This window comes from Mytilus galloprovincialis, chromosome 6, assembly GCF_965363235.1.
Source record: "Mytilus galloprovincialis chromosome 6, xbMytGall1.hap1.1, whole genome shotgun sequence".
Lineage (NCBI taxonomy): Eukaryota > Metazoa > Mollusca > Bivalvia > Mytilida > Mytilidae > Mytilus > Mytilus galloprovincialis.
Genome location: NC_134843.1, coordinates 27259075 through 27330962, shown reverse-complemented (window position 1 = coordinate 27330962; position 71888 = coordinate 27259075). Strand labels below are relative to the sequence as shown.

The 71888-nt window shown below is 31.1% G+C and overlaps 2 protein-coding genes across 2 annotated transcripts; both read right to left on the bottom strand.

Annotated features, from left to right (window-relative positions):
• Positions 1-23802: 23802 nt before the first annotated feature.
• LOC143078553 (uncharacterized) lies at positions 23803-34428 on the bottom strand. The gene is made up of 5 exons (XM_076253414.1): positions 34335-34428; positions 32703-32813; positions 26133-27972; positions 25142-25171; positions 23803-24037 (listed from the first exon to the last, which is right to left on the bottom strand). Exons 1-5 carry the CDS (start codon positions 34426-34428, stop codon positions 24004-24006), a joined length of 2109 nt encoding a protein of 702 aa, XP_076109529.1. The 3' UTR covers positions 23803-24003.
• A 14869-nt stretch (positions 34429-49297) lies between these two features.
• LOC143079294 (carbohydrate sulfotransferase 15-like) lies at positions 49298-69579 on the bottom strand. Its single transcript, XM_076254544.1, has 7 exons — positions 69113-69579; positions 60300-60534; positions 59159-59266; positions 56632-56782; positions 55789-55942; positions 51052-51199; positions 49298-49592 (listed from the first exon to the last, which is right to left on the bottom strand). Exons 1-7 carry the CDS (start codon positions 69308-69310, stop codon positions 49402-49404), a joined length of 1185 nt encoding a protein of 394 aa, XP_076110659.1. The 5' UTR covers positions 69311-69579; the 3' UTR covers positions 49298-49401.
• Between the last annotated feature and the right edge of the window lie 2309 nt (positions 69580-71888).

The window sequence follows — 71888 nt, the reverse complement described above, 5'->3', positions numbered from 1 at the left end:
ATCAATTCGGAAAGTTCATAATCACATGGCAAAATCAAATAACAAAACGCATCAAAAACGAATGGACAAGAACTTTCATATTCATATGGCATATTCATATTCATATTCACTGTCATATGGGACATTATGTTTATCATATAACTGGGAGGACCACTTTGCTAATAAAATATCAAACAGCACGTACTATAATGTGTCATAATGTTTCAGTGATTTTGAAAAGTTAGTCTAAACCCTTAATTGGTTAATACTTAAAATTTACTCACAAATGACCATGTGTACAATGTTTCAAGTTTAACCTGACTTCACAATGATACAGGATAGACAATCAGCTATCTTTATAGGCAAATTGACGACGCACAGAAAGGACAACATAATGCTCATTTATTATCGAGGAGATAAATATGATGAATTTATTGGTATTCGTTATATAGAACAAAAATAGGTACATTGAATTGAACAGTAAGTCAATAAATTGGATTTTATCAGCAATCAGCGAAAAATTTATCGAATAAATAAATCATCAGTATTAGAAATATGAATACTCTGTTTCACAGAATTTGGTAGTCCAGCATGTAAGAAAAAAAGGAATACGACTATTCTCCAAGGTAACGTGATGTCAGTTTGATAGCTCTCAAACTTGTATGAGTGAGAAATAAAAAAGAGAAATAAATATAAAGCAATCTGTTTTAAAATGAAAATAAGAAAATAGCCAAAAATTAAATGCTGCAAGGTTAGCTAAAGAGGTATAAACGAGAGAACAAAACATATCAGTGAAAAAAAGATTTTTAAAAATCAAAAAGATGCTTATAACTTCGTAAGCTAGCTGCGCGGTATATTTTGTCTACAAAAGACTCATCAGTGTTGCTCGAATGAAAACCGTGATGCTCAAGTGATTTCACCTAAATGGCTGAATTAAGTACGAATTCGAATAGCAATGAGGATCCACAATTTCATAAATTTGTTTACGTTGATATACAACCAATTCACAATCATGAAACTTCCACCACAATTTAATTTTCACAGCTTGTTTGATATTTTGCCGTAAGTAAGACTTAGATGTAACAGTATATATGCCCTGTGTGTACATTGTCTTTGCTTTGATAGTATGCAAATGCGCAGTCAATTAGACACAGATAACCTACAGAAAGTCAAGATTTACTAAAACAGAAATATGGTTTTCTTTGTATCTAAGATGGGAATGTCAGGAAGCATATTTACCATTCACTGTAAATGCAAAACCAAACTCATGTACATAGATATGACTGATTGAAGGTATCATGGTGATGGTGTATCACATACACAGAAGTGTTCGTTCTTATACTTTTACTAATCAAGCAATTTAGTTCCTTTGAGAAGGATGATTTCGAACTGCTAACTTTGTTTATACCAGTTGTTTTAATATATATTTATCCGTCTTTAATGCTCGAAATCATAGTTATGATAGCAAAGACAATGTGTCTACTGGTATGCGTGAGGAGCCTTATGATAAAAAAAAAGATATAAAAAAAATCAGCTTAGGTCAACTTTGTTGAGATTGAGAATCCAAAATCAATTTAACTGTAACATTTCTCTTTTTTAAATGTAAAACATAAAAAAATACTGTAACATTTCAATAAACAGTTCATTGAGAAGCAGGCCGAAAGATCGTTATAATGACCAGTATATGAAAGTTTTAACAATTCTTTTCTCAGTCGTTGAAGAATTTATTGTCTTTATGTAAATAAAGTCTTGATTATACCAATGATTATAACATGTATAATAAAATATAAAAATCATTCAAATAAAATTATGTTTGTAAAGATGTTCATATTTCTATTTGTAAAGACAACATTGAAAGATAAATATTCTATTATATATACTGTACTTTAAAAATCATTTCTATTTTCATAAAATAGACAATGGATGATACTAAACGAGAGGGATTATACTTGATTTTCATATGATGAGGACATAATCTTTTAATCATTTTAATTGAGGTCTTGAGCGGGCATGTCAGTAACTGCTGGTAGTCTGCTGTGTTAATGTATCATGTATCATTGTCATTTTGCTTAGTTTCTTTTGTTACCTATTCTGACATCGGACTCGGACTTTTGAACTGAGTTTTACTGTGCGTATTGCTATGGGTTTCTTTATACATTGGCTAGAGGTATAGTGCAACAAAACATGTTTAAACTCGCTGCATTTTTGCGCTTGTCCCGAGTCAGAAGCCTCTGGCCGGCGTTGCTAGTCTTGTATGTTTTTAATTTTAGTTCATTCATATGTTTTGGAGTTTAGTATGACGTCTGTTTTACTGAACTAGTACACAATTATATTTAGGGGCCAGTTGAGAACCAACTTGGGTTCGGGATTTTCACGCGCTGCGTTGAAACACACATTGGTGGCCTTCGGCAGTTGTCTGGTCAGTTGTCGGGTTGTTGTCTCTTTGACATAATCTCCATTTCCATTTTCAATTTTGAAGATATATGTATTTCAGTTGTTATACTTTTTTTATTGTTATATTATATATTTCACACTTTTACATTATATGCATTTATACATAATGAACTTACTAATTTAAAAAAAAAAGGAATTGGACAAAAATGCATACTTTGCCTTCATGTGTCTGTTAGATTCAAATTTTTGACGCTTCCTTTGATGAAGTTCTTATAGTTACATGCAAACAACTTAATTTCTGAAATAGTTTATCTTATTTCTTGCATGCTTTAGAAACTCGATTTCTTCAGAACTGATAAGTGAAAATGAAGAAAAACTATATTTGGTAAAGAATTCTAAAAGAGCAGAAGACACCAAAGGTCATTCAAAATTCACACGTCGAAAAAAACAAACAATAGCCATGACCAGAAAATCAAAAACAAGGCAGTCAAATTAAAACTTAAAAAAAAAAAAACAACATGAAAAACGTGGATTGTCTAATGTGCTCAGGAAGGGTAGGTAAATCCTGCTCACATGCAGCACACTTTATTTTGCTATTGAGTACAAATGTATGGTAGTGTATCATGCTATGATGTCATGATCGGGAAATAATTACGATATTCTTGTTATAACAATTCGAACATGTGACACAGATATTCCTAAATGGTCAACAAACTCATCATCGTGTTTGTAAAATTTTGAAGAGATAACTTAATTTTTTTTATGTTTACCACAATGACCTCTTGGTTCAATATCTACATTTTAATAGCAACCCGCCATCAAGGAAATTTTGATATGTCATATCAACTGTAATCTGTATAATAGTTTTGTTAGATTGTTCCTTTTAAAATTGTTATATGATGATGACTGATGTACCCATATTTTGACTATTATATTTATTGTGTCTGTTTATTTAACGCATCAATGTAAATATGTCGGAAATTGATGAGACTGCCATTAAAGTCAGAGGGTTAGCGCTATAGAACCAGGTTTAATCCACCATTTTCTACATTTGAAAATGCCTGTACCACGTCAGGAATATGACAGTTCTTGTCCATTCTTTTTTGAGTCGTTTTGTTGTTTGATTTTGCCATGTGATTATGGACTTTCCGAATTGATTTTCCTCTAAGTTCAGTCTTTTTTGTGATTTTACTTTTTATAAGACTTTAATCTTACCTCCTATACATTTCTATCTATAAATATGATTGGTTAAGAGCGTCCGCGTGGAGACCGTGTATATTAAATATTAGGTTAGCAGGGAGACGGGGCTTATTTTAATACACGGTTAGTAGGGGAGTAACAACTTTGGCACTATTAGATTATTTAAATGTATTGAAAGTTCTGTTCAATATTGTGATATCAAGGTTGTTGATATTAATTTATTACTGTTGACATTAGTTTGTTTGTGCAGAACAATGAAAGAAGATTCTTTAAATTGAGCACTTGAACACTTTAATATACAAATAAGAAAATGTGGTATGATTACAAATGAGCCAACTCTAATCTAACTTTAACAAATAAAGATAGTCGGTAGATAAAATCTTTACATAGTGTGCTAGTGAACTAATACGATATATACAGGGTCAGTACATCGCTTCGCTTTGCTCTAACCCCGTATGGAATGTACTTACCCCGTATAATTATATTGTACTAGGTCACTTTTATAAGTTACATAGTGTGTTCGTGCCCTAATACGATATATACGGTATGGGAAATTCCATATGAGGTGAGAGCGACGGAAAATATCTGTAAAAGTATATCTGTATAAAATTGTCATATGATTAGGCGTATATAATGACAGTTATCAAAGGTACCAAGATTATAATTTAGTACGTCAGACCCGCGTTTCGTCTACATAAGACTCACCAGTGACGCTCATATCAATATTTATAAATCCGAACAAGTACAAAGTTGAAGAGCATTTAGGATCCAAAACTCCAAGAAGTTGTGCCAAATACGGCTAAGGTAAACCATACCTGGGATAAGAAAATCCTTAGTTTTTTCGAACAATTCGAAGTTTTGTAAACAGGAATTTTATAAAAATGACCACATTATTGATATTTATGTCAACACAGTTGACTACTGGGCTGGTGTTACCCTCGGGGACGAAACGTCCACCAGCAGTGGCATCGACCCATTGGTGTAAATGGTTATCAAAGGTACCAATTAATAAAATTGTAATTTGAAGTGACGGGATGGTTTGTACGTTATCATTCTTTTACGACAGACAAAAAGCTATACTGTGTTACAAATTTGTTCATAAAGTCTACGAGGATAGGCATTTCTCGACATAAGACAGTTATATATTTAACTGTAAAGAGGTACATATAACACATTCTTAAAGTGGAAATTGAATAATTGATAATAAGTGAAAAAGTTATCATAATATTTTGAAATTGATGTTGAGTAAACAATCATAATTTTATGTAATTCGTAACAGCGGAGACATTCTTGGAACATGCATGATTATGCATGAGGTCCTAAGTAAAATCCATAAATACTGAACTCCGAGGGAAATTCAAAACGGAAAGTCCCTAATCAAAGGCAAAATCAAAAGAATGATAACAACTGTATTATTCCTGACACGGTACAGACAATTTCTTATGCAAACAATGGTGGATTGAACCTGGTTTTATAGCTAGCTAGGTAATTTTTATGACAGTCGCATCAAATTCCATGAGATAACCCCAGTGTGTCTAAGCTTCGTTGAGATAAAAAATAAAATTGAAACTGTTCCCTCATATAATTTTCCTAAACTTGTTCATGTACGTAACCCGATAACCATTTTTTTTAACGTAACATGCATAAAGTAATTCTTAACTTACATGTAACTTTTAAAGTTTTAGAAGTCTCAATACTGTCTCCATGTTCAGATGTGGCCTCGTTACTAGCGCCACAAATCAGGTTTTGACCATTGTATGTTCTATTTAGGCTAATGTAGATGTGTCAGTTATTGGATCATGAGTTAGTTGTAATTGTGTTGCATTGGTTGTAATTTTAATTGTGTCATCTCCAAGTAACCAGTATATTAACGCCATTGGTCTACTTCCAGTTGATGTACAAGATATCCCATGTGGTATGGTCTCCTCTGTTTTTATGGAGTCAGAGCTAAATAAAGGGGGTATGGCTTTTCTGAAAAAAAATAACAATAATAAATTAAATGCATCATAACAAATTTGTGATTAAATTGAATAGCCAGTAAATCATTTCTAACTTTTTGGTCTGAAAACGCAGTGATGACATTAAACTATTTAATGAAACCATGTTCCCTTTAAATTTGTGAATCTTTTTGAGATTCGAACCGTTTCATTTCATTAATATCATATAAACATTTGTTCATAGTTAGAAAATGGTGCTTTTAAGTTTTCATTTTTTGTTGGTGTCGTATTGACGCAAACCCAATATTTCCGTAGCACCATATGATATGTACTGATCTCACTAAGAGTTACTTTTAATAAATAATTGGACATTTTCATCTGCATTCATTTAGTTAATTTACATTTCAGATAGATTCTCGCTGTATCATTTAGTGAATAGTAAGGAATCTCATCAAAACCTGCCAAACACTGTACATTCTGACCATCCTAAGTTCTGTTTACTGATGATAATGTATACTGTACGAAGGACTTGGCTACTGTAACGACAGATTCTGATATCAGTTATTTCACATCAGGTGCAGACTCTCCACCTACTGCAGAACATCTTATCATAAAATCTCGTCCCTCTATACCATTTAGTGTTTTGTCAAGCCCAACATTTTCTATACTCACACTTGTTGAGAAATTTGCTGAAACATAAGTTATACTTAATGATATTTCGTTTTATACGTTCATGCTTCAATTTTTTTTATATAATCATTGGATAAAGTTTATATCCCAAGTTGTTCAAAACTTAAATTGTTAATTTAACATATGGTGGAATATTTTGTTACGTATTTTAAAAAAACACACACACACATTTCATAAACTATATATAAAAACATGTATATAAAAAAAAAATCTGAAGGTCTATTTAATATTGTTAATAAATTAAGATTTCTTAAACGTTTTACCCAGAAACGGGAAAGTCACGTAAAAAATAAATATATCTTAGGTTTAAAAAGTAAATTGCGCCTATAAAATATTACAAAATTATCAAAATTGAGTAAACATTTGCTACATGAAAGCATTAAAAAATTATATTAGGAAAATATTTCTGTTAAAAAAATGTTCTATGCAAATTAAATTTATTGCAAGATTCGCAAAAATAATACTGGATCATTGTACAATGCATAATTTCAATATTTTTTTTTTTTTTTTTGATAACACATCAAGATCATCAAAGTCTTTAACTAGTTCTTGCATCAATTCAAAAAAATGTATCGTAGATTGTCATAAAATAATTCTAATGTTCAGTGGTTGTCGTTTGTTTATGTGGTTCATAAGTGTTTCTCGTTTATGTTTTTTATATAGATTAGACAGTTTGTTTTCCCATTTGAATGGTTTTACACTAGGAATTTTTGGGGCCCTTTATAGCTTGCTGTTCGATGGTGGCCTCCGCTGCTTGTTGAAGATCGTATATTGACCTATAATGGTTTACTTATATAAATTGTAACTTGAAGAGAGTTGTCTCATTGGCACTCATACCACATCTACTTTAAGTTACTCTTATAAATCTTCTTTTAATACAATATCATAGTAGACATAAATCATTATGCAAACCCAGTCGAATAATAAATAATGAATTACACAGTGTAGATACTATTCTGTACGCTATCCGGAAGTCGCGATTTTCGAAGCGAGAACTTTTTGGACCACATTTTAAATTTGATGGATATACTGAATTAACCGGTAAGATGATCATCTGTACATTGCTTAATGATTAATTCAGCTGACAACGATATTCTCAAATGGTTTAGAATTAGATTAAGCACATTCATTATTCGTATCTTTGCCTTAATCAAGAGATTTTTAAGTGCATCACTAAGGAAAATCAGTCGGTGAACCTAAAAACAATCTTTTTACCCTCTTAGTGTTCAAATTAACGTAAAAAAACAGACTTACTTAACTAAATGAAGTATATTTCAAGTCGTGGTAAAAGTTTCAACTAGATCTTTGAAGCCAGAAATAAGAAAATTACACTTGTTTGAATTTCTCACTGTACGATCAGTCTCGCTTGTATATAACTGTATGATCAGTCTTTACTTCACTGTATTCTAGTGTTGATTTCAAAGTTATTTACGATACATTTTTGTAAATAACACAAATATATTTTAATAAATTCACATCCTGAAAACTTATGAAACATGTTTTACCTTGATAGGGTGTACTCGACTTACTACATTAAGTATAAGAATGTTTAATTAAATGTTGCTAAAATAAGAGGAAGGTTTGTTGTATATATAAGTTTCAGAAATGTTATCCGTTATACTTAAAATTGTACAAACACACAGATTTAATTGTTATATAAGAATTCATGTATTTACACACATTCGAGGCCGTACTGTAGCCTATAATTGATCACAGTTCCTTCACTTTGTTTTTGATGTAGACCTGTCTCTTTGACACTCAATTGTACACCACTTCGTAAAGCGGGGGTTTATAATGATAATGAAGTCCGTCTTTCCGTTCGTCTGTTGGACCGGTACAACATGCTCGCCGGTTTTGTAAGCGCATCTCCTCATAAACCATTTAATAAACATTGGGGGTTCCTGCCATTTTTAAATGGAGAGAGGGTCCAATCAGGATAAAAGGGGATTCCAGATATATGTTCCCATACAAATTCAAAACCGCCGGATCCCCCTTTTTTTTTATCCGTCACTAATATATATCATTAATTCATCTTTCTCTGATTCCTTTAATATCATAAATGATAATGACTGTATTATGCACCGTCTAATTCAAATTTTAGTAAAAATCTTTTATGGGGTTTCTATATATAAGATACGGACTTTAACATTGCATTATATGGGGACACCCATTAGGTATTTCCAACACTTCCTAAACCAAATATTAAAGTTTTCTGAAATTGCTCCATTTCTAATCAGTTAATGCATTATGGACCATCTATTTCGAATTTTTGGTGAATATATTTTTGATGTTTCTATATCTAAAATACGGACTTTGCCATAGCCTTATATTGGGCGTACCTATTTTATATCCACATGTTTCTTCAGACACTTGTCATAACTTAATGAATCTTTTTCAGATTCTTTATCATTTAATTCAATTGTGCATCTCTTATTTTGATTTATCGAAAAATCACTGTTTTTTCTTTCCGTGATAAGGACTTTTCCACTAACTTATTGGGTTGTACCCATCTACTATACGCAACTTTCCTAAACTTACCGTATATTAATAAAACTTTCTCAGATTCTTTATTAAATGATGCCACTGTGCACCTATTTATTAGTTTTTTGGGGTTTTATTTTATAATACCGCAAGTTTTTAAACAAATCACTGCATGTTGTATTAAGTGTTAAACACTTCAATTTACAAGTATAACCTCAAAAAAAGATGTAATATGATTGCCAATGATACAACAAATATGATTGCCAATGATTCAACTTTCCCTCCACGACCATATGTCGTAAATATAAGCAATTATAGGTCACTGTACGGCTTCAACGTGGAGCCTTGACTCACACCGCAAAGTTTGCCTCAAATGGTGTAAATAGTCTTTAAAATATAGTAGCTTAACAGATAACTGCAACGATACACTATTACAAAGTCCAAAAGCGAATCATTTATTGCTTTTTAGGCATTTGATTTTAAATAAGATTGACGGAACAAAAATACAATTAGTTTGCCGTCTACAAAAATCATCAGAAATATATTTGTATAGTCTGATGAAAGACATTACACGTTATTGTTCCCTGGACAGTTCATAATATCACATAGACACGTATATACCTTCAAATTACCGTTGTTTTTTTTTCAAAATCACGATACAGTCAAAAAGTCTGAAACCGCTTCTAGAATACAGTCAGTTCTAGACTGATCGTACAGTAATTTATTTTGGGATCCTCAAGGAAAACATACTTTGTGATAGGAAATACGAACATTCTACTTAAATACGAAAAGAATATTGAAACATTATATATTTAGCAGTAATCTGATGCAAATATTTGCAATAAAAGATTATTTACTTTGTACTACGAGAGCAAAATTGTACATCGATTTCACTTTTTTCTATCAAGATGGTGTGATGCACATGTATATTTTCTATTCTTATGCATGTTTTTGTTACAGTTACTCATATTTATGATGCTATTCATACCTTGAAGATGTTCAAAGCACTTTATGGAATAGGAGTAAACAAATTATGAGAAAAGTAACCGTAGGCAAAACCGTCCTGTTAGCCAGTTAGAAATCATCACTTCGAAAATCGCGACTTCCGGATAGCGTACAGAATAGTATCTACACTGTGAATTATATAATATGTATAGCAATTATTTTTCTTAGTTAACAATTTGAAAATGTAATAGCTTTTTGTCACCATTGACTGTTCCCTCGTATGGCCAAATATGAAGATCATTAAATCTATTTTGTAAAATTACAATGCATTAACAGAGCTATTGCTTTAATCAATTTGTATAGTATTAGTATTAGAATTAAACTCCAATTTCAAGCCAGAGGGCTTTAACCCAGGGGCTTCATTTGGGTCGTGGGCTGATACCATGGACTATATGGAAAATGACATGTAATAATCTATTTATCACATGTTTCAAGCAAGAGAAATAAGATAGCATATATACCAAATTATGTTTGATATTTTCAACAAAAATTCCAAAAAAACATTTAACGAAAAAAAAATAAAAAAATGTATCACAGTGAGTTAAGTTCGTATCACAGTGAGTAAACTAAGTATTGTGATAATTATAACAAATAATTAACAATAAATTATATATTAATTCTCAGATTTGTAAATATTAAACGATCGTCTAGCTGCTTCGGATGACAACTTGTTTACAAATAGTTTTTGATTGACAGGTAGCCGGAAGTTAACCTCGAGGACTCGATATGGATGTCAAGGGCTGATATCGATATTGGCCCCGAGGGCTGATAACCAACCTTGACTTTAGGCTATTATTGGCCATGCAAAAACGTGCATATCAGTACAAAATATGTGATAAATACATTTATCATATACTTTGACTAAATAACATATGATTTGTACCGTATGAAAATAGCATTAAATTTGCGTAAAATCTATATTTTTCAAATTTGTGCTTAGCGGGCTAATATGAAAAGTTATCACATGCTTCGAATTTTATCACATGCCTTTCCGTAACGTTATCGCATGGCATTCCGGTGATACTCGGCAAATTCCGGAAAATACACCTCAATGGTACGTTTTCAGTGAAAAACATTACAAAGTAGGGTACAAAACAATTATGTGGATACTGGGAATTATATTTTGTAAAATGAAGAAAATAAATTTAAAAAAAACGAACAAATGAAAAAATAAATGCATTTAAAAAAATTTCAACATAATTTAGAAAGTTACTTTAAAAATGTTTACTTTTCCAAACAGTGTTCATTATGAATATTTTTGAACTATTTTTTTATTGTCCATATTAAAATATATATGACTGCTGTTTTTCTTCTCTGTTGAGGCATATGCTAGAAAGCTTTCATATCGAATGTACTACATTTGGAGTGCGATGTCCGCGAACTCTTCACTCTTCGCACTTCTATTTGAAAACCACGTAAAAGGATCAATTATACATTAATCTGTTATTTTTCTCCATTGTTGAAGCATATGATAAAAAGATCATAACATGTCATTTTTCATATCGCATGTATTATCAGCCCTCGGTCAATATCAGCCCTCGAGCCATGAGGCTGACTTGATTTTTGATTAAACGTCAGTTTGCACTTCTTAGTGCAAACGGTTATTACCTTATCTGATAAGAATGTTATAGAATCTTCATAGATATTATGAATAACAAAGGTGATGCACAAGTAAAGATCCCTCGATACTTACTTATAAAAGTTAGCTGTAAAGTCGAAATTTCAGTTGAACCAGAACGTTTACATTCATAAGTCCCTTCATCATTCTTCCTGACATCCTTTATACTCAGATGATAATCTCCCGCAGTATGATCACCTGTGACTGTTAATCTTGATTTTGATTCTGATGGTAAAGTCAGATTTATACTTATCGATTCTGTATAAGGTTTTGACGCACTATCAACTATTTTATACCATGAGATATGCTCACCACCAGAAACTCTGAATGGATCTTACCGGACCTACTCCTTTGAATATATCATGTATATTGAGTACAACAATTATAAGCCTCAAGTCAACAGGCTAGCCTGTCTATTATATACTATGATATATATGAAAAAAGTATATCTGCCTGGTCAGTTGGAATGATGATCCAAATTCCGGAGGGAAAAGCTTTCATTAAAATACCCATAACAGACCTTCTATTGCTTTACAAAATTACTTTTTTTTATAAACACGGGCATCATTTAGGCTCAAAGCATCCACAAATATAAGATTTTCCAAAACAACTTTCATAAACAACACTTAATTGTAGACCGTGTTATGAAATTCAATTCAGACATTTATTCAACAGTCATTAACCAGACAAATAATGATTTTGATATAAATCAAGTATATCCCCATTTGAACAATCTGTTGCAACTACAATTGACCAAAACCATAATAAGCCTCGTTCTTCTGAAATGAACAAAGAGAGAAGACTCTGAAAAAGTGAATCCCTACTGGCCGATCTGTGTTTGTACTCGTATGAAGCAGAATTCACTAAGAACCTTCTAAAAGACTTAAAGAAAAAGCACCTTGTGAAATTCTTTAATTTAACTTTTCGATATATTGATGATCATTGAATACTCCATATTTCAGCCAATACTTACATTTAATATATCGCTTGAATGTACACTTGAAATTAAGGATACTACTGATACTAGAAGGACTGCTTCATACATTGATCTTTTCCTCAATATTAACACAAATGGACGACTTCACATGAAAATCTATGATAAACGGGACGATTTCAACTTCCCAATTATCAATTTTCCATTTCTAAGTGGTAACATACCCTCTATCCCTTCGTGTGGTGTTTTCATATCACAGTTGATACGTTATGCTCGTGCAGGGTCATTTTTATATCATAGTTCATTTCTGTGTGTATTACATTTTAGTGTCGTGTTTCTCTTGTGTCGTAGTTCTCCTCTTATATTTGATGTGTTTCCGACAGTTTTAGTTTGTAACCCGGATTTGTTTATTTCTCAATCGATTTATGAATTTCGAACAGCGGTATACTACTGTTGCCTTTATTATTCAAAACACAAGTAAAACTGAGAGTTAGTTATCAATGAAATTAATATATCGAATGAATACACATTTTGCAAATGCAATCTTTAAAATATGCAACCAATAAACAGTTATCTTAACAATGGAGACAATGAACACCATTTTTACGCAGAGTGTTCAATCAAATGAAACCAGATTTTCAAAATTAATGGAAGAGTTTGATGATAAAATCAGTAAAAGTCAAATGTGTAAAGAGAATAACTAAGGACAAAATTAAATAACATTAACCACACTTCTATTCTGGAACAAGAGTTAAAAAAAACTTGGAAATTCTAAATCTACATTTCTTAAACAGCAAAATGACACTCAAACTGAAAATGAAAAAGTTAGTCTTTGACATACACAAAATTTCAGATGATTTAACACAGAAATCTACAAGGATTGACACACTGCATATGCTCTTTCCATGCTAAAACTTTAACTGGGACAAAAGGTTCAAGATATTCTCAGTTTTAAAATACATAACAGCTAAGACGTTTTTAAGGAAATAATCATCAAAATCATGTTGTTATAAACATTAACTATGACCTCAAATACCATTATCATTAATGACCCTGAGAAGCTATCATCTAATAATAATTTGAATAAAATCAAAGCTTTTACACAAGAGAAAACTGAAAGAGAAATAAACAAATGTACAATTAGAACCGAATATTTTGTTTCTTCGTACTCTTACAAATGATTTAAAACAGAACTTTCGACCCTGCATATGTTTGGATGAAATGGATAAAAATTGAAAGAAAATAAATGAACATTTTACCCCAACAATACAATCATTTATAATTGCCAATCCCTGCTCTTCGTTAAGATATATTTGGAAAGTTGGAAGTGTGCTTAAGTTTCAGCAATCATTTACATACCCTGCAAAACAAAATGATATTAAGCAATTTATGAACAAGGAGATACATCCAGATTAAACTGCAATAATAATGCACTAAACAAAACTGAAAAAGTATGTTTTCCTTCTTTAAAAAAAAATAAAAAAAAGTTAAAGGTAAAACAAATAAAACATAATATGACGGTGATATTTATAGTTTAAAATTAATATTTCAAAAGGATGTAGTGGTGCATGGTTCATGTTTTATCCATTTGCAAAACCGAGAAAGGGGGGGGGGGTGAATTTTAACAAAACATTTGAATCATTTAGATCAATCAAAATCAAGTAGTCCAAAACAATAATGGTCTCTGAATAATCATCTGCACAATGACCAGGCAGACAAGTCGCTATCCGACATTGATTGTGACACTTGTTAAAAATATGTCTAACCTTGGTTCAGTCTCATTCAACTTAAGATCAACCCAAAACAAGATAAAGTTATTTGAAAATAGAACATCATTTTTTTTCATTTCTTGAATGAAAATGACGAAGGCATTACTGCAAAAAGCTTATTCTTAATTAAGATATGGCACAAATCCAGGATTAGATAATGTAATCATGAATTGATGAAAGTATCACAAAGTTATACGAATACGAATACGAATTTGTTTATTATAGGGACATTGTGTTATATATACGGTATACTAATAATATTTGTCAATACAATGTTTGCACACAAGTTATATTGACGCTTTATAACGCACTTTTATTCATCAGGTATGTATACTTATAGATCATCATTGGTCATCTCAGTCAGTAAGATCAAAGGAAATGTTCGTCCAATAGCAATAGATTTTATTTATCATTGCATTAAACCCGTTTTGAAACCTGGGTGTTATTAGCATTACTAAAAAGGATATACCCTTCCTCTATTCGATATCGTTAAAAAAAATATGGAAAATGGACGAGCTTATAAAAGTGTTACTAAACCCTCTATTTGTAGAGCGTGGTAAAAATTCATAATACATGTATTTAGACTTGTTGAACCAAATATGTTTGTACTGGTATAGACTTGAGCACTCTCCATCTAATTGTTTAGCAGAGCCTATAATAAATATAAACTAGAAGTAACCAGTCAACAAACTCATGGTATTCTAATATACTGGATATTAACTAAATATATCTGCAAAAACTAAATAAAAAATGCCTGTAAATTGTATCTGACGAAATGTCTCCAGAAAAACTTTCTGATGCTTTCAGTCTGTTTCTACATCAACAATGTCTAGAAGAGATACAAGTCAAGTAAATATATATACTGGCTATCTCCCCTCATTAATTTACGTCATGTTTAAAAAAAAACTTACTATTTTTGTTGTTACTCATTGTTGTAATTATTATTAATCAGTATGCAGGTTTGATTGCATAATTGTGTTATTTGTACGGATATTGTATGAACTTTGTGATTTGTATTGATTTTTATGCTCTAAATACAAAATGAAATAGGCTCTTTAATTAGATTTAAAGACATTTGATATAAATTGATGTATATCAATACTAAAACATTCTTTATGAGCTAGACCTTAAAATTATAGGTTGGTTTTTTTCCTCTGTTAATAGCCATAAAGTTACTTCTAATATATAAATACGATTAGGCGTTCAATTTGTTTAATTGAGTTTTATAAAAAAAAAATGAATTTGATGACAAATACACTAAAATGATTTACGTTATTTTGAGAAATCACTCACTACATGTACAACCATACACGTACATCAATTGGCAAAATAAATGTTCTATTACTTCTATATAGAAAAATAGAAGTTCTAGTATGATTGCCAATATGACAACTATCCACCAGACACCAGTAGACGTAGAAAAAAAGGGCAAAAGGTCACAATGTACTGCCTACAGTAATTAGCAAGACTTATGCAGTCTGGTCAGGTCATGCTGTACTTTCATAAAATAAAAAAACACGTTTCATGATCTGTCACAATCGATTTTTATTAAGAATAAACTAATTTTTTATGTAAATAAAAGCAGCCAGAACCATACGCTCTCACTACGCTCTCACTACGCTTCTGCTACGACCTGATTTCGCCTCGACCGCACCACGATTGTTTTGAACATGTTCAAAGTTGGCCACGCTAATTACGATCTTGCAGACCTCACCACGACCATGATACGACCTTACTGCGATCTACACGATCGTACTACGATCATCAAAATTTGCATTTTTTTTTACAGATCGTAGTGCGATCATGGCCTAGTGGGACTGCGGTATAACACACAAATGATTTGTTTATGTATTCTTGAAAAAAAGTTTACATTACACCGATCCCTTTAAGTAAAGTTATTCTTAGGAAGTTCAGAAAAATTTTGAAAGACGATTTTTTTTTTCGCCTCTTCATAATTCAACGAGGATAGTTTACAGATTTTTTATTTAAATTGTGATATTTGTATTCACGATCAGCTCGATATGCTCAAGCACCGTAAGGTATTATTTTACGGTCCGATTTTCTCGATATAAGGAATGTCAGTCGTAGTGGTTGGAAAAATCAGAATTGATTTATAAAGCATTAGATGTGCGTAATAGTTATACTTTAATAAGATTATAATTACTTACAATATTTCTGAAGACATTCGATTCACATTAAAAGTTGTAAATGTGTTCATTTTTTACTTTCGTAATACAAAAAGACAGGTGAATAAACGAATCAACATATACCTCGACATTCTGTCACTTCAACCATGAACTTTCTGGTTCGATCTGTTTAGAAACGCTAATAAATTATGCTATTGAAAAATAAAGATGCATTGAATACGATCATTTTATTAACGTTGATATTGAAGACAAAAATACATATTATAAATTAAAACGAGATTTTGAAAAGATTTTAATACTATTTTTAAATTCTATTCGTCGATATATCCAATCTGTATACAATCTGTATGCAAGTCAATTTTAAACGGATTTAACCTAGCATATTGTTATTTAAAGTTGGTCTTTTGATGTTTGTATATATCATCACGCTGTCTTAATTTTACCAAACAAGCCTCATGTAGTTATAATAGTTTTATTAGTATTTTATATGTGACGACTCAGGCTCAAAGTAAAATATTGTTATTTGATATCAAACCCGGCTACTGTCGGTTAGATATTCAGATTTTTTTAGTATGTACTAATCATTTTTGTGATCACTGCAGATCTCAATACTTGGTACTAATAAAACATTGGAAAAAGTAAAAGAAACATAAATACCGAATTCCGAGGAAAGTTCAAAACGGAATGTCCCTAATCAAATGTCAAAACCAAAAACTCAATCACATCAAACGAATGGATAGCATCTGTCATATTCCTGGCTTGGTAAATGTATTGTTTTTATATTTTTGTTTACTATTAACAAAATATGCCGTATGGTATTCCAAAATAATAAATTCATAGTGCATGCTACCGTTTATATTCTGAAATGAATTGTGGATTGTTTCTTTAAGACGATTTTTCAATTTCACACGGGGAATGTTCGTATACAGGGTTGTTAAATCAAAAGTTTTGATAGAAATAATTTCTGTAAAAGTGAGAGATTTAAATTATCCAGAAGATATTTAGGGTTCTTTAGATTCCACATATGGTTAATGTTATAACTACATGAGTAAACAGTTTCACAGTATTTCCGAAGACCCTATTTCACTGATGATAAGACTTTTTTTCAATCGAATGGTGCAATGGTTTTTGTGTAACAGTTACTTCAGGTTGCCATAGGAACAGACTTATTTTAGAAGAAAGTGGAATATTATATGTTTCTTCCTTGTGATGTAGAACGTTGCTGATGTTGATTGCATCAATTACTTGATAAACTGAACAGGAAGGAATTCCCTTTTTCATTGTGTAAAGGATCCGATCTTACTGGTGTATAGATATGGAACATATCTACATCACTAATTATACTGACATGGTGTATATTGGAGAAAATGTATGTATGCTTCCTTTGTCAAGTGCATGATATTTCAAACATTTTAGAAAATTAACAAACAATAAAAATGAAAAGTTCGAAAAAGTGTTATATTGGTAACATTATTAGTTATTTTGAACCTCTTACCGTAAAATTTTTTAACCTGTTAGCCTATTAAAGTGACACCTATTATGATTTGTCTTTTTCAAGATACTATTCCGACTGGCATCTTATTTAAATAATTTACTGCTGCTAAATCCGTGATTAAATTTTATCTAGATTCAGGAATAACGATACACTGATAAAAACTCACCAAAAATTAACGAAGGTTAGCTGGACACCTATATCATGAGGTTTTGGTTTGATGTTTATATTCTTAAACAGAACACATATGACATGGTATGGTAAGAAATGGAAATACAGTAGCTAAAAGGTGCCTTGTGGCATTGTACTTAGTGACATGCAGACAGACACTATTCGTGTTATACAAATGTGCGTAGACCGTAAGCGTCTTTTTAAACATATAATTTGAAAACAAAATAATCGATTTTACATGCTAATACGGTGTACGCCGTGCTTACAATTAGATCGATTGTAAGAAATGGAAATACAGTAGCTCAACGGTGCCTCGTGGCATTGTACGCAGTGACATGCAGACACTATTCGTGTTATACAAATGTGCGTAGACATCTAGCGTCTTTTTATACATATAATTTGAAAACAAAATAAACGATTTTACATGCTAATATGTGTACGCCATGCAATTAGATAGATGCTAAACATTCATGGATGTCTGATTCTAAATTTCAGAAAAATCATTAAAATATAATGAATATACAAAGTCATATATTAACATCAATTCTTTGTAATAATAGACCAAATATGAAAAATTTGGCCAGATTATTTTTTTTCGATTACTTTTTTTTAAGTTGAAATGGTCCAAACTAACAGTCAAATTAAAAAAAATAAAATAAAAAAAATCTGTATAGTCTGGTTGCCATGGAAACAACGTGACAACATATGTATATATTAGTATATCAAGGAGAAATGGCTAACATTGTATTTTATAGTAAAAATGAGATAAAGCATAACATTTTTTGTTATTTTCATTGGTATAAGAGACGATTTCAATCATTTAAACTGCTAACTGACACATTTTTCGCATAAAAATAGTTTTTTGGTACATAAGGTGGTCCACTTAACACAAAAATTGGCATGATTTTTGCCGATTTTTGTCATTTTTTACATCTGTTTACCGAAAACCAGAAATCCTCACATAAAAGACTATAACATATAAAATTATGGATGTTTTGTCAACAAAATGGTGCAAAAAAATTCTTGGGTAGATGTTGCAGAAAGTTGCCAATAGAGGAATACTAGTCATTGTAATTTACCCTGAAATTCCCCTTTTTTTAGGCTGTATTTTTAAATAAATATTTCATTTGAATATTTTCATGATAAAATAGTCCTTTCTTATGAAAAAAAAAAACATTTTTAGATGTATCGAGGGTAATCATATCATATTACATATTCCAGCAATTAAAAATTTCTGCTCAACTAATCTGGATGTAATTTTGAAAAATGAGTTATTTCCACTTTTTGAAAATCTTCGTTCAAGAGATAGAAAAAAAAACTGTATTCCACAGATACTAATTATAAATGTTGCCTGTCCATTTTTAAAACAATTTCCAGTTTTTTCCTAAACTTTTGGGATCAAAACTCTCAAAATCAATCCAAACCTTCCTTTTATGGTCATAAACCTTGTGTTTAAATTTCAAAGATTTCTATTTACTTATACTTAAGTTATGGTGCGAAAACCAAGAAAAATGCTTATTTCGGCCCCTTTTTGGCCCCTAATTCCAAAACTGTTGGGACCATAACTCCCAAAATCAATCCCAACCTTCCTTCTGTGTTCATAAACCTTGTGTTTAAATTTCATTGATTTCTATTTACTTATACTAAAGTTATTGTGCGAAAACCAAGAATAATACTTATTTGGGCCCTTTTTCCTCCCCTAATTCCTAAACTGTTGTGACCAAAACTCCCAAAATCAATCCCAACCTTCCTTTAGTGGTCATAAACCTTGTGTCAAAATTTCATAGATTTTTATTTACTTAAACTAAAGTTATAGTGCGAAAACCAAAAGTCTTCGGACGCCGCCGCCGCCGACGACGACGCCAATGTGATACCAATATACGACCAAAAATTTTTCAATTTTTGCGGTCGTATAAAAATGTGTGCGGTGACCCAGCCAACCAACCAAGATAGCCGCCATGGCTAAAAATAGAACATAGGGGTAAAATGTAGATGTTGCCCTATAACTCTGAAACCAAGGCATTTAGAGCAATCTGACAGAATTAAATTGTTTATCGAGTCAATTTCGTTCTGCCCTGAAATTTTCAAATGAATTGGTTAACTGGTTGTTAGGTTGCTTTAAAGAAATTTTGCCGTTTGTGGTTATATTGAATACTATTATAGATAGAGATAAACTGTAAAAGCAATAATGTTCAGCAGAGTAAGATCTACAAATAAGTCAACATGACCAAAATGGTCAGTTGACCTCTTTAGGAGTTATTGCCCTTTATAGTCAATTTTTAACAATTTTCATTAATTTGGTAAATTTTTGTAAATTTTTACAAAATATTTTCCTCTGTAACTAAAGGGCCAAGTTTATTATAGATAGAGAAAATTGTAAGTAGCAAGAATGTTCAGTAAAGTAAGATCTACAAACACATCACCATCACCAAAACACAATTTTGTCATGAATCCATCTGTGTCCTTTGTTTGATATGTACACAAGGTGAGCGACACAGGCTCTTAAGAGCCTCTAGTTCTTATTCTTGTTTATAAAACATATTGTTTAAAAATATTTTTACAACATCATGTGTATGATACATATATTGATGTGAAACTAAATGGGTATTGCCTCAAACCTTCAATACAAAATGATTTATAGTTCAAGCAATTTAAAGTTAACACATTTATTAAAAATAACTTGAATACATGCGGAACTTATCATGTTGGGCCAAAGACGATAATATCTATAAAGGAAAATAGCAATTGTCTATATATATAACAACAACAAAAAAACTTAAAGAACAAAATCTTTTTTCTTTTAAAAATAATTGAAGTATGAATACGAAAGAACACCAGTAGCACTGACACTGATACTTATTAAAATTAGCATCTGCCTAAAGTACACTTCATCCCAAAAATTACGTTTTTTTCAACAAAGATGTAGTATTTTGTCCTCTAACCTTTACTTTAAATTGAATTAAAGAAAAAATATTAACAAGTTATATGTTCAGTCTTGATTCAAAAGAGTGTTTACTTAATTATTCAAAGTATACCCTGTAAAATAAATTGATTCTCAAAATCCCCAATTTCTAACATAAAACCCAAATTTTTCATAAATATAATGAACCTAGTAATGAACCCATTTTGTTTATCTTGGTATTTAAAGAAAATCATTTGAAGTATACATACCAAAATTCTTTGATTTTAGTGCCTCTCTATTTCTAAATATTTTGTGCAAAAAAAAAAAATGTATGTCACTACCCCCCCCCCCCCCCCCCCCCCCCCCCCCTCTTTTTTTAAGGTTTGCATTAAGTTTTTTTTTTTATTGTCAACCATAGTTCAGTCAGTTGAACAAACATATTCAACAAACACCAACATCAATATAACATGTTAGTTGGTTTATATGGTTGAAATTGTCTGGTAAGATAGCAAACATATGAAAAATTGGCCTACATGAACAGTTAACACCCCTAATATGACCCAATTTGAATTATCCGCCATTGATTTAAAAAAATGTTTTAGGGACCAAATTTGGTCGAATTTTACTATTTTTGCTTAAGATCCACATTACCTAAAATAGCTATTAGCTCTGATATTCTATACTGTATTTCACCGTGCATGATTTACTTTAATAAATATATTTTTATAAAGCATATTCTGTTGTTCATTGTTCCTTAGCAACCGACAAGAAGGACTGGGATGATTAAGATTAACTTTGATGTTAGAGGCAGTTTTTCTATCACACAATTTTTTTCATGTGGCTAGCTGTTGGTTGATGCATACAGAGAATTGATGCTAAAAACAGAATTATACGAATACTATAAAAAAAAAAAAAAAAAAAAAAAATTAAAAAAAATTAAAAAAAAATTAAAAAAAAAAAAACAGGAATTAAGTACGCCAGACGCGTGTTTCGTCTACATAAGACTCATCAGTGACGCTCATATCAAAATATTTATAATGCCAAACAAGTATGTACATATTGTTCCTTGATAAACCCTTCCAAGTAATGTATGTATTAAAAAGTATAACCTTGCAAATCCATCGTTCACAAAAAAATTCCAGACTCGATAAAGAATTGGACAAATTCGAAAAGACAGAGACTAGCACAATTAACAGTGAGACATACATATGTATAACGAGTGACGATGAGGGGGATAAAGAATGTTTGATTAACGTACAGTAGCAAACATATATGCATAAATGGGCGAGAGCATGTTTGTTTGATACAAATATGAATCCTGCTTGTAGAAGACGGTCACATTGAGCCGAATATTTTTATTCTGAAGGTAAAACGATAATAATTGTCCTGTCCACTTACCCAGACACATTTTCTGACTCCAATATAACCATTCTAACTATCTGCTCTTACTTCTAACTGTTGCATGATTAGTTGTTAAGTCTTTATTTTTAATAATACGGCGGTCTGCCAAATGTACAACCATGTGTATGCAACTATAAAAACAAAGTTCTGTAAAAGCTTTCATTCTCTGGCAGAATCAAACAGTATAATGTGCCCTTTGAGATTATGTCTTACATAAAAAAAAAAAAAACTGTATACAATAAATCCAAACACTCGTCTGTTGATCATTTATTTTTTATATAGCAGAAATGTACTTTTGGATACCGTGAATAATGTCAGACGTTATATTCTACTAGAATGGTAGTTTTTATGGTAACATGGACCTAGTTTATATTGTCTGATTGGGGGTCACTTGACATTAAGACAGATAAATTGTCGTGTTCAATGATTAATAAGAAAAGAATGTCATCATGGAAAGTGAAACAGATTGTTCGATCAACAAAATATCTTTCTTATACAGGCAAATACGATGATTAACTTATTTTAACCTGTTCAAACATGACATCACACAGGTATAGAAAAGTCTAATAAAATGCTTATTTTATCAATTCAATTATTATTTTTAATTGTTTGATTGAGACCTTTTGTAATTTTTTATACGTTAGAAAGCACGAAAACAAGGAACCTAGTTTTGAACGCAGACTAAGAAGGGAAAGTTTTCCCGCGTGCAACCGATACGCCCCAACGCTTTTCATTTGCTTTAATATATTAAAAAGTGTTAGATGTTTATTGTATTTTTTTATTAACATTTTTAACAACACACATACAATAATAATGCAACAAACATTACAAGAAAACTATTACTGCAGTTGGACTGAAAAAAATATAGACATTGATTTCGTATGAAATCTTCTGGAATAAATACCAAATTCTTTGGTACTTATCCTCCAATTTACATCATCTTGAATATGAAAAAGTGTTTCTTAGTTTCTTCTGGTATGAAGAAATATTGTATGAACTTTTCCACAATTCCTAAAGACATTTTTTTACCAAAACGATATACACAATGAAAGAAAATATGTTTTGGAAATACTAACATTCTAAAAGCTATATAGAAGATTTCTCGTAAATTTTTTAACAAATTCTCAATTTTGAAGCAATCAATCTCAATAAACACAAGTCTCCTACTTGTTTTTGCAGGCATACAGTATGATATTCCTCGCATCTCATTTAATACAGATGTATCGTTGTAATCGTCGTGATTTTGGGACACAAATTAGATGCGTTTGTTTTGTTATTTCATACAACGTATAATCAATTTATATACAGTGTCATAAACAATTGTTTTACATTCACAAACCGACAAATTAATGTTACACTAGCAAAAATAGACATACCAAGCAAGTAAAGCCATGATCAATATTCGCATAATAAGCATACACTTAAATATCACAATAACTCAAAGAAATTTGACTAAAATACATTATAGACTGGGCATATTCATATTGATTCTATTAAGTGTAAAAATACAAAATATTTCATCGGAGTGAACGCCATACCCATGTATGTCCAGTCTCCAATTATACTATCTATTTGAAATTCAATAATAAAATATCTAAATTACTTGTACTGCGAATCGAAAACAAATCTAGTAGAATATCACTTATACATGTACTTTCAAGCAATATTGTATTTGTAGCAAAAATAGGCATATTATTAAGTTACTAGAAGAGAAAATCCGAAAAAAATAATTGTACATCTTGTGTACTAAAAGTATATTCGTTGAATACAAATTTAAAGTACACGTGACGTTAGAACAATTCGTCAGTATTTTACTTGTTTATATCTATGTCTCTGGGACAACTTGATTTGTGTCTTTGTTCCCTATACATTGAATGTATTTATCAGTTTCGAGAGAGGTATGATACTTTTGGTTTTCTGAAAAATAAAAATCATATTATATGTTATATGTAACCAAATAAAATGATCTGTATTATTTTTATTTGTGTTTAATTATTCTGCATATAATGTGTATAATTCTGTTATGATTGATTTTATCAAACAATTAATTTTTAATATATTATCATCAAAATAAGATTTTTGGTCGTAATATCATTTTTTACGTAAATCCAACCCCTAAAAATATCACGATCGCTTTTATTCCAATCAGAATATCCACTAGCGACAATTGTCCGTTCGTCTTTTCAGTTTTGTCCGTCTTTCCGACATATCAGTTTTGGCTGCCCCTTTTTAAGGATTATTTGTAATATGCAGAAAATGGTATTTACATGTGAATGTTTTTCGAAATCTTTATTTGATATCATCTTTGTCCTCAGAGGTTACCTCCAATGTTTTGTCTTCTGTACTATAATTTGTCTGTTTGTCTTTTTCTTTTTTATCCATGGCATTGTCAGTTTATTTTCGATCTACGAGTTTGACTGTCCCTCTTGTATTTTTCGCCCCTCTTTTAATGAGTATTTAACACTGTTTATCCTTTTTGTTACTGTTGTTTCTATACAAGCACTTGTTTGGCCTTTTTAACTTTTTCTTGATTCGTGCGTCACTGATGAGTCTTTGTAGACGAAACGTGCGTCTGGCGCAAAATCTAAATATCAATCCTGGTATCTACGATGAGTTTATAAATTCCTTATTCGAAGATTATGATTTGTTAAACTATAGTATGTTAACCGGTAATCGGAAGTTTTGTGTCAAGAAAAATTATCCCTCTTATCTTTTAATTTCAAATATTTGTGTATATGTCTATAGTAGTAACTGTTACTTTACATACCTTGATAGCCTTTAAACGTGCAAATATTTAATTTGTGAATATATTTAAAAAATACTTGTTGAAAAAACAGTAAAATTTCAAATTCCAAACCAAACAAAATAAGGTGTAGCGGTGATACAAATTTGTTCAACGCAGTTGATTTCCCCTCTCCAATTGTACTTAGTTTATTTATAAGTAGATCTATGTTGGTGTATATTTTTTTGTATGAACAGCTAAGTTTGTCTATAGACTTTTATTGTATATTATATACTTACCCAGTGCCATCTTTGGGCAATTTTATTACTCTGAAACAAACATACAATGAATTCAGTTTTAGTTTGAAAAACAGAACTATACATATCTAGGAAAATTACTGTTCTTAATATTCGTCTTATTCATTGTGATAACTGTATTTCTAGTTAATGTGGGTAATATCTTGCTAATTCCTATAGTGGCTGGTTATTTCAGGTTATTTCAATTTATGACTGATATTTTTATGTTTGTTTTATAGTGTATAAATGAATGAAAGGCAGTGGTATCTTCAGTGATAGTCGAGGACAAAATATTTAATAATGAAAAATCCATAACCACGTAGAAAAGATGGTCAAACCAGAAAGTAAAGCCAAATCCGTAAAAGAAATCGATCAAGTTCTACATCACCCAGAATCTAGAAACTCCATTAATTCAAAGCTTATTCAATACCTGCAACATAAATCTGTAATGTCAGTATTAAGGTTCAGTTTTTATTATTTGAAAAGAAAAGGTTTTCGTTGACTTGTATGTGATTGAATATTCCTTGTTAGGTAGTAATTGTCTTTATCGTTGATCTTAATGTGTCAATACAAACCATTAATGTTATCAAATTATAAGCATTGTTGTTGAACTATTATTCAAGTTATGACCCTGTTTAATATGTTGTCTTATAGTTTTCTCTACAATGTATTGCTTTTTTTTTAATTAGGTGTGTTGTTCAGTCTCGAAGTGTTTTTTTTTTTTCTCAGATTCTTTTCGATATTGTATTCTCGGATTTACCGAGCAATTATATAATGTTTCTTATATATCAATCTCTGTTGTTTGTTTTCCACACCCTTTTACCGTTTGTACACTTTGTTAATGAATTAAGAAAAAAACAATTTAGTTTTTTCGAGTCTTGGTATGAAGAATAGAAAACAGTGATAATTTTATAATCCGTTACCTTAGTTTTAATTTTGAACCACTGATTATCTAAGAATACTAGTACAAAATCATTTAAATGCTAACACTTACATTTTACATCTTCCTGGCTCTGTATGTATCTCTATCCTATCTTTTTCTACTGTGTACTTATAAAGTGGACATTGGTCTTTCGCCTTAGGTATCTTTTCTTTATTTAGCTCCGGGGTTTTGTTTTCAAACAATGCTTTAAAGTACGGATTTTGTCTTTTCGTTGACTTTTCTTTCTCTCTTTGAAGCAGTTTAAGTAATTCTAGTTGTTGTCTTTTGATCTCCAATAATTGATTTTCAGTGGGTAGACGTTGTCTTTTCTCGGGCTCTTTCATATAATTGTATTCTGCTTTTATAGTAGCTGATGGTGAATCCAGAGACTTAAGATAAGCGATGTTTCCAGGTGGTTTGCCTTCAGATTTTTGAAGATATCTACTTTCTGACGCAATTGTCTCTGTGCCAATACCGTAGTCAGCAGCCTGTCGACTTATTTCTGTGCGCGTTTCAGAACGTCTTGGGATATCTACTGAATTTCGATAACTTATTGAATCTGATGGTCTTTGGTCTGCCTTGTAGTAACGGCTTTCCGCAGTTGGTGCCTCAGGTTGTCTGCGATCTAACGTTTGAACGTATACAGTTTCTGATCTAGGTTCCACGTAACGGACAGTAGGTGATTTTTCAACGGGTCTTCTGTCTACTTGGCTATCCCTCACCACTTCAGTATATCGGACGTCTTGTGATTGTACACTAGTTCGCCTGTCTACTGGGGTATCTCTTGCAACCTCATTATAGCGAACGTCTTGTGATTTTACACTAGTTCGCCTGTCTACTGGGGAATCTCTTGCAACCTCATTATAGCGAACATCAGGTGATTGGGCAATTGGTCGATTATCAACTATAACAGTTCTGCGGCTTTCTTGTAAAGGTATTGGAGCAGTTGGTAAACTAATATCAGCTTTGTATGATCTTGGTCTTTCATATCTGGTTTGGTATTTTTCCTCCACAACTGGCCGGCTATTCACAGGTTGTGTCTGACGCCTTCCTGAAGACGCCTGTTGAGGAAGACTGTTAGCCGGAGGAGTTGGTAAACGTTGAGGTGGATTCGGTCCTTGTGGTCTCGCTGGAGGTCCTGCTGGCCCAGGTTGATAAGCTGGATCCGGTTGTTGATTGTTAGTCTGCTGATATTGATTTTGTTGTGAATGGTAATCCGCTTGAGTTAAAGGCTGAGCAGGAGGTGGTTGTTGATTATTGCCCTGTTGGTATTGATTTTGTTGAGAATAGTAATCTGGCTGAGGTTGAGCAGGATTAGGCTGCTGATGCTGTTGGTGATTACTACTTTGATCAGGTGGATAGTAATGGCCGGCGGAGATTGGTGTTGGAGGCTGAGCATAAGGGGCGTGTGCTGCAGGTGGTGGTTGAGTAGCAGAATATGGATTATTTGGAGGATGATTCTGGTGGTAAGGATATGTCGTTGGGTGTGGTGCACCTGTTACATGATTGTGTGCAGGTTGATTCTGTCCCGGACCTGCAACATAAGATTGTCCAGAATAATAACCAGAATTGTAGCCTTGAGCTTGGTTGTAATATTGATTCTGGTCATATGATTGTCTATTATAATTCTGATTTTGGTCATATGGTTGACTGTTATAATTCTGATAATAGTTATATGGTTGACTGTGCTGATTCTGGCTAGACGGTTGTCCACTGTTTTGATAGTACTGGTTATAGTAATTATATGGATATGCGCCCTGCTGATAGTGTGCTGCTGGTTGCCTCACAGTCGAAGAGGCTACTGTTGTAGAGTTAGGTGCGAGTGTTGTTGAAATTTCCTCTAGTTCTATTTCTACTTCTGGTGCAGGTGTGGTAGTAGAGGTACTAGTAGTAGGTGTAGGGGTTGTCGTTCCTGAGTTATATGTAAATAAGTAACTATATATACAACCTTATGTACAGAATCATATATTACACAAGCTCAGGTCCAAACAGGTTTGTTATAGTAGATTGGAAGTACTTATGATTCCTTTATCTTAATTACGAATGCGCGAATGGTGTATGCGCATGATAATCTACATTTGTTCGCCTGAAATTTTGAATATTGTGGAACATCAGCTGCTGCAAAAGTAAAATAATATTTTTGTTTTTTGTCACAATGTTGAAAATATGATTTCCACGAATCCTTTTTTTTTTTTTTTGGAAAGATTAGACAAACTCACATACAGACATAAGTAACTTTTCTACTATAACATACATGTTCTAACCACATTTAATTACGACATGATTCACTACAAATGGGTGTTAATGTTAATTGGTTTGTTATCATATCAGATACATTGCCCTTGTGTATATTTACTCAAAGCTTACCACTCTGTTTTATTCAAGTGCAAACTCAGCTTCTTACAATGTACACCTGATGATGTTTTGTTTTCAAAAGCAATAAAATATACTATAAGTACATATGGTCAAAAGAGATACTTGACCTATGTCATATTTATATCATTGGTCATGAACATGGTATACATTAATAATTGATCAATAACTAAAGACACTGATGATATGCATGCTACTAGATTCATGTCCACTTAAGATCATGTATTGGTCATTTGTTCACGCCTATCTGTATTTCTGGTAATTAAATCTGTTAACCAATAGCTATTTATTATCTTATAAAAGATATTTATTACCAATAGTAATCATTTATCAAAATCTAAATATTTTATTTATAGATACGAGTTTTGATAGAGATTACCGAAACAAATGCAAAGGGTGCATTTTTAAAGGACGCCTTACTTGTTTTATTCAAAGAAATATTTGTTTAAAAATGGATATCTCTGTTTTATAGTAAAAAAGACTTACTGTATAATTTGACACCTTGAAAGGACATGATCTTGCAAATTCATGTTCATTAATTGAAACCCAATTTGTCGTATTTTTATTTTTATAAATATCAAAATTACAAAGTACAAAAAAAAGACATAAACCTTGCATTAATTCGATAAAATGTAGTATTTCAGACTAGACGCCATCTTGCACCTATATTTATATATCGAGATGACCTTCGGATACTACTGAAGGGCATATAACCAGATATAAACATAAACATAAATATGATTATAAATGAATAGTCTAGCATTTGCAATTATTGAAAAAAATACTTTTTTAAGTCTGTTAGATTTCGTGTTTAAGTTTTCAAAAATGTAGGTTAAAACAAAATAAATATCTGTATAAAAAGATTTATTTAGGGCCAGATCAGTCAGCAAAATTGTTAGTTTATGGCGGCTCTATTGTTTCACTTTTCAATGAACTTTTATGTAGTCTTTAAAATCTTAAAGTTATTTTGTATGAAATGCAAAAACCAAACGTAGTTTTGTGGAAAAACAGTTAATATATGATATCTTAATTACAAAACTCAAATCTATTTGGACTGAATCACTGATTGCTTTATGTGCAGTGGCAAATATGTCATGTATTTTTCATTTTGTTTTTGTGTTGGTAGAAAACATGAAACCAAGTGAGAAGCAACTATACTAGCAAATATACCCTTAAATGTGACTTCATTTTCAAAAGTCCAGGTAAAATCTTAAAGATTGGTACAGTTTTTGGCTATTTAAAATTGCATGTGTTATGTCTACATGTATTCATGTTAGGAGAGGGTAATTCTTTTTTAATTTTCTTTTGGCAGAAAAAGTTCAGGGGCGGATGCAGGAATTTTCGAAAGGGGGGGTGCTAACCCAGGGCACCCAGGGCAAAGGGGGGGTGCAAAACATATGTCCCGATACAAATGCATTGATCGGCAAAAATAAAGGGGGGGTGCGCACCCCCGGAACCCCCCCCCCCCTGGATCCGCCACTGAAGTTTGATAATGTCAAAAGTCCAATTATTACACCCGTTGTGTGCTTATGTAAAAGTAGACCCGTTGATAAGTCTAATTTAGTGGGTCACATTCGAGAAAATAATGGCGGGATTTGTGGTAACGACAAATGGAACATTGTAATATCATGGGTAAACTTTACGTAAGGATGATTTCAACTTCACAATTTATAAACATCAACGCTCTACTGTACATAATTGTAACTGCTTTGGAATATGTTATTAATTGGGAGATATATACATATTATCCACATGCATACGCTGCATCTAACTCTACAGGATATATCTAACGTTCAAACATGTTTTGACATTGTTGTCTGTTTTAAGCACTATGGTAACTCTGCCAACATTCATAGTTTTGTCAAAGCTTGTAGAATGCATGTCATCAGTGGTTTGAGCTATTGATTGATAAATTATTGATACCACATGTAGTACCTACCATATGCATGTCCAGATTTTAATGATAAATGATTTGTAGGTCCTAAATAAAGTACATTATTTACTTAAAGTATATTCTAATGATTTTGAAAACAAAACAGCATGTCTATTGAATCACATATACGCCATAACCAACAAGGGGGTAAAATTAAATAGACAAAATGTATAAAAAAAAATGTATTCATTAAAATGTGATTTTTTTAAAAGCTGACTATACGTTATGGGAATTGCTTATTCTTGAAGACCGTGCGTATACCTACACGTTGTAGTTGCATACATCAGTACCATTTGCACTCTGGTAGATATCTATTTAATTAGATATTATACCACATCTGCTGGATTAAACCTGGTTTTATAGCGCTAACCCTCTCACTTTGATAACAGTCTCATCAATTTCCTTTATATTTACATTGATGCGTTAACTAAACAGACACAATAAATAAAATAGTCAGAATATGGGTACATTAGTCATCATCGTATAACAATTTTAAAAGGAACAATTTAACAGAACACAAAAACATCTATCTACAAACACATTCATTGATTTGTGTGTCTGACGTCAGAAAATGTTATACGTCAAATAGATTTGTCGTTCAATGTGCATACAAACAATTTTAAAATTTACCTAGACAATGTTAGCATACAGGGTTAAAAAATCAAAAGTATGTAAGAATAAATTTCTGAAATAGTCCGAGATTTAAACTAGTCCAAAAGTTATATATAGAATTTATAAGAATCCACAAATAGTTAATTCCACAACGCGATTGAATGATTTTGACGTTTGTGGTTCAACGTATATTGTAATTCATAATAGAAATATATCATAATGACATAAAATAGAACAATATCATACTGACGGGATCTTTTAAAGTACATAGTCACGTTATAAGAACCAAAGAAATACAAAAAGTCGCATATACAAAACACACCACCAAAAAATGAAAGACAATACAAACACATTGACGAGATGTATAAGTACCGAGCCACGTCAAAATGGTTCTTAAAGGTTATAAACTTAAAATACTCAGCCATTTAAAACAAATCCAGCACAGTGTCGACATGTTTATCGGAACAAAAAGACATCTTGGCCGGAACATACGACTCAAAATGTTTTGTTGAAGTAAAGGGTCAATTAGGTATTTTGAACCCTAGCACAATAATTTTCTGGATCGCTGATTGCGGTCAAAATGAACTTTCAAAAAAACTGTTATAAAATATGGAAAATTGAACCGAAATTGACGTAACGAAGCAAATATGCAAATTTTACTGTGTAATTTTTAATGCGATGTGCTAAAACAGAAGTTAGTTAGTATTAATGTGGTACCCAACACTTTCACTAAAATTAATTTGGCTCGTTTAATTTTCATAAAATTTTGACACAGTATTTGCTTTGAGCCTTTATCAAAAATATAGAAATTTCAAAAATTTTGAACCAACCATTTTATAAGAAAAATTACACTGGTTATATAGCAGTTTGACAAACATCAATTTTGATCACTGAGAATGCTTAATATTCCCTTTACAACAAAACGTAATTAAAACGTTTAGCTGACTTTACAGAGTTATCTCCCTGTAGTGTTAGGTACCACTTTAAAAGATTTTTCAAAACTATTTCTATTCTAAACGTGAAGTATTCAGCTGACCCGATTAAAAATATGTCAGAATGTTAGGGTCAATAAACCTATAACTTTGTAAGTTCATTAATAAAAATCTGAGTTATTTAGTAGAGTTTGTCATTTATCTCCGGTTACGTTGTCACTGCTGGGGAAAATATGATAATTTTAGTTGCGTAAGACACTTTGTCCACAATGTTTTTTTCTGTAAGACTTCTGTATGATATTATTTATAGCGTGACATGTTCTATATTCGTAAATGTAGACATTTTTTATTAATCGTATTTGTCAGAAAATAATATTAAAAAAAATCTTAATCCGTAAAACAGAAAATGTACTATTTGGTGCTTTTATTAAAAGATTCAAACACGTGGTATGTTAGTTTGTTACTTTGCAATTCCTCATCATACGTTTCTAATAAATGGACTGTGTCGAAAGAGCGAGCAGTAGAACCTTATGTAACCGGTGTTTATTAACGAACATGAATAATTTCATAAAAAGTTTTGTAATCATTTACAAATTCCAATTTCATCGAAGAGGTCAATTTCTAAAATTTAGTATAAAATGATAAATGTTTCATCAAATATTGGCCGGTTTTTTTTCAAAAACCATGTACATTTGTATTTTAATTTTGGTAAACAAAAAAAGTCGAAACAACCACAGTTTGAAAATGAATCTTTTTGCGTCGTAGGTGATGTATTATAATATGTAATCTTACTTGGCGGTGGTGGTCTTGGTGGCGGCGGTCGTGGGCGTTGTGGCGGTTGTGGCGGTGGTGGACGTGGATGGTGATTATGCAAGCCAACAACAACACTTATGATCGAAATATCTGAAAAAGAGAAAGCCGTGGAGTTTTTATTTTCTTTTTGTATAAATATATTTAATGAAGCAAATCGTAACCCCTTGCCATGAGTAATAACCGCGTTCCAAACTATGTGTACTCAGAAAGACAATATTGATGTTTGTGTAGACCTGATAATCGTTACTCATAGTTGTTTATCTTATAATTTTTTATAAGATATGATGACAAAAAAATCGTAGACACTTTTTATTCTTATTATTCTTATATTTTTATAAGTGCTGCATCGTAGTATATACCCAAGTCTCCTTATATTCATATTGGTGAAAGCAAATTATCCTGCATTGCAACCAATTTATTCAAACTATATAAATGTTATGATTGCCTATATCCACTTATTCAAACTCTTCTGGATATATAGTTCTATTGATGCAAAGCATACGACATCTCCCCCCCTTTTTTTTATTAACGTAAACAATATGTTAACAATATCTCTCTTTCATCAATTGTATTACTAAAATATTGGAGTCATTGCGTTGTAAGAAACTAGACAATATAAGAATTACTGTGACACTTTGATGAATGGTGGCTGTACATTAAAGATACCGCCAGTTGCATCCTGTGTTAGACTTAATAAATGCGACATTTATACCGTAAATGAAATATTCATGGATATTTATAGTATGACAGAAATATTGTACATAAATATAAACTGGAAAATATTATCTTAGATGTTTTTACAAAGAAATGGTATTTTATGGAAATCATAAAAAGAGATGGACACAACTTACATGCGTCTTTATGGTAGCAATGTATTGTTTCTCCGTCACATATATTTTATGCAAATCAGTTTTGTATTTTATTTTATTTTATCTTTCTTTTGATTAATTTATCTTTTAATCATTTAATTTTGATGCATAGCTTATAGCTGTATTGACAGCTTCTGAACCTAAATACAGATATTATTTCACATATTATGATTTATAAGCTATTTCTCAATTTAAGGTTTGGAGCTACTTTTCTAAAACTTGTATCTTACTTATAATGCACTCGCATTATTATATTTGTTAAGTTTGAATCAGGAAAAAGTTGTTGATTTAGCTGAATATATATACTGCTGTTGTATTTTTTTAAATTGAAATTGAGAAGATTAAATAAGACTGAAAGTATGCTTAGTACATGTTGACTTTCGTTTTCTTGTTGTATGTAATTGGATTTTAACATTTTGATATCCAGTTCAGATCAACAGAGCATTGCATTAGGCTAGATAAATCAAATGGCGACTGTATAATGTATATCCGACTTTAGTTGTCTTGTAGCAAATATTTTTAATTTTTATAAGATCGAGACTGTTTTTGCAAATACTTGCATACTCACGATCCTAAATCTTACAATGTATCAGACTAAGGTTTCAGCGATGTTTCCTTGCTTTGATAAAGCTATAAATGTACTATTACTATAAAATTAAAATTTCAAATGTACATAGTATATCAAAAAAATGAAAACACATTCCGTTTATAGATGTAAAAGACCAATTAGATATTTCTTTACACTTTGATATTAAAGCATCTCTACTGAATTCTTTCCATCTAAAATATTTCGAAACATTTTGCTGTTGATAGTTCATTGCAAATACAGCAGGCATTTTTCCTTTACATAGTAACTAGACTTGCATATTTTGGTATAAATCTCGACACAAAAGTGTCAGTCTATGAATTACAACAAAAAACGTCATTACTTGTTGCATGTACTCCCAGTCGATGCATTATGCGATTTCTACTAAACATAATTGAAATGTTCCTTAATCTATTTGTGTACATGCCTTTATTGGTTTTCTTGATCCATTATGTATATATGTAATATATATCTCGGTTTTCTTAACGTCTAGTGTCGTCATCAGTAACTGATGTCTTAACAGTTTATTTTTAGTCGAACGTAACTGACGAGTCGTTTCTAGACGAAAAGCACGTCTGGCATACACAATTATAAACCTGGTATCTTTGATGAGTTATACAGTCTCAACAAGCATTTATAGGTTTTAGCAAAGTATGCAAAAGTGACCGTATGACATACATTTGGTTTTTTTTACAATTCACCTGTCTGTGGAATAATACATTTCTCATCATATTCACATAATAAATAAATGATTTATTTATAAAGTTCATACGTAGGTCAATATTTACGATCACATAGATTTATGTGACAAAAATTCGTATGTGATACTCAATAGAATAACAAACAATAATATGATTTGACCAACACGTGTATCTAGAACAACCGCCATCTGTACTTCTAAAAGCTATCGAGTACTAGGTTCGGAAATCAACCAATTAAGATACTAGTATATACAAAGGATATGGTTTCAAAAAGTGTTTAGATGACAACCTACTGCGGGTATAAACAAACTACGAAATGTTAGAAAGGCATAAATACAAAACGTTTGCGCCTTAATGAAATATTAAAGATCTTCTAAAATTGGCTTTGTCACAGGGAATTGGAGCCTCGGTTTTTCCATAATTGTATGAACTAGATATTTACAAACGTATCAGTAACACGACTTCAAGGATCGTCATCTACATGGTAAAGTTTTTAAAAATCAGAAATATGTTGTAATTAATTTATAGCAAACACACGTACATTTTACCACAACAGTAAAAGCATTGTAAACTTAAAACGTGAACTATCGAAAAAATAATCTTTGACGAGGCGCCCATACAATTCCATCCGTTTCCACCCTACTATAAACCGATTTGCACTTTGCAGGGTTCTGGTCATATTTACTGGTTGTAATCTAACATAAAGTACTAACTAAATGCTGAGTCGTCTGTATTTGAACATCATGCATTTATTAAACCCACGACGATTGTACTTGACATTCCATATATAAATATGACAAAATCATTTGTAAATATCATACGAGTCATTCTTCTAAAGTAAAATGGTCATTGAATTGGACAGAGGTCATGACCTTGTTTTTTTGTTTAAGAGACATATTTTTTCTGAAGATGAACACATTTATCACCTAACTGTACGATTGTCCGATATACAGCATGATTACGGAGTTGATTGCTATTACTGTCTGTACCTTTGGGTGGGTTTGCTGGTCACAAATTGGATTACCTTTTGTTTCATGTCAAACGAGGTTAATATATATAAAAAAAAAAAAAGAAGATGTGGTATGATTGCCAAGGAGACAACTCTCCACAAGAGACCAAATTGACACAGAAATGAACAACTAAAGGTCACCGTACGGTCTTCAACAATGAACAAAGCCCATACTGCAAAGTCAGCTATCAAAGGCCCGGAAATGACGATGTGAAACAATTGAAACGAGAAAACTAACGGCCTAATTTATGTACAATAAATGAACGAAAAACAAATATGTAACACATAAACCAACCACAACCACTGAATTATAGGCTCCTGAATTGGGATAGGCACATACATAGAGAATGTAGCGGGGTTAAACATGTGAGCGAGATCCCAACACCCACCCACCCACCCTTCCCCCTAACCTGGAACAGTGGCAAAATTGAGTAACCGGCTTTTTTCCCTTACTTTCAAAACATTATAAAAGCTAGAGAAAAAATCCCTTCCTTAGTTCAAAAAAATATCAAATAAACGATAAAACATTTGCTACAGTCTTAAATTATTACTTTTTTTTTTATTTTAGACATTTAAAAACTTTATATTATTCGTTTTGACTGTAACCTGTTTTATTACAAACTGTTTACTTGTCTGTAAATATTGACCAGGGACTGTTAACATTAGGAGTCTCTGGTGGGGTGTTGTCTCGTCGGAAAACATGTTACATCTATTTATTTTTATTTTTTTATCGAAAGGAAGAGATTGAAATCGCTTTAACCACACGCGAATTGAACCAAAGAATTAACGGTCTGCAGTAAACTTAAACAACGAGGTACTGTATCGATTAAACCAACCCCTTGGTAACGTCCTTAACTATTGTTTTTGATGTATTCGTAAATGATTGTCAATTACCCAAATAAACAAGTAGAGATCGAGACATCGCGAACTATTACGTTATCAATAAAACAAAAAACAAAAGTTAAATGCCTAAATCAGCCATGCAATTTAATATGCCATACATTACTATTCAGGAATGGAAAGGTAACAATAGGAAAAATGAAATCATTGTTTTTGTCAAGGAGCCATTTCAATTTTGTTATAAAGCGGAACATCTTGGTTACTTTTAACTGTCAAACTTCACTGGAATACACACGGAATTGTAGATTTAAGTATTTACTGAAATATTATTATTGAGAAAAAGGACAGAGATCGGTACAAACAATTACAGTTTTAAAGACTTATCTCTAAGAATAATTTGTACAAATTATGTTTTATACAAGCCCAGTCATATGCATTTTGAGGGGTATGCTTAGATCCCTCTTTAAGATACCGAGTGTCTATTTGAATTTTAACTCATAAAACTCACACTCGATTCCTATGTTGTTTTTAAAATCTAAAATTTCGAAATTTCAATAATGTCTGTTAAGGTTTATGAATTTATTGAAATACTTAAAACACAGGGTAGGACCTGTTTTGACCTAGGACATAAATCTGGTATCCATGATTACAAATTTGAAAGAAGAATGTCGAAAGGGTAGTAAGAATGGTCTTTCAATTGAGAATGGTAATAATACTAAACTAAATAAATGTAGAAAGATTTTATATTTTTGCCAAAACGTTGCGACTGTTTTAAAACATTAAAGAGAGAATAAAATCATACAAATGAATTAAACTTCAAGAAAGTGTGAAAATCGATAGTTCAAGTTCAATTGCAAAATCGGGAATGCGCTATGGAATAAAATTTTACGGTTTCTCGTCTGATTTACATTGGAGTTACAGTAGACCTATTCAAAACTTTGTGACGCCTCGTTAAACCGTAGCAACTATTATCGTAAGATTCTCAGAAACTGAGATCAGCAAAATTGTATAAAAATCCATTCTTTTTACTGTCTTTTTTAGGGAGTTTTATGTATTTGGTGTTAAGGTTAAGAACGAAGATCTACGTTTCCTTGTCTTTATTATTAAAACTAGAGGAATAGAACAAAAAAATTGGAATCATCTAAAATGCCCTCCTAACGTTGGGTATAGTCTACCTTTGGTTTATTAGTATAAAGTAAAGTTTTAAAATATAGATTTTTCAAATACAAACGACACTTTTATCAAAGGCTCTATCTGACAAAGACAAATAATATCATAACTACATTAACTAACTCCCCGATTACTGAGTTTCTGAAACTTTTCACGATCATAAAATTTCGAATTATGTGGATTTGTCATTTTGTAAAACTTTAAAGATCTTATAAGAAAGAACTGTTGGACAAAGTCTCCGATAGAACTATTTCGCCATCCTCCCATATTCTACCATGATAGTTTAGTATAGTCCTCAACATATGCACCCAAAGGCCTAATGTTTTTAGTTGTCTATGCAATTTCAGGAACAATTCTTGCGAACAATGCGAAGTTTACCAGTTCTATTATATAACATAGACCGGTTGATACATGTAAATGTACCATGACTTAGAATGTAATTTTTATAGATTAAGCCTTACACGTTTGACAACTTAAATTGATGCATTGATGGAATGTTCATGTGACCAGAATTGAAAGTTTTAACAATAAAATTAAAGAAATGTGTTATGATCGCCAATGAGACCAACTTCCACCAAAAATAAAACGACAAAAATGTTAATGACTTAGGTAGAGTTGTCGGGAAACAAAAAAATGTGTGACGTGTGTTCATATTTATAACATTTCGTTTTTCAGCAATTTCATCCATCAAAATGTGTTAAATGATTCATATTTATTCGATCATGCCAGTAAAACAATGGCAGGTTAGTTTTTGTAAAATATTACACAAATATGTTTCCTGTTTATTCATATTTCATTACTGATCATTAAAAGAACAAAAGGAGAAAAACAAAAATAGACCCATAACTGTCCTCTGCATAGATTTTGATGTATTGTTTATTGTGGATTAGGTGCGTTTTATATTCACTGGACATTTTGTTTAAACCACAATCATGTGACTTAAACCAAAGGTCACGAAGAATTATATCATTATTTACCAAAATTAATTGAGTTCGTATTCTTTGTATACACACTCAGATTGTTCAAAAATGTAAAGTAAAGAAAATTCATTTACAAGGTAACTACCCATTTAAGTTATATTATAGCATTAAATTTTTTTTCATTATCGTTGATTGTTAGTTTAGTTTAAACATATTTATTTGTTGATTGTTGATGCCAAATGGTATCAAGATTCAAACAGTATAAATCTTGATCCGAAGACAATAACAATCAAAACCAAGGAGTAAACAAAGACTCACAAAACCAAGGGAGATTTCATCAACAGTTATAAATAATAAATAAGAAACAACAATAACTCCGAAAAATGGTGCAATTTCCATCAAAGGAGACATATGATTCAGAGTGTCTCATTTTCTAAGTAATCGGATAGTGATGAAATAAACCCTTGCAACTGTCACACAAATATATTTTCTCTGGAGAGAGATATGAGTCCCAAATTTAAGAGTGAATATAAGCAAACAAGCGTAGATAAGTTAAAAAAAAGGATACTAACAACAGGACGACTAAAACACGATCATCTTTGGCTTATAAATGTAGAGTTACCCCGTTTTAGTTCTTCATATACACACAAAACAGGTTCTGTAACAAGTTGGATTAGTCTTATAACCCCAGTTGTGTCATGTGGCATACGCTGTTTAGTCAGCCTTTCGATTGAATTAAAAACAAATATTGTCTATATATGGTCATGTCTGCTTTTATAAGTTTGATGTCAAGTCGACATTTCAAAAAGTCAGCCGAAAAGATTACCTACCCCTTTTTCACCACTAATTATATATATATATATATATAATATATAAATATAATTATTTTCTGTGACTGTATCTTACATTCATTTGTAGGATCCTTTACTATAGATAATTTAGCTGATCTGTTACAATAACATCTTCATGCCTCATATATCATGTACTGCAGTACGCCGATAGATTAAAACTGACGTGGAAAGGTAACACACGGCCAGCGAAAGCTCTTTTTTTAGAGAGCCCAGGTGGTCGTGTGGTCTAGCGGGACGGCTGCAGTGCAGGCGATTTGGTGTCACGATATCACAGTAGCATGGGTTCGAATCCCGGCGAGGGAAGAACCAAAAATTTGCGAAAGCAAATTTACAGATCTAACATTGTTGGGTTGATGTTTAGACGAGTTGTATATATATATATATATATATATATATATATAAATGCATCTATAAGGCAGTTAGACGCCATTTTGTATTAACATAAACGTAAATGATTTTATGTCAATTTTTGTGGAAGCTTTACATTTGTTTTGAATATTTGATATTGAACCAAATAATTTATCATGACCTGCACATGACCTAAAAATGTCCCCGTAAACATAGCTTTGTGTTAAGATTTACTGAAATTTTATTTATAATTGATGCACGTGACATTTAGAAAATGAATACTCATCGATGTCGAACTATAAATTGTTAATAAAACAATAAAAGAGAGAAGAAAGAAACCAAAAAGATAGCCAAACTCAAATAGTCGAAAACAAACTGACAATGCCACAGCAAAAATGAAAAACAGATCAAAAGACAACAAGTATCAAAACACAATATGGAAAACTTAAGACTGATCATCAAGAACATGCGGCACCCATGGTGCTGTTCATGTAAATACAAACCCGGTAATAAGTCTAACTAGGCTGGTCACATTCGAGAAAATGACTGGATGAAGGTTACGACAATTGAATCATATCCGTCGTCATCTATGTAACAAACGATAATCTTCAACAAACTCGTTATGGCGTCCGCAAAATTATCGAATGAATGATTTCAACTTCTTAAATTGTAACTTGCAGTTTAATATCATCCTTGTATACTTAGCAGTTATCCACAATAAAGAAAATGAGGTTTAATAGGAAATACAAGTTTTGGGATATCGTTTCAACAGGGAAATATATACTTCATATACAGGCGAAAGATGCAAATTACAAATTGGCAGTGTTTTAAATGAGAATACGAAAACTTGTTTTCCTAATTGAAATTAGCTTACTTAAAAATCAGGTTCACATTAAATTATGAAATGTTATAAAAACTTAATTTGTCTTTCAGTCGCTGTTTTTCTCCGGAGATAACGAGTTATCAGTTCTATTTGTTTGTGGGGAAAACTATATTAGTCGAGAAATGACATACCGGTAATTACATATACATGTATGAACAATAATGAGTTCAAATTGTCCGTTTTCTCATTTAAGACTGATCTTTACACCAGTTAATATAACGCAGTCATTTTCTATAAGCATCTCCGTAAGATTGGTTCTTATCATTATCCTATATAGACAGTAACGTCGTTGATTTAAAAAAAGAAACTGTTTATGAAAGATGCCAAAAGGATAGACAAAAATCATATATTCATAAAAAACGACAATATCATAAGGGAAATAATTGTACAACCCCCGTGCCAAAAACTTGCACGTGATGCAGCTGAAATGATTTATTAGGCGACTCGTTGTTCGATTTGCACTTAATTTGGTTCTATATGACAAACTTGGTATCTTCTGTGTATAACATAATTTTATCTTAAAGCTATTGTATTTTCTTCAAGAATACGTTCAATTTCCCACATATGTATTTCGCGACTCTCTTTTTTCAAAACATATAAAATGCTTTTACTCTTTTACTTTAAAAAGGTGGTATTTTTTGTTTGTTTAATACTTTTGATCGATTAATCAATGGTGCATACGCTATTTCTCGATACATATGAATGCATGTAGCAGTTTATCATTTAAACTCACCTAGAAGTATAAATCCATATAAAAATCGTATACAATTCACCATCTTATTATCCACACCAAAGTATATCAGTTACTGTGGTATGACTAAAACTTATCTATGTATAAATCTACAATATATTTTGACAGAAACGACAAATAAAGATTTTTTTGAAATATATATTATTTTATGACATATGTCAGTAATAAAAGACCTCTGAAATCCGGCCTGAATGTGACAACCTTCTCATTAAGAAGAATCGTAAAAAACAATACAATCTGGGGTACAACAAGGTTATAAACTGTGGTTTCTCCTACTTTATTAGCTACATAACTGGTATTAGTGTTATGTAACGTTCATTTGATGTGCATTAATAAATAAAAATGACAGTAATGGAATTCTTATATGTTCAACAACTAATATGATTTAATTGTTGGCGACTGAATACAGAACATGCAGAACCCTGCAGTGAACGACAGCATGACCAATACACATCAGTGATCATCTGTTATCTTTCATATATAGCAAACTATTTATTGTCTATTAATAATCTTATTCTAACACTATTTGTACAAAATCTGTATTAAATGTTTGAATCAGTTTTATAATCTACATTATATTGTCAAGCTGCAAGTTTCAGCTGCAAATATGCAACTATTTTGTCATTTTTTCTCTCAAGACAAATATGCAATATTAATGTAATGCGTACTTTACTTTGAGATTTCAAAAATAAATATAAAAACGATGAATAACAATTACAGGACAAAAGGATAATGACTCTAACTAGAAGTTTGTTTAATAGGAAGTGAGTTAAATTCACACTATGAAAAGACTCATCAGTGACACTCGAATCTAAAAAAGTTACATGATAATAAGATTAAACAATGGTAGACGACACAAAGGAGACAATACAAAATATTCCTAAATAAACTCATCATAGATATCAGGATTAAAATTTTCATATTTACTACACCAGACGCGCGTTTCGTCTACAGAAAGACTCAGTAGTGACGCTCGAATCCAAAAAAGTTAAAAACAAAAAACACAAAAAAAAACACAAAAAAAAAGCCAATTAAAAGTACGAAGTGGAAGAGTATTGAAGACCAAAACTCCTAAAAGTTTTGCCAAAAACAGCTAAGGTAATCTATTCCTGAGGTAGAAAAGCCTTAATATTCCAGAATTCAAAAGTTTTGTAAACAGTTAATTTATAAATCAGTAAGACATATTCAAATTACATCAGGAGTATGACAATTGTTTTCCCAAAAAATGTGTGTGTTTTTGTTTTGTTCATTCAAACGAATTCTTATATTATGAGTTTATGTAGACATACATGTACCAACATACTTTTAAAATGATGCATTGTGTACTAATACCCTTCATGAATATTCAAAAAGTTTTTCATCAGATGCCTTTTCGGAAATTAAGTAAAATTTTTCCAAGTTTTTAATTATTATTAAATTAATTGCATGAATACATGTATCTATTTTATGATTTATATAGATATATGTATCTCCACATCTCTGTCATCTGAGGACATTGCTCACATTAATACATATGGTCACACTTTCACACTAATGCAAAAACAATTGTTTATATATTGCCAACGGCAAGATAAGTAAAAACAAATATACAAGCAAAGCTATTTGCAATAACTTGTCTTATTGATTACTATATTTGTAATATGTTTTGTGTGAGTAGAGTAGACCAAAATCTCAGCAAATATGGTTACTGGACTACTGCTTGTAATTGATAATTGATATATTAGATATTCATATTGGTTTCATTTAACACAAGAATCATTTCATCTACAACTAAACTTTCTTGTTTAGTATACTAATCACTTGTTATTTGATTGCTGCATCGGTGTAAATTTATATATACAGCTATTTACCAATTTTGTTTCATTGCTATTTCCTTCACCTGTAGGTTTTTCTTTATTAGTTAACTACCCGAAGTATATAATATTTGAACTTATTCATACAGATTGCAAACCTTTACATTTTGAATTGTAAGAAACCGAATTCGGGTATAACCAATCATTTGACAATGCATATGGACAGCACATCTGTAAAGCTTCGTTTAAACTTATTTTTTCAATATTGTTATAAAACGAGATTTTCTCTGGCATTTTCGATTACTGAGGGTTTTTATGGGGAAATAATGAAGATATCTCTGCATGGTCATCTGTTACGCTCGTTTATAGGTTCCTACATTCTATATAAAACAAAGAGGTGTTGTTCATTTTTTTTTTATATATCATCATCAATTCTCGATTAGCTTGAAAATTTACAATATGCAGTTAAAATCATGCTGTGTCCAGTGCTGTCATTGTAACGCATAAAGAAGACAACAAAAATGTACTGGTGTTCATTACTTACTGGGTTGTATTTTTGTTGCATGATTACCTCGTGTGATGGTGATCATGGGTTCGATTTCTTATCCCTGAATAATAAGAAAATTGATATATAGTTACTGCTTCTCAGCTAATATATTGACATTACGGAGTAAGAACAGTATATTTGGAGGCAATCTTTTACTATGAAATATGGTAGAAAGATCGTCAGTGGAACATGTGGTCAAGTCAAATTGTGTTCTTCCTAAGGATTTTAGTGAAGTTTTGGTATTCATTATTAAGAAGGTACTTTTGTATGTTTATGCATAAGAGAGAAGGACGAATTTCTAAAATGTCGTTTTCAAAGAATGATGTCACAGTTGGGTTTGGTTTCCCATACTTGCTGTGACTAACAAGTTGTGTTGTTAGTCAATACAAAACATTCATACACTATAGTTTGGTACTTTTGTCTGGTAGAACAATATGTTTGTAATGAAGCCATGATAAAAAAAATATAATCTCAGAGATCTTGAAAATGCAATAAATCCGGATGCTCATTATATATTGTATACTTTGTTGGATGTGAATCGATCTATCAAACTTTTAACAACAAACGAAATGATTTCAGTCTCCCAATTTTAATCTTTCCATTTCTATGTAGCTTTATTAATGAAGCGCCTGCATAGGGAGTTGATACTGTATTCCAATGTTTGAATTTCCAACCTTGAGTCTTTGCTGTTGTACAAGCTACTAATAAAAAATCCAAGTGATAAAGCTCAAATCGTTCTTTCGAAAAGTTTATGTTAACCATAAAAGTGGTTGATCATTATGGAAGATCTGTTTTACAGATGACAACATATATGTCCCGTCTGCCGTAAATCGACCTACTGGAGTAGACTTATCAATGGATATGTACTTACATGAACCAACGAAGAGTGTCACATTTTTAAGCAGGATCTTCTTACTCTCCCAGACAACCTGATGTTTCCCAAGATTTATGTTGGGGTTAGTGTTATTCCGTCTTTTATTTACTATGTTGTGATTTGTATATTGTCTTTTGTCTTTTTATCCTTTTTGTTTCTCACCATGTCGTTGTCAGTCTGTTTTAAACTAATGAGTTTGAATATCCCTTTTATCGTGGTCCCTTTTGTGGTAAATGTTAGAGAATGGGTACATATTGGTTCGTCTGGTTTCATCCATTTGTCATATATGCAAACAGATGAAACTACTTACAAACCAGATAAATTAAAATCTGCGCAAATATATTATTAATCTAAGTATCCTAATTTTTCCCTTTCCTAAATACCATCAACGCTGTCCGAATTGAGTGACCAGTTTCTGAATTCAACCAATATAAAATCTCAGAAAATGAATGTTCGTGTTGTTATACGTTTTTGTTTGTTTGGGGTTGGGTTTTTATCGGGGGGATAACAGGGAGGGGAACTCGCACCGAAATTCGTTGGATATATTTATTTCGTTTTGATAAAATAGTTTTAAAATGACACTTAAGTGAAAATAAGTAAAAAAAAACAAGTAAACGAAACCCTATGGTACAACTAATAACGACTGAACACTAATTATAAATGCCATCATAAAATAAAAAATAATTAGTTTGTCCGCAGGTCCGGTGTATACCTAACTGTGGAAAGGTGAACCTGTTGACAAAATAACTGTTTATCTTTGAATTAATGTGATCAAATGGCACTCGCCATCTGACTTTTATATGCCTTTGATGTATAATCAAATGACAATTATTGCGTTGCATATATAGTATAAATACAACGCTAACGTCCGCGTCCTGCTATAGGAAAGCTTAATAATCTTCCAATCAAAATTCAAAATAAAATATAAAAAATTGAATGATAAACACGTCTTAAATATGAAATATGTGTACACAATAGTGTCCGTTGTTTAGGTGCAGTTCTGTATTCGATCATTTATATCCCTTCTGCAGAATGTTAATGTTAATTGTCGGCCATCAGACAGCCCAGATATTCATCTGTTAGATACGTAAATGTTAGATAAAAGGTACTATGATATTTTATCAAAATGTTACTGGTTTTGAAAGGTTCGTGATGCAAAGCATCCAATAAGTGCTATGTCGTATCGTTTCGAATATCATCGTGTGTCTCAGTCTCTTCTTATGTTATATGTATTGGTTGGTATTTTGTCATTTTCTTTTATGTCATGATGTTGTCGGTTTTTCAAATAATTTGTGATTATTTTTTATTGTCTCTTTTGTGTCGTATACCACTTTTTTTATCTGATTATCATGTGACCGGATTTTTCATCGACTTTACACTTGTTGAGTCTATTTGAAACTCATCAAAGATACCAGGCTTATAATTCGCCGTTTTAGAATCTAATGCATCATGGGTAAAGTTTCAAAACTGTACACCAAAACGTCCTGATTGGTTGAAAGTGTCATAAACAATTGAAATTTAACCAATGACGTGACGTTATTTTCATTTTTGGGTACGAACAATGAAACTATCCAAAGTCCTTTAGATTCTGAAAGGCCAATTTTGTGCGCTAGATTCGCGTTTGGTCAACATAAGGGTATTCAATGAAGCCAATTAAGACAGTCTGAAAGACCAAACTAAATTCGACTTGTGTATCAAAAACCAAAAAAATCAAAAACCTGTACCAAAAAACAGAATATCATCTTGATGTTTCAAGTATACGTATTTGCAGTCAGTTCGGTCCAAAGCGTAATAGTATACATGTATGTATGTGTTACCATGACATATTCTTTATAGTTACTATGACCAATTACTCAGTTTGACTGGATACATGTCCAGGTTTAATTTGAACGTGACTGCAATACCATTTTGAAGAACGCAAATAAATCTCTGAAAACCAGGACAAGGGTTGTATGCCATGCTTGAATGCTGTAATTATAGACCAAAGTTTATTCTTTAAAACCTAGAAACTGTATAAGACTGTTGCCCTTCAAATGTTGTACTTGATGTTGTCGTAGTGTACGTGTTATTTTAATTCAAAAACATTTTGTCGATGCTGATAGACTAACTGATAGCACCAAGTACTGTAAACCAACTATTTTTTGCGAGAGATTTATTTTCGCAACTTTCGCAAGTAGAAACATTATGCGAATATCAATCGTCACGAATATGAAAAAACATGGATATTATTCCTTATTTAACTACATGACACAAATTTGAATATCGCGAAATTAAATCGCCGTGAAAGGGGATAGTAAAGGCTAAACACGAAATAAGGTATCCGCGATGATAAGTTGGTTTACAGTATATCATCTAGTTAGTTGTCAGTGATTTGGTATGACGAATAAAATGTGTTTTAATTCTTCATTGGTGAATGAATAAATTAAACTAAGGTTTCAACCTTTGGTGATTTCGCTATTCAGTGAATGTCCCTTTGATCACGTAGCTCTTCAAATGTTTATGTCTTATACTATCCTAAGCTTTCAGTGTTTGGATTTAAGCGTTCTTATATCTATCTAAAAAATTCAGTCCAGAAAAGTGTTTAGAATGCAGGAAATGGTAAACGTGCTTCTCCGTTTGTAGCATTCGACGTGTTGACCAGAAGAGAGGGGTGAAAGATACCAAAAGATGGACATTCAAACTAAAAACGCCATGACTAAAAAAAAAGAAGACAAACAATAGTATTCGAAGCACTAAATAAAAAACAGCACGACCCTAACCAACAACTGGGGTTGATCTCATTTGCTCTGAAAGATTAGGCAGATCCTGTTTCATATGTTGCCCCCGTCGTGTCTGTTTTACCTTCGTTTAATATCTTCCTTGTAAGCACCAACCCTATATCGAGGAAATTATGATAGGAAGTACGTGATTTGGAATATTTTATTAACTAGTTGAGAGATATAACTCCATTTGCATTCGCTGTGTGATTCCCACAGTACACAGAAATTAAAAATTAACAATATACTTTTCTTACTTAAAAGTTTGTTTTAAATTAAACTACATAACTCACTAATCACTACTAAAACGTAAAATCACAAAAAATCTGAACTCCGAGGAAATCTGAACGGAAAGTCCCTAATCAAATGGCAAAATCAAAGGATAAAACACATCAAACGGATGGACAACAAATGTCATATTCCTGACTTGCTACAGGCATTTTCAAATGTAGAAAATGGTGGATTGAACCTGGTTTTATATATGTCTACTTAGTCGCACAGCAACATAGCAAACTAAATATATACCGTAAACGAACAAGATGCAATAACATCTCAAAGTAAGAAAACTTATCATTAATTCAGCACAACGAATGGACTTTGGCACTGTTGGTCGTTCAGTTAACATATTTATGAGTATGTCATTTTATAGTTTCTTTATTTTTTATGAAAAATACTGACACCAACGAAGATCATTTGTCTTCCAGAAATACTTTCATTGTATATTATACTATTTTATCTTTTTCGTAACTATTTTTTGTCAGTATCTATGAATCCACCATGTTTTTCATATAAACATTCCTGTACCGAGTCAGGAATGAGAAAGTTGTTAACCATTCGTTTGATGTGATGATTGATTTTGATCTTGCCATTTGCTTACAGACTTCCCGCTAAATATATTTCTGTATTTTTGTTATTTTACTTTTTGTAGACGTAGTTACCACTGTTTTTGTAAAGTATCATTTCCCTGTGATCCGATACTTTTAAGGTTACATGATTGGGGTTTTTTTCGTAAAGATTATTTGTTAAACGTCCTGTGATACTTATAGTCAGTGATCAGTCTTACAAAGACATCGGAACGTTGTAAAAAATAATATAGTACACAATAAATAAATACCATATACGTTTAAAATAATAACAACAACACCAGTAATAAGTTAAAATCAAATACAAGTATTAAATCATATATTATTTACATTGGGGGAAGGTATTGTTTAGTTACTGCGATGGTAATTAATTCGCTTGCCGTTTTTACTCGCTAGCATACTGTTTACAACATTTATATTTTTGCAGATACACAGTGTTCGCAAAGTATGCTGTAAGTCTATCAAAATAATTGAGTTTTGGATGTCTAGGTATCCAGTCAGGCATCGTTTGTTCCAACAACCCATAAAAGAGCCTACTGACATATATCCTCGTTTGGAAGATACATAAGTTATCACTAGAAAGTCTATAAGGCTTTTGGGAATTTCAGATGCAGGTATTCAAGGGTAATTTCCCAATGCTAACCCATAGTAAGTAACTTAAGTTGAGGATAACGAACTACATTGTTCATACATGCGTTATGCCACAATGTCATTCTAATTAATTGACAATGGTTGTTGAAGAAGATGCTTATACACATAAACACATTATTCATTTAGTTTTTTAAGATTTGTGGTGAGAAAAGTAACAATCAATTAACAAAGAAACTTTATTATATATATAAAAATAAAAACATTGTGTCAAATAAATAATAAAATCTTAACAAACAAATTTAACATTTCTTCGTAAGTACCCTGAGTTATGTTTCGTGCCAGGTGTAATCTTTGTTTTGTAACAGCATTGACAAATTATGGTTAAACGGACCGTAAAACTGGGATAAAAGTTTATGTGTCTTATTGTACATTGGCTCAAATGAAATCCCCCTGCTTTGTCTTGTGTTCGAGGGAGTTTGCTGCAACATTCGCTTCATAACATCCTCCGACACCATGTCTAAAATACAAAGCATATGTCATTATAACAGAATGAATTTGTTTTAATGATTGACAGGTTATTAAAGCTTGAGCTCTTGATAAAAAATGATAATGCTCTTTTAACTTTATGTGTTTTGTTCCGCAATATTGTGTAAATAGCCCCAAGAGGAATGCGCCCTACCTCACAACCATGTGTATGGCGTCAATAGGTCAATGTCTGCAAAATTTTTATAAGTGATGAAAAGTGTATTAAATTCCCTTGTTCGGACTTTACCTCAAATCTTTAAAAATCTTGTTAGTTAAAGCACTTTCAAATTTCAATATAAAAACTGGCAGTTGCGGACTTTGTATTTCGTTAAAATACAAAGCAAATAAACTCATTATAGATACCAGGATGAAGTTTTGTAATTACGCCAGATGCGAGTTTCGCCTACAAAAGACTTATTAGTGACGCTCGAATTAAAAAAAGTTAAAAAAGCCATAAAAAGATCAAAGTTGAAGAACTTTGTGGACCAAAATTTATAAATGTTTTGCCAAATACAGCTAAGGTAATCTATTCCGGAGGTAGAAAAGTCTTAGTATTTCAAAATTTTAAAAGTTTTATAAAAAGTGAATTTATAAATATGACCATATCAATGATAATTCGTGTCAGCACAGAAGTGCTGTTTACTGGGTTGGTGATACCCTAGGGAAATTAAAACATCGACCCAGTGGTTGGTTGTAAATAAACTCATCATAGATACCAGAATTAAGTTTTGTATTTACACCAGTCGCGCGTTTCGTCTACAAAAGACTCATCAGCGACGCTCGAATTCAAAAGAGTTTAAAAAACGAATTTCTTTTGACAATTTTAAATACACTTTTTACACATATTTTTTGTTGATAGGTTAATCTTAAACTTTCAAGTATTAAATGTTTCTGTTTATATTGCAAAAAGGCACCAGTCGTATACCGCTGTTCAATAGTCATAATTAAATTGAGAAAAATCATAGCCGGGTATCGAAAGAAACCCATCAAATATAAGAGGAAAACAACGGTACAACAGAAACACTGAACTGCAACAAATTCCATCATATAAAGGAACGGGCTGTCTTCTTATAACATTATATGACTACATGTCGTCTTATAACATTATATGACTACATGTCTACTTATAACATGATATGACTACATGTCTTCTTATAACACGAAAATAAAATGTGTTATATAAAGATAATGATACTTGGAAAAAAAGTTATTTTTGCAACATGCCTAAATGGATACTCAGAAAAAGATACCTGATCTGCATTAACACATAAGAAATTAATATGACCTCAGATGTGGTAGTTTGATTAATGTTTTAAATTAAATTTTAATTTATTTTGCCTTTTGATGGATCCAAAAGAACTAAGATTGCGGTCGTATTTTGCAATTTGCAAGTAGTATATTTGAGGGTTTTTTTTTATATATATGTATACATGTATTGGTTTGATACTTACCCATATCTAAGAAATTGAAAATATCTTCAAGAACTTTCTTTGTGTTGGATACATAGTCTTCCATCCGTACAAAATACAGTTGATCACGGGTAAAAACTTTAAGCCACTCTTGAATGAAGACGGAATACGCACCAATTCGCAATCTTATCTGAAATTGAACATATTACTATAAGTATTGTATGGCTGTTGTTTGTTGCTTCTTTTACCTCCAAGTTAATAATGAGCTCAATAAAAGATGATCTACATTAAAATAAATCCTAGGTAAAATGATCCAAAATATACTAGTATTGATTTGAAAACCTACAAGAATCAACGCGTCCAAATGAAATATCAGAAACTTTTACATATGGTTGGGTATCATGTATAAGAGAAGTGAAAGATGAAAAAGGGATATTTTAACTCGAAAACAATCTGACAAAGCCATTGTAAAGAACGAAAAGTCAAACTGAACATAAAAACCTACACACTGAGCAACACGAATCCCTCCCAAAACCGGGGTGATGGGTGATCAGGGAGATAAGCATATCCTGCTCCACATTCTACACCCGTCGTCGAGTCGGAAACGACTAGTATTTAAAACTATTCAAAGAATTTCAATCAATTATTGCAGCACTTGGTGTTTTTTGTTGATAACATTGGGTAAAATTATATCCGCTTGAGGGTATAGTAGAGCTTACAAATAATTCAATCTCCAATAAACTACAGTACACAATAAACATCGTGAACTATTTCGAATCGTACATAAAAAGTAGTTTAAACATTTCAAATGCACTCTTTTTCTGTCGCTTTAATGATTTACTAATTAAAAATGTTTATCAAAATAAGTGATTTGTTGCATTGTCCAATTGTTTAAACCAAAACCACAAAATGTTTTTGAGACTTAACCATCTAAGGGGAGACAAATCTGATAGTTAAAGTTTTATACTGGAATGATAGTGAAATTTTTATTGTATTACTTGTAGAAACAAAATGTGTTCGGTGACAGCATTTTTTTATTTTTATTTTCTAATAGCATACATACATTGTACAATCCTTATATATATATCTTATCATTTATTTTTACAAAATTACGTTTATCTCATAGTTTTCTTTTATAAGACGAAATTTTTTTTTTTTTTTTCAAGAACAAGCTATTCAAGTTTGTACGACTTGTAGCGTGAAACATTGCTCTGTGACCCATACTTTTTATTATAATAAAAAAAAAACAAGAAAAAACGTAAACTTCTATTTGATAAAGTTGATGAATACTTTACCTGAGGAAATATAGACCGATGATGGACACTACATACGAGACGTCATTAATGAAAGTGGAATAGTGAAATTAAATTCATTTAAGAAGCCATTATGGTTCAGTTTTGTCAAAATAAGCAAAGAAATATTGCAAGTGAATAAATTTACCTCATTTAATCCGTATTCATGTAAAATTCTACTGAACCTCTTAGCTAGAGATGAACTAAGCGTGTCCAGCTAGTAAAGGGAAATAATGTCAACATTGAAAGTGAAAAGGGGTAAAACATTTAATTGACCGATTCGATCTACAAAAACTCATTATTATACAGGTAAAAATGATTATCAAAATATTTTAAAGCCATCATATAAAATCAAACAGACTTAGGAACATACAATTGCACAAGTTCGCTATCTATTTATAACTTTGTTAATGTTAACAACTGGTTTTATAACTGTCGACAACTCTCGGAAGGTAACCTCAATGGTTAATTAGATAACTTCTAGACTAAAATACACAAAATGCTGATACACAATTTCACGTTTATTCATCGTAAGTTCTTTATTTTAGATTTTTTTTATTTTGATATATGTTTAAGTATGTTATTATAAGTCGAATGTGAGAATTTGATTAAAATCGGTGGACATGAATATATTGACTCTTCAAGAGAAAAAAATAAATGTGACTTTACACAAATAAAAATTTAAAGTAAAACATGCAAATAATAAAGCTGATTTAACTGTGGCTCGTACTTCAGAATGGTTATTGCAAAGTTCGATAATGTTCTACACGGATAATTTATTAGCCAATAGACTAGCAGAGGTTGTACAAAATGAGGACAATATCCTAAGTATTGAGTAATCTTAAATAATATCCAGTTTTCGTTTCGAGTTTGTTTCGTGTGAAGATATTAAAACTATTTTTGAAAGTGTCATTAAAAAGATGGTTTATATTTATGACGTACTAACCTCTCGTACTGCGCAAAATACATAAAAGCTCAGTTTAGGTGTAATACCATCAAATCATAGAACGTCAAATCCAGTTGCAAACGAAAAATGGTTGAAAAAAATATTCCCTTAAATTGGCAGTTGTTGGAAATTAATTCTACATTCTTGGTGTTTCTATAGAATATTTTGGAAACTTGAGGTTAAATGGTTACTAAAGTTTGCACACAGATAGAAAATAGGTGAAAACTTGATTGGTTATCTTCCAGTGATGTTTTTTTTCTTATATGCAATGAAATGAAAGAATTTTTTTCAAATATTACTTGACAAGATAAAACATTAACTCATACCAAGTATTTCTTAAATTGAAACAAAGATACCTTCTTCACAATTTTTTGAAAAGTGTAATTTCAACAAAGACTAATAGGGAAAAATCAATGGTGGTATTGCACCTTTAGCATACTCTGCAAAGGATATATATGTATATCGGCAGACTACAGTACTGTAAGTTTTCTAACAAGCTACAGGTTGTAACAATACCAATTTCAACATTCGTCAATGAATTTACCACTTATTTTTTGTGTAGGTCGTATTGGTCAATCTTTACACTTTTATTTAATGTTTTGTAAACTGTTGATTGTCCTTTCGATTTATTTTTAGGGGGACAAAAAATTATGCTGGTTCATTTACATGATATATGTGGCAAGTAACTGCAAGAAACAAGATCTATCAAAATTTGGCCAAAAATTTAGTCAAAACTAAGATTTTCGTCATGAGAGTGCACGATGAAACTTCATCTGATCTATAGTTAGTCAATCAAGCCTATATCACACACCTGCTGATAAAACGCCCATCAAATAAATAGCATTAGCTGGTGATACGGCACCTTCTTAATAAATTTGATTTGCCTCACTTTGTACAGAATGCTGATAAGTTTTCAGATCTAGAGACAATTTAAAAATTGGCGATTACAAAATATAAACAGTTGCACCTCCACAACCACTGAAATATTACATTAAACTAAAGGGACACTGGCTGTTAAATTCATATTCACCGATTTTACTCATATTTGATTTATAACAATGTTAAGCATTTATACATAATATTATAAAAAAGTATATAATATGAAAGTTCGTTTAGTGTGTATTATGTAAGAAAATCTTTTTCTTGGTATAATGCAGAACATTTGTGTATCATAACAGAATATGTTGATAGTACCTCAGTTGGCAATACTGTAATGTCTCAAATGTTTAGTAAATATATTGAACAGTGGCAATGCAATTCATTACAGCCAAAGAAAGCTTTATCTGGTAAAGGTGGTAACAAGCTTTGTACATACTACATGTGTTTAAGAACTATATTGAAGCGGACACTTATTGTAAAAATCCAATGCCATTTTCCCAAACGAGTTCTTTTGTAAAATTTCAATGTCGTGTAGCGCCACTAAGAATTGAAACGGGGATATTTGAAAAAATAATTTTAAAAGATCGTGTCTGTGATAATTGTATATATATTTTAAAAGATGAACCCCATGTTATTTTATCGTGTTCTTTATATTGTTGATTTTTGAAGAAAAACAATATTGATGAAGAAACACATTCTAATAGTGATTTTATGTCTTTTGATGATTAACAGATATTAATGTTTTTTTTTATATTATAGTCTCTTATAATTCTGTACAGAATGGCTCTCTTTTTATATCTATTTATTTTTACACTATATGTAATCTTGTATTACATATTATTGACAGAAGAAACTATTGAATTGAATTGAATTGTATTTTAGTCAGACACCACCTAATTAATTGTCGAGTTGACCCCCGAAGACCTCTGATTGACGTATAAGCGATATAAACATAAATATAGATATCAAACTCGTATATTTGGATTTTTCTACGTTTGTTTAATTTCATATTATAAATTACAAATATATGTTAATCATCATGTTTACCTGTATAAGAATGATTTTGTGAATCAAATCAGTCAAACAAGTGATTCCCCTTTGTTTCACTTTCAATGTTGACATTCTTTTTCCTTAAATAATTGAACACAAACAATACGTGCAGAGAACACGTTACTAAGTTAAAAAAAATTGTGTCTTATCCATTTGTAATTTTTGAACAATGAAATATGTTAAAACTAATGCAAACGGTATCCATCTCTAGCTATTAGATTAAATTGAAGTTTACATTTATACAGATTCAATATGGTCAAATTATTGCAAGTGAATAACTCAAATACATATACCTTTTCTACTATTTTATAGAATTATATTAAAATTCATAATCTAATAAATTTCATAATTTTCTAAGCTGGCCTTGTTGGCTTCACCTCTTAATCTTTTTAAATAAAATGAAGGAATTCAAAAATCTTCAGAATTTTAAATGATATAATTGTTTATGCTAATCGTAGCAATTACCACATACTAGTTGAATTTGGTTTTCCTAGTACAAATATACAAGAGTTATTCCTCGTTATACATATTGAATCGTTTTACAGAAACGATACGTCAAATGAATTTGTTAGAATAAATAAATTGACTCTTTCATAATTCATATATTTGTACCTTCGATTTTCTGGCTAAATTGAAGTCCTGGAAACATTCTCGTGGCGATTTGAGTTTTAAACACGATTTGTAGAGCTTAATGACATGTTTAACCTTTTTATGGAATTCGTGTGCTGTATTTTGACCATTTATGAACAAATAGTCGGAATATAATCTACAAAAATAAACATTTAAAATAAGTATTATACACAGGACAACAATCTTATTCTTTAAATCACAACAGTTTAATGATGGTTAGCATTGAGTTAATGTTTTACAGCGACACTTGTACAATATCCTAAGATCTCAAAAATTACGACGGAGATTGGTATTTGAAACGTTCAATGTAAAACATCGACTTGTGTATGACACCTTTCCTCTTGTTTATTTCCAGCAATTCAAAACTTTTAACTGTCCACAGTCAGTCAAACTATGATTAAAACAAATTCAGGTAATAAGCCCATTACTTTTTTTGTCCTTGTATTACTGTTTTAAAGAAATCAAAACTGTGAAAGCTTTTTTAGGGAAACTAACCATTTAGGAAACTGAATGGCCATTATAGAGAAGCAAATTGGGGTACAATTTGGACTAAAAAATTGTTTTTAATAATTTAAACAAGTACATGAACAAGTATTTTTTTTTTTTATAATATAAATTGTTTGTCTAAACTGTCCGAAGGGTGTTGATCGTCGGTCATAATAATTTTTAAGACTTCGAAGTAAGTTTGTTTCTTTGTATATATATTCATAATACCATTCGTCGTCTTTTTCTTTCTTTTTTTTTTGTACATTTTTTATTATAAAATTTTGATAATTATGCTCTTTAGCTATTTGGCAATCATGTATAACTTGCTAATTTGTTTACCTTTCAACTGGATCTCTCATCATAACAATCAGTTTCATGCATGGATTTAGCTGATGCACAAAATCCTGCGTATAATATTCTGGGCCCACAGAAAAACTATTGATATAGGAATAGACATCATTGTCCCAAATCGTAGATGGACTAAAGTCAGCTGAAAAAATGAACATTAAAATCATATAATCACGCTTTATTCAAAGGTATCACCAGCCACATAGTAGGCACTTTGGTGTTGCCTTGAATATCAATTATATGGTCAATATTATAAATTAACTGTTTGCAAAAAGTATGATTATTCGAAATTGAAAGGATTTTTATCCCAGGTATAGATTACTTAAGCCGTATTTGGCGCACCTTTTTGGATTTTTGGGTTCTCAATGCTCTTCAATTTTATTCTTGTTTGGCTTTTTTACTTTTTTTATATGATCGTCACTGAATAGTCTTATGTAGACGAAACGCTCGTCATTTGTATCAAATTATAAGCCTGGGGCCTGTTTATCGATACTGTCCTAAGTTCCGTCCTAAGAATTTCTTAGGACAGAATTTAGGATAAAGTTAGGACCGACTTACGACACATCTCAGCATGCACATCGAAGCTATCTTAGGAATATCTTAGCTAGGACGTCCTAGCCGATGTCCTAAGTATTGGCGGAAAAGAAAATACAAATTAGATATAAAGAAATAAAATATGATCTTATTTTATCAATAATTTTGTTTTCTTAAATATAGTTAATTAGAATCTAACCATAAGTGTTACATTACAGATAATAAATGATTATTGTATAATATTTATAGATTTAAACTGTATATAACAAAACATAAGACAAAAGTTATAACAATGTATTATATAAGATTTTAAAAAAATAATTATAAACTATGGGTGGTGTTCTCGAAAGTATCCTAAGATTATTCCTAAGACATATCTTTGACCAATTTTAGAATGGGTTAGGATCATCTTAGAACAGTCTTAAGTTGTTTCTCGAAGCTATCTCAGACGAATCTTACTGTATGTTAAGACGTAATAAAAAATATCCTTAGTCGGAAGTTTAAATCGTTAAAGTTATTTTTTTTTTATATATATAATCGGTAAAAATCATTACATGTTTTGAGTGAGTTGAATTCGAAGTGTCAAAATTTCAATATTTAACAGTTCAAAGACAAATCTCGTGCATTTTTTCATATAAATACGGAGAATTTTAATACTGGTAAAACAATAATACGTGTGAACATGTACAAAAGAAGAAATTGAATATATTCTAAAGTTAGGACCATCCTAAGACCATCTTAAGACACCTAAATTGATATTCTAAAGTTAGGACAATTTCTAGGATTTTCCTAAGTGGAGACATGTTTGATAGACACACCAAACAGCAAGGTATAAAGAGCAACGAAATGACAAGAGTGAAACAATTCAAACAGGAAAACCAAAGGTCTAATCTATATAAAAAAACGATAAATGACAAAAATTGACAAACCGCATCGACAAACTACAGTAACTACAATTGAACAAACGGATCCTGGCGTGTGGTAAGTGCAAACAAATGCAGCGGGTTTAAACGTGTTTACAGTCGCTAACCTTTATCTAACCTTTGTTTTATCTTTTTCCATTCCATGTTTTGCCCTTCCTTGTCATTCAAAGTTTTTTTTCCTTATTTATATATATATATATATATATATATATATATATATATATATATATATATATATATATATCTAATTTGAAAACACTTCCCGTACGTTTGGGAATCAAATTTAATATATATATTATAATTGTAAGTTTAAATCATTACCTAAACACTCAGAAATACATTTCTATAATCCAGCTAGTTTGTGAAACAACTTTTGATTATATAGTATAAGAAAAAAGTAAAGGGAAAACATTGTGTCTGCTATAAGACACTCATCATGACTGTGTCGTGAATGTGTACAAACACGAAATGCCATAATAAAAAAAACTGACACTAGGACGACGACCATTTAAAGCCAGAAAAATTAACGTTGAATGATATCACATAGAGTAAATACAAATTCCAAAGAAATAATTATGAAAATCTATCTCAAAGACGATATAAGATAGTATGAGCAAGATTGGACTGGCAAAAATACAACCTTGTAACTATTGACAAATCAGGCAAATTTTCTTTAAATAAAGCGATAATTTTGTAGAAGCATAAAGTAAAATCACAAAAATACTGAACTCAGAGGAAAATCAATTCGGAAAGTCTTGTAAGTTGAATCGCACATATTCATATTTCAAAAGTGCTAAATTTGCATTTTCTAAAAGCATGTCATCTGATTTAAAGTACAAAGGTCTTGGGATATCCCAATCATTTTCTTGAATTATATTAATCAATCGCATATCTTTGATCATCAGACGTCCTTGTGGACTATTTACAGTCAAGCAACATCAGAATCGACGGAGCTATGTATGATACAGATTTCCGTGTGAATGACGCTTGTTTCTGGAATAAGTTGCACCTTTTACTCTCAATAGCAAAGTTTTACAGAAACGAATCTAACCCAAACATACCGGATATTGCATGAGAGTGTCCTTCAGAAGTCTCGAGTGTGGTAGCTAACTCATCAAACATTTGTGTGTAGAGGTGAAGGCCAAAGGGCTTGTCTGGTGAATATTTCTCTATAAGAAGTGGGAAAAATAACAAATTTTTAAAGTACATATGGAATGAATGTGATACACTATGATATTATTATTTTTTACTATCGATTAGTAGGTGAAAGTTATACGGGTATAATGTAAGAAGATGTTTACTGAAATCATTTTTACATGTAATATACTTTCTTCGTGTTTCTTCAACTTATGAGTTTGAATGTCCCTTTGGTATCGTTCGCCTCTCTTTTACTTCTATTGATTTCTGTTGCTTTTGATTGTGTGGTCGTATCATGTGTGAATAACTTAAAGAAATAAACAAGTCTCATACGACTTCCTTTTGACATTTGCAAGTTCGTCACAATCTTTATTATTCCTATCACTTATTTCATATTTTGATGTATCCACCTCGCTGGTCTCGTGATCGTGTGCTCACTTCCAGTGCATGAGACCGTGAATCCATCCCCGGTCAGCTCCAATCAAATTATTGAAAATTAGTTCTACTTATCAACGTTTTTCCACTAAGCACGAGGCATTTTGGTTTTTGTCTTGACTTGTCGGCTCGGAGTGAGAACAATGTATAAAAGGGTAGCGTGTATTACTATGGAGTAATATTCATCATAAACTAGCTATTTACCAATATGGCTCGGAGGTGTATTGTGTGTTTTATATTGTTGTTTTTTTCTGATTAAATGGTTTGTTTAATGCATCGTAGTTTACTTTCATAAATTGTTACCTGGATGTAGAGTTGTCTCATTAGCACTCATACCACATCTTCTATTATCTGCACTTACCACCATCTCTTTTAGCTGAGCGTTCGATTTTATACCTTTTTTATTATTAAAAATAGGTATTTCATATGTCACAAAAATGGAAGCTGTGTACGATAAATTATGTTTTGATTGCAGGTGTTTTGTTAGTAGGAAAAGAATACACTGTTGTTTTCTAGTCTGGTGGCGACGTTGATATGCGTCTTATTAGTTCAGTATGCCATTTTTTAATTTTTAATCACTTCAATGCAATTCAACCAAAACATTATACAAGTAGTTAAATGATACAATACCTATTTGAACTGTTGAATTTCGCCGAAAAAGAGGCATAAAACGATATCTTGATAACCAATGAAGTTCCTTCATTTTAGACGGTATAAATTCTGGATGATGTTTCATTCGTTCGAATAGATCTGTTGTTCCACATTTTGGAAAACCTATTACCAGAAAGTAGGGCAGACAACGTAATGTTCCTTCTCTATGATAACAGGGACTCTTGTACTGACTATTCCACAATTTCTGTGTTATCTGAGATTGAAAAATAATTTTAAAAAGTACGATGCAGTAATGGTACCCTATAGCTAGATGCAATCATTTGTGTTCATCTGGAAAATGAACAACTGTAAAATAAAGCAAATCAACTAATCTTCCAAAATTATGCGTCAAACATACATTTTCATTTCGTTTGAGAATTAAACACTTTTAATCATAAATTATAAATATCATCAATGTTTCAGAATAAAAAAAAAAGAAACATATATATTCAATTATTCAAATTCAGATATCCTGTATGATAATTGGTAATGTCATTTCATGACACTAATAGAATTGTGTAGTCATAAATTTGATTTATATAGCTACAGAACATTTTTTTCTGTTTGATCTAATTTACTTAATATCACACAAAAATAATAACCATTGCTTATATCTTGGTGCATTGATACTAGTATGACATCATTATGTATATGTCGTGTGGATACTAGTAATATTTGTTCTCAGACATAGTACTCTCAGATCCTTACTATGCGTCTTTTTGTTATTGGGATGTACAAGTACCCTGCCACATCCACTCTGTGTTTTGGTAGATGCATTTCTGCTTTGTAACGATCTGATGAGTTAAGCCCTATTTAACTGATTTTTATATTGTGTTCTCATATTGTTGCACCACTGTCTCAGGTTAGAGGAAGGTTTTGTCTGTCCTAAATCAGGAGCCCGTAATTCAGCGGTTGTGGTTTGATGCTGTATATCATATTTGTTTTTCGTTTATTATTTTGGGAATAATATGTATTTTATTAATTATAGAAGGTGACATATAATAATATTGTAACGATTTCAAATTTGATGGTTCCGTTTTTTCTTAAAAAAAATTACACAATTTATATCTTTCACAAACTCATAATGTATTGTTTAGTGTGTTTAAATGTCACACTGCCCACCAAGGGCATTATTTGGAACAACAGATATTCAGTCTTAGTCTTATACTTATTTTTACAGAAAAAAATATTCATGTTATATGATACAATGAATGTCTCTATTTTCGGTCACAATTATATTTGATAAAAGAAAGGGAAGAAGCTATATTTGTCGATACTCTATAAAGAAGTCTACTTGAGTGTCAAATCTACTTTTATTTGGTGAGAATTTTATTGTTTCTTAACTCTGATACTAATTGAATTCGTCAAGTATAATAGTCCTCAGGCTTTATGTATTGTCAAATCTGATGTTGGCAATTGTATATCTATTCTTTTCATGTTTTTTTTTTTTTTTTACTTTTAAAGATAGTTGCACTTATTAATGTCAAGCATTCTTTAATGGTATTTAAGCTATTAATTGATACGTCCAGTGACAAATATCTATTAAATAATTTCAGTAATATGAATTCTTGTTCCCGCTTCATACAGAATACTATACCATAAGCCATGATAAATATTAATGTACATATCAAACCATGGTTTTGCAATGAAGAAGCTATCAAAATAATTGAATTGTGCCTACAAGTAGTATTAAATCGAATGCCTAATTATACAAATTATTTAGTGGACCATGAGGTTGGAATTCACTATCTTGTGAAATCAAAAAGTTCTCAGCAGTTCAAAAGAGGGACGAAAGATACCAGAGGTACAGACAAACTCATAAATCGAAAATAAACTGACAACGCCATGGGTAAAAATGAAGAAAAAAAACAGACAGACAGACAAACAATAGTGCACATGACACAAGATATAAAACTAAAGAATAAGCAGCACGAACACCACCAAAAACTGGGGGTGATCTCATGTGCTCCGGAAAGGTAAGCAGATTCTGTTCCACATGTGGCACCCGTCGTGTTGCTCATGTTACTATAAATAATATAACAAATCTGGTAAATAGTGTAATTCGGTAGGTCACATTCATGAAAGAGATGGGGGTTGTAGTCACGACGTAAAAAACATATCTGCATTCAAATATTCCTACAAATCATCAGAACTTTTTAAAACAGATTGCTATCACTGTCATAATGTAACATTGAACATGTGGAACGCCATGTCTGTCGTATATGTAACAATATACATTATTTTGTCGTTTTTCTTCTTTATGTTTTGTACTTTGTTACTTAATAAAAATTAATTTTAGTGGTTTCTTTGTTATATTGTATTATGTAGCTATTTTGTCATTTCATGGATTACTTTATTTTTGCGACGTAGTATTTACGTTATTATCTATATATGTTGATACTTTATTATGGCATGTGCATTCATTATTATGTTTTGTGTTGTTTTTTTTATATGTTACGTATTAAAATTATTATAGAGTCCGTGCTTTTTCTTTGTATGTTGTACATGGTGTTCTTTTAATTTATCTATGCGGGATATATAAATACACAGCCACGTGCGGTTCTGATAGATACGTAAAGTCATATGCCTCGTGTAGAGGGAGTATCTTGCTCTCTATGTTTGGAAACCCTGGCAGGATCCTAGGAGGATCCGTCGGTATGCAGTTTCAGGGCGAGATTTCTTTTTTATCCAACATATATGTATCACAACTAACCAGAGACAGTCTGAATATCCCGCCTTTCGTCCCAGTAAACACCTATATTGCAAAATATATTACTTGTTTCATTGATGATTAAATCTTGTTCTGAGCATCAATGAAATATTTGCCACTGGACGTACATCAAATTGCAATTATTTCATCAATCAACCAAGCCCCTTAGCACGATCATAACTGACGGATTAAATAAATTACGCCACGAAAAATTAACTAAATTTTAACCATTTGATAATAGATCTATGTAAATTGTACTAAGATCTTTGAATACTGTTTTCATCGTTACTAACAACGATTGCATTACCAATAAATTATTACTTAACTAAATAGTTATTGCTATAAAGTTATGAAGGCACTCTGTTCTAGATCCTATATTTTGATAATGCAATATTTCATGTTTTCCTAGATTGTTTACAATGTATGACGTCTTTACATTCAATCCGTTGGATGTGCACTGATTGATCTGTTAAATTAGTCTTAGATCGTATTTTTTTTATAGTTGTCATTACTGTAGACAATGACGTCGCCGTATAATTTTAATGTTCCGGCCAAAAGACCAAACTTCAACAAGGAGTAGCGTAAAAACTAGCACGGTTGCTAAGGACTTTCTTTGCACCGATGGATTCGTCTTTCATTTGTGAATCGCGTATATCAATTTTAAAAAAAAATCTGTTGACCAACAAAATAGAAAATCTTGATAATGTAAAAATATCTGCTAATTTTGATGATTTTCCCTATGTATCCTTTGTATTTTTGGAGTGTCATGCTGTTAATTTCAACGGCTCGTATCTCAAAAACGAAAACGGTTACCCCCTTTTTTATTTTATTTTCTGGTGTAATTTTACAAGCAGAATTCATATGTGAAATTTTAAAAAAATCCATTGTGTAGTTTAATTACGTACACTTCGCCTTAGTCTACCTTACAGTAATTTCAAGTACGCTCTGGTCGTGTGTATGTTTTGTAAATGCTTGTCTGATTTGTATCGATCCTTTTCAATGCATTTTTATATTTTATAGTTGGCTCTTCTGTCGTGCTGTATATGATTGTTTCTAATATCTAAACACATTTCTAAGTAACTACATTAACTGTACCGTGATATGTCTATAACATAAACATGTTTAAGAACTAATTTAAAAGTGTTTAAGAATAAATGACTGGGGCCGTGTCAACGAAGCTGTCCTAGGACTAAGACATGTCTTAGGATGGTCTTAGGACACGTCTTAGTCCTAAGTCGGGTTAACGAAAGTCTCTTAAAATAAGATATGTCCTAAATTTGGTCCTAAAGTTAGGATATACAATTAGGTGTCTTAGGATAGTCATAAAGGTTACGTCGTCCTAAAACGTAATAAAAACAACAAATATGGCATAAACTCAATACTAAAATTACTAATACAATATTAAACTATCATTAGATAAAATTAATAAAAAAAAGTATTGTTTAATGTTTGTTAAAGATTTAATTGCATTATATTATTAATTCGTATATTTTTAACAAATTTGATTCGTTTAGGGATAGTCACATGTTAAACTATATTTTCGAAGGTAGAGAGAAAACGGTGGATAGCAAAAAGCATATTGACCGTCAAAAAGCATATTGCACGGTTATTTTTAGAATATCTAAAAACCGATATACTTTGTGACGTCATGTAATGAATTTCAGGATATTGTTTAACGTTTTGAAACAAATGATATCCGTGATCGATTATTTGACGAAAAAAAATCTTCAAATACATAAGATGTCAAAAAAAAAAAAGTAAATGAAATAACAACTAATAAGTTGTTATTGTCAAGGAAACTATGTAATATCTATAAAGTTCCAACAAACCTAAATGACGATTTTGATACAAACATGGTCGGAAATTAATAATATAACAAATATAGCCTTTGTATGAGGTCAATACAGAATATATCGACCCAAAGAAGTATATCGACCTCGGACTTCGTCCTCAGTCAATATACTTCTTTCAGGTCAATATGTCCTTGTATCAACCTCATACAAAGGCTATATTTGTATAATATTAAATTATTTCGTGCTGCCTTTTTTGAAGCCTAAACAATACTATCATCATAAGCAACATATTTTAAATAATTCAGATATGGGAAAAAGTTTACTTCTTTTTTACCTAATCCTGATTCGATACATGTAATGAAATCGAGTGGACCTAAGGACAACTAGTTTATGTACTAAAATTGTAGAACAAATATTACAAAGTTTTGTGACCATTTACTTTTTTTCGTATTAAATTCTCATATATTTTTTATCATATTTAATAACGTATTTATTAGTATTCCGTAAAAACTTTAACTTTTATTTTGCGTTAATTGTTTTCTATATAAGAGTCATCCTCCCTCTCTTTACATATAGGTTTTAAAATACAATTCAATCTATGTCATACAAATCTCTACATATATTTTCAATTCAATAAATGTGTTAGAATGGTCCTAGGACCATCGTAGTTAGGACTGTCCTAAGACAGCTTTGTTTTGCATCCTAAGACATGTCTCAGACACGTCCTAAGACCATCCTAAATAATGTCCTAAGACCTATCTTAGGACATGTCCTAGGATACTTTTATTGACACGGCCCCTGATTTCTTAGCTAAACACGATAATCGACACAGTCCTTAACATAATTTAAAACTGAGACATTTTTAATTGAGACCTAACCGTTTGAAATAAAATGCACAAACGATGTTTTTAGAATTGAGTTAAGCTTCTAAACACCATATTTACACGGTAGGTTTTTTTCAAATATGGTAACATGGACCTCCCGTCTGACATGTAGTAATACCCGTAACGAGATAGTATCATGTTGGCTGAGCAAGATATATCTAGCGCAACCAGTTATATACATTGTATATATATATATAAACAAGTCTTAATTTAAAACTACGTTCAAACCTAGTTTGATTGCGTTGGATAAAAACCGCATTTTTTTATACGTGTGCATGTAAAACAAATTTCGTTGTAGAAGGGTCTAAATACAGCATAAACAGTTCCGAAAGACCACAAAAGTGAAAAAGGATATTTGAACAAAACGCATTTGACTAACAGGTCGAACAACTGATGTTCTTAAACCCTGCTGACTGCCATTCGCGATTGCCAAATAAAATTGATCACAAGATGTAACAAAATGGACCTTAATATAAATTTAATACTAAACAGAAAACAATAAAATTGTCGACAAGATGTTATACCACAAACATAAGATGTCAATATTTTTTGTGTACACCAGATCCGGATTTCGACAATTAATGTCTCTTCAGTGATGTTAGGGATCGAAACGGTATTTGAAAGGCCATATAATTTACCCTCAATTTAAGATAGACTCTTGAATTTAAAGAGTCAATATAGGCATTGTATAAATATACAAGTAAAAAAATCATTGATTATATCAATGCACACGTACCGAAAAATTGTGTTAAAGCATGCGGAAGAATATCTCAGTACAAGAACGTCTTGCGACAATCCCGGCAAGGACCGGTAACTCTGTAATTGTTTTTGCTGCGAAATATAACTGCCAACTCATATCCAATCTTTTAGAAAAATTGATTACATGCAACTGTTATATTATTATAACAGGTCATAATATATAACAACAAACCAGTGTATACTGATTTGCATCACTACAATATAAGTATAGATTATAACATGCCCTTTTCCATATTGGCCCTGGTATCATCCCGAGACTCCCATATCGGCCTCGAGGCTTAAGCCGAGGGCCGATATGGGTCGAGGGATGATACCCGGGCCAATATGGAAAAGACATGTTATAATCTTTTTATCACATGTTTAGGTGCTGCAGAAAAGAGAAAAAAAGGTCAATTATAACAATTTAATGATACATAAAAGGTAAAATCTGATTTCTTATGTCATCCTGCAGACTTTCTTTCCTTCACTCGAGGTCGGTTATTTTTGCATTTCTTTCCTACCTGATGTATTACTTGATTTGTTTTCGTCTGGAAATGTGTGTAATATTTGCCATTGAAAGTTAAGCAAAAACAGTATCTAAATAAGTTGAATAAAAAGAGGTGTGGTATGATTGTCAATTAGACAAAAGGGTGTGGATGTAAACAACTAACTTAAAAGGTCACTGTACAACCTTTGACAATATACGTCATTACATCATTTTTTTAAAACGGTAAATGTGACATTTAGAATTAAAAATAAAGTCATTAAGAAACTCTTCTTTCGGAACAATAATATTTGTCAAATATGTTTTTCATGTTTTTCGTGTTTACAATTTTACTAGTATTTGAAAATATTGAGATTAATAAACCTTTCGAGAAATGATTTTGACTGAGAGAAAAAAAACTGCCGATAGAATCCTAAATCGTTAAGAGGATTTTAGTACATGTTTTTAAATAATATGAATGTAAGTTTGAAACAACTTTTAGTGTGTCATATATTCAAAGACATACTCTTTTAATAGAAATATCGAATCCTTGTCATTTATGAAGACTTTCACCAGAGAGCGTAGTAGCATATATCACAAAATCAGATTTAAATCAAATTGACCCTATTCGAAAATCTCTAGATGAAGAACAGCAGATAAAGCTTTGATGTATTTGTTATTTTAAAGTATTTCATAGGCTTCATCTTATAAACATTTATCATATGTAACCTTTCCTTTCAATAATAGCAACATGAATAATTACAAATTTTGTTGTTGCTAGAAATGGTACATTTGTAGGTTTCGTTTGTGGTTTAACTTTTATTTTACACATCTGAATCAATAACTTTGTCAAATCTGTATGGATATTTATCAAACTTTGATAGCCGCCTCTTTAAGAAAAAAAATCGTCGTGAACACTAAGAGCAAAATTTTAGAAATGTTCTATTTCTGTTTCCTTTGTGTTTTTTTTTTTATATGTAAGTACATACTTATACATGTACTCTTCTTAGAATCATAGAGTTAATGATACTTTGACAGCCGCCTCTTTAAGATATATGTAAGTACATACTTATACATGTACTCTTTTTAGAATCATAGAGTTAATGATACTTTGACAGCCGCCTCTTTAAGATATATGTAAGTACATACTTATACATGTACTCTTCTTAGAATCATAGAGTTAATGATACTTTGACAGAGGTTTTACATGATTTTATAGAAAAATGTTAATTTTCATGAAAATATTATGCGCCAATAACTTTTTTTTCAAATCTAAACTTCATGGAATGCTACGAAACATAGACAGAAGCTTATATTTTGAAAATAATGTAGCATATAAAAAAGTTTTCTTTATGTTAACGCATTTTACTGAAATATAGACATATATTTAGTGTTTTGCACTCTTTTACACTAACAGACTTTTAATTGAAGGAATGACATACGGGTTCGTAGAATTTTATTTCCACAAATGTTCATTCTTTTTTATTGTCATAATTATTTGTGTCAAAATGATCAGTTTCTTTTCGTCTCTTTGTGTCAGGCCTCATAATTGATATTGTGTACCCTGCAGCTTGACATAAAAATAGCTTATAAACTATATAAATTAATACATGTAACTACGTACAGAAAAAAACACACTTCTGAATACATCAGTTACGATTTAGACGATGGTCGTCCTTAATAATACAAAATCATATACCCGAAATAATACAAGAAAAAAAGGGGGGCTCTTGGTCGAGTATTTTCTTAAAAACAAAACACTTCAATCCCTTAATTACTAAAACAACAGCTACTTTTAGTTTTTTACATAACCAAGTTACTTTTAAAAATGTAGAAATGAAATTAATAATAGAGACAAAACGTTTTTGTTTAACTTTAAGTGATTAATTATATTTCCTAGATATTAATAATAAAAGTGCATATTGATTAACCATCATTAAAAAAAAAGGTCCATGTACATCATTTTGTAGTTTGAAATTTTTTAAAATGGATTTAGTTTATTATTTATCTTTTCCAGCTGACCAACTTATTCTTTTCCCTGCCAATAATCGTATAACAACTATGTTTTAAAGTTATGTATGTAAATAACTAGATGAAAATATAATTAATCATTCTGACAAAATAAATGTTTGTATACAAAACTATTTTTCATTCAACAACATTATTTTCAAAAATGTACATACCTTAATTTTACTTTCAATTCGTCTCCTACATCTATTTATAAACTCCATTTTATCCTTTTTCACACTGATGGTGCTTTGTGAAAAAGATGCAGTATTAGACATTGCATTTAGTGTCAATCTCATCTTCACAAACACATAGCAAGAAAGTATAACAAATAGATAAAAAGTAACAGTTCCTAGAAAGTACTTTCTCTTCATCTCAGTTTGTTTATATATCCATTCATATTATGTATCTAATTTAAATAATTAATCTTCATAGTTTATGCTAGTAATATATGATTTTCCATCAAATCATTTTAACACAAAATAGCTTTCATGCCGTCAACTCCAAAAAACAATTACAAAGTCCCTTCTGGCAAACTTTTAATATTTTCTCAAATATATCAATGTTTAGTGATGGTCAGAAAAGTATGTAAATCATAAGTCTAGGTATAACAAGATTCAGGCAGTTTACATTATAGTATGACATCTATGTAAGGGCAAATACATATTAATGACAGTAATTGTAATCTCTGCAAGTAATACTACAACTTCGAGGCCTAATGGGACCCAGGATCATGTCGTAAGGATGACATCTTAATGTATTGTAGTTTACATTTATGTGCATATTGTGTTAAATGTAACAAAAAAACTAATCGCCATGTACAACGAAGATTTGCGATGATTGATCCAATATTTGCAAGGATTATTTAAAACAGAATAGCAAGGGAATTATATTAACGTGAACGAACTTTTAAATACATATATATTTATTGATCACTGCACGGAAGAAATTTATAAGAAGATTTGATATTATCTAATATTTGAAAGATGTCATACACAATGGCAAGGGAAATCAAGGTGAACTTAAATATATTTACACGTTAAATTATTGGAAAAACGTCAAACGCAATGACAAGGGAGTTAACATGAACTTTTATTAACACGATCATAAAGTATAAGATAAGATACGAATTTTATTAATCTAATCAAGAACCCATAAAGGGCATCATTTTACAACACAATATGATTGGAAAAAGCAAAACAAAAAACTAATGCCATACTATAACATTATGGACAGGATCAGAGCCTAACACATCATGTGTTTTATATAACTATTATATTAAATCTTATAACAATAAAATATTATATCATTTCATATATTTTGTTTACATCTGGATCTTAGTTCTAAACCTTTAATAATGTAATTTCCTAGGCACATGAGAGTTGGTAAATGCTCATTTGTGAACAGCCAGAAATATTTCTTATCATTAGGTAGACTAAGTTCTTTAAAATTAGTACAAAAAGTGATAACTTTATTAAATAATAATTTTCTCTGTTCATTATATAATGGACAATTTACTGTAAAATGGGTCTCATCTTCAATAGAATTTGATCCATGTGATAGGCAGTGATGACATAGACGTTGAGTTCTCTCTATATATTTTTTACTATATCTATCTTTCTCAATTCTAAGATCATGAGCACTTATTCTCATTTTACATATATTATTTTTAAAAGCATGGTCCAATGATAAAGATAATGTTAATAGAAAGCTAGATATATATTTTTCTCATAAAAATTATTTCCAAATGGAAAAATATCTTGATATTCAAAGTTTTCAATCAAGACAAATTTTATGTAAATTTCGCATACCAATTACGAGTAGAAAAAGAGCGACACAAGAACAAACCTATAGAAAGGTCACAGAGGACTTGTAATTTTAGTTCTCATAATGATATTGAAGATGAGTTTCATTTTTTAATAAACTGTCCATTGTATAATAAATGTCAGGAATCATTGTTTGCACAAGCTCATGAGCACTGTCGAAATTTTAATAACTTAGACTTCAAATCAAAATTTTTATGGTTAATGACCACTGAAGATAAACATATACTTAAAAAGTTAAGTATTTTTCTTATCCAGAGTTTTGAATTGAGATCCACAAATTCTGTTATTTAGTTCATCCATATATATATTTTAAATTCAAAAATTAAATTTAAATACATATTTCTCTATGTGTATGCATATTTCATCTATTATTATGTAAATGCTTATATATGCATTAATAAACTGCAGTTAAATCTCTAAGGTGCTTATCATATTCTTGCAACTGTGAAAGAAATATAGTTATATACATAAATATCTAGTAATTGGTTGCTGTGTGTACATGGGAGAAAAATACCCTTATATCTAATAAGTTGGGGCTGCATTTCATTTTTATGCAGCTCAAAACACCATATCTGTTCAAAGGGGAATAATCCTTACAGAAATTGATTGTCTCTTATATTACTTTCTCTTCCATGTGCATGCAATAACTGTTCAGTGTTCTATTGTCATGTATTTCATTTTATTAGTTCATTGTTATAACACAAATCATTGTAATCATTGTATGAAATTTAAAACCCGCAAGGGTCCATGTTTGGATTAATAAAGTATTCCAGAGACATATATGTGTATATATGTCTCTGAGTATTCTTATTCTTATTCTTCTAGCTCTTCTTATACTAAAATCTTTAATTGATAAATAAGCCTCCTTTACAAAGTCAGTTTTGAGGTTGAAATAATTTTCTAATTTATTATTACCTTGTGATAAGGTTTCAGATCTTTTGACCAACCAAAATGTTTTAAAACTATTGCAAAGTTTACATTTTACAAATTTAATTAATTTATTGAGCTTTGTATCTAAATTTTTTATATCAAGTGATTGAAGTACATATCTACGGAAGCGTATTAGCGCCACACATTTTTTTTGTATTTTTCTTCTTATGTTTGCGTTACAACGCAAACCTTTGCG

Coding starts and splice junctions, on each gene's coding strand:
- LOC143078553 (XM_076253414.1), bottom strand. CDS start 34,428: ATGCCTGCTGTATTTGCAATGAACTATCAACAGCAAAATGTTTCGAAA. Junction 32,814..34,334: donor AGATGCTTTAATATCAAAGT/GTAAAGAAATAT, acceptor TCTCTTTTTCAG/ATATTTCGATCATAAGTGTT. Junction 27,973..32,702: donor ACCAAGACCACCACCGCCAA/GTAAGATTACAT, acceptor CATATAACTCAG/GAACGACAACCCCTACACCT.
- LOC143079294 (XM_076254544.1), bottom strand. CDS start 69,310: ATGAAGAGAAAGTACTTTCTAGGAACTGTTACTTTTTATCTATTTGTT. Junction 60,535..69,112: donor GAATTGAAAGTAAAATTAAG/GTATGTACATTT, acceptor TTTCAATCTCAG/ATAACACAGAAATTGTGGAA. Junction 59,267..60,299: donor AAATTCAACAGTTCAAATAG/GTATTGTATCAT, acceptor CACTTCTTATAG/AGAAATATTCACCAGACAAG.